The sequence below is a fragment of the Oncorhynchus clarkii genome, chromosome 3 (genome assembly GCF_045791955.1).
Source record: "Oncorhynchus clarkii lewisi isolate Uvic-CL-2024 chromosome 3, UVic_Ocla_1.0, whole genome shotgun sequence".
Taxonomy (NCBI): Eukaryota; Metazoa; Chordata; class Actinopteri; order Salmoniformes; family Salmonidae; genus Oncorhynchus; species Oncorhynchus clarkii.
The window spans coordinates 31,176,926-31,238,547 of NC_092149.1; the positions used below are offsets into that span (position 1 = coordinate 31,176,926).

The following is a 61,622-nucleotide window of genomic DNA, read 5'->3' on the forward strand; positions in this document are numbered from 1 at the left end:
GCCTATGTCATGGATGATCAAAGGGACTTTCATGACCCTCGGGTGTCTCATATGCTATGTATTTATGTACTTCACACTCGGAATATGATCCCCAGTAAACGGTCATGGCTAGAAGGGATCCAGCGTTTGTCAGAATGTACTTTTTGTAGCCGGCTTAGGAAAATTTACGCAGTAGGTTAGAATTAACGTGGCAGTTGAGAATTAGGATAAGGTCAGGAAAAGGGTTAGGGTTAGTTTAAAAAAATAAAATAAAAACTTTTGATGTAATTTTGACAAAAGCTGGATTCCATTTAGACATGACCGCCCCCCACAACTGACTGGCCTATTGTCCAATCACAAGCAGGACCATGGTTTCTGGTTACTTGGAAACTGTTACTTTGGAGATGATATTTCAACTCTTGTTTACTTGACCCTCGGCAGGTTGAGGGGAACTTTTCGTAATTAGTCGCCTAATCAAAACAGACTTGGTAGTTAAATATATATATATTTTTAAAGAGGCTTGAGTAAATAGAAAATGCCTGTTCAGTCAGTTCCCCTAGCCTCTGTGACGATAGGACCGCAGTCTTGGCGAGATGATACGATGCACTCTATACGGTTAGCGGAACACTTGGTGCGGCAAACCCACGCAGGACCGCCGGGGTCAATCAGCCGTGCGCGGAGCTGTAGCGCCACCGCGTTTACCCGGAGGCGCACAGACACAATTAAAGAGGGTGGAAGTGGAGATACTCATGATGCTTTGTGCAAGAATAAACTCAGACCCCAAAACACAGGCACAATGGTGAGAGCATAATATTTTAAAGTTATGATGAATTAAATTAATAGTGAATGAATGTGCACTATTTTGAATCATGAGGGCTATATAAGCTTTAGCCTAAAATGTATGTTGGTGGTAATTGCTGTTTTGCGAAATAATGCAATCACAGTTAATGAAATTAAGTTATATATTGTTGTATATGTAGACTTCAATGTCATTTTCTTATGTCATGTTTAGTTCCCATATGCTACCACCACCACATTTGTGGTCCCGTTTCCCCCTCCCTGCTTCCGAGAGCAGTGTGCAGAGACCAGTGTCGGGGTAGCAAGGGAGTACATGCGCAGTGTGAGGGAAATGGAGGGCGAGATACGTAGACAAGCTGGCCGGGTGGCACATGAATGCATTAAACTGGAGCGGGAGAGAGGCCTCCTGGAGAGGATGCTGAGGAGCCTGAGGTGTGAAATGCTGATCAACAAGAAGAGTGTGGAGGGAAGGACCATAAGACCAGCTTCTACTGAGACTGTGAGTTCAGTGTGTGCAGTGCATGAGTCACAACTTAATTTATTTGTGTTCATTTCATATTTCCACCTGACCCCAAGTTATTCTGCCCGGTATTGCTTTGCTGGACTACATTAGGCCAATATGTATTCCAATCTACTGTATGGCTATGAGAAAAAAACACTTCAGATGATTGTTCTCTGTTTCCAGGGCAGAGACGGAGCAGACCATTTGCTGGAGTGTGAAAAGAGAGAACTCACTGAGCTGAAACAGGAGATGGAGAGCACTCTGAGGAGCACACTAGCCCAACTACAGGTGATGACATCTAACTGCTAGAGGCCGGGTTACTGTAAAAACACTATGACAAATGCTAATGTACACAGGGCTTTATAAAACAAATGTGATTGGTCTCATTCTCTCTTTTTATGGTTTTCAATGGATACAGGTGCCTAGGGTTATGATTATGCCTATTCAAGAAAGTTGTTGAGATATCCCTTGATTTGCTATTGATATACCCGTAAAAAAAAGAAAAAAAGCCCTTATTTCTCTCTCTCTCTCCTTGCCGTGTATAGACCCTGGGTCAGTGCAGTAGGCAGCTGTTGGACTGTGCCAGTGAGAGAGCGCGTGTTCTAGACCTTCTACCACACACTGGCTCTGGCTCTCTCTCCGCAGGGGGACAGGGAACTCCCTCCCAAGGCCTCATAAAACTACCAGAGCCAATCGGCCCCTTCACTCCAGGTGCTATGTCAATAACATACTGTACTAATGTAACACAGTTTATGGCACTGCATTGACGTCACCTTGTCCCATATAGTGCCTATTGTGGTTACACTTTGTTTTATTGTCAGTGATTCACCTAGTTTTTGTCTTAGACACAACATGGTGACAGTGTAATTACATAATAGTTACATAATAGCCACTCATTTATTTATTTGGGATTTATTTAAACCAGCAGCTGTAGGCTTATCATTTGCTAGTTAGCCCCACAAATTGCCCATTTCTACTATACACTCTTAGTGGATACTAGGCAAATATCAGCTGAAACAGGTCTGAAAAATAAAGAATTACCCACATCTTTCCCTTCTCAGAATGTAAGCAGGTTCTGGAGTCTTCCACTCTGGCTGTGAACCAATCACAGCTGCTACGAGAAAACATCAGGCAGATGATTGGCAATGCCATCGCCAGGCAAAAAGCTGCCCACCGTACTGTCAATGAAGCTCTGGTGAAGAAAATAGCTGAGACAGTCACTCTGAAGGTACAGCATGGGACATACGATAGTATTTAACATTTAAAAGTAAAAATAGTAAAACTCTCATTCTCTCACACAGCAAAATCTTACAATTATGTCTGCAGCCGCCAGGCAGGCCATTTTCCGCAAACAGAGGCAGCTGAACTGCATTCGTCACAGACATGACAGAGCACTGGTCAGTATGTGAGTGGAACTGTCTGTAAGCTTTGTCATGGATAAGCATGTGCATTGGAGATAGTGTCTGTATCTGTGCTGATTTGGTAAAGAAAGAGCCACTAACATTGGTGTAATGGTTGGTTGGTTGTAATAATGTTGATAGTGGGTGACTTCACTACTCCACCCCTATCTTCCTATGTTGTCATGTGTTTTCCAGGGCCCTGAGTACAGCGGGGATATACTTTCCAGAGAGAAACTGAACAGGCCTATAGTAAAGGTTTACCACAGACACCCTGGGACCCAGTTACCTGAGGCTGCTCATCTCATACAGGTAACTAATGACCTTCCTCTAAAAATGAACATGAATGACTGTAGTAGACTTTACTGTAGTAGACTCACATTTCTGTGCAAGTCTTCCATTGACATCAATACATGATTTATGCAATTGTTGAGTTAAGTGCTTGCTCTCATGTTTGAATTCAGCCCTCTGAGTCTTGTGTTTTTTCTCAGGGTAGTTCTGTGTTGAGACACTGCCTGCTGTCCTCTGAAGAGGAGCTCTCCAGGCTGCAGGGCACGTGTCTGCAGCTGGTGGCCAACCTGCACGGAAAGAGGGCTGCAGAGCAGGTGGACTCTGCTGTGGTCAGGCTGCGGCGGCAGCTGGTCGACAGACGAGCAATGCCCACTTTCCTCCAACAGGGGTTGTACTAAACTCATTATGTAGTGCATGTAGTGCATGACTCAATTAATCTTTCCTCAATGTTTCTTCTCCTCCAATGCATTTTGAGAAGTAGATGAGAGGAATCAAGGAAAGAGAAGAGCCCGAATCTATAGTTGTATACAAACGGCATGTGTGTTTTCTCCTGGATATGAAGTGAAAGATGGACCAATGTGCTGACAAGGGGACCATTTAAACAAGATATTAGGAAGGTGTGTTTTTTAACCTAGTCATGTGTGGCATCCCAGCCCTCGATTAATCACATTTCTGCATTACACCATTAATGTGTACTTGAAATAAACAAACAGTATTTCTCTGCAAACTCAGCCCCATTGCTTATTGTTTGGGAGTCCCTTAGAGCAGAAATGTGCATGGGTTTCATTGGCATGTACTTGATCTCCTTGTCATACTGCCATTTTGTACAGCTTGGCATCTATATTGCGAATTGAATATGTTCAGCATAGACTGCATTAGAATCACACACAGTTTGCTGTACTGTTTATGCTCAACGTCACCTGTGAATATATGTATACTGTTAAAGTCCAATCTCCATCTTCAGTCCGAGTCATAAGACGGCAAGTCACTTGACAGTCCTGCCTCTAAACTATGGGATGATTCAATAAGCCTCTTCTTTAGTGAGTGGTTACAGAATACTTGTATCAAGGTCCTCTATACACGTCAAAGCAGTACTATAGATTTCAGCAATACATTTCTGTATCTTCCTTGCAATACAAACTATTTAACTGAATACTCAGATAGTTTGTTTCTACTTTAGTATTTATGCAGATTTCAGTGTACACTTTACAATCAGCCATGGCGGAGGAGTGACTTCAGTCTTATCACTGGGTGGATAATGTCCTCATTGAATCAGATGTGTTGGGGTGGGGAGATAATTGAGGTAGCCTCTCGTTTTCCTAGATACTATCTTCAGAACTGAGCAGATGATGCATGAAGAGAGAGAAGACTAAAAGTACTGGCATAATACCATAAGTTTGTACAGACGCATCCCCCAAAAGGACTACATCAACACATTTGACTGGATAAGAGAAGGTTGCAACAAGTTATTGTTATTTAGATGATCTAGATAACGAGAAGACAGAAAGGTCTTGAGGAGCTGGGAAAGCAGTCAAATCAAAGGGAATTACAGGATATTGTCTTAATTTGGAGAGAGACAAAAAAAACAAGTGATGTCGCAGCTTCTATGCCATCTGCTTTTACTGTGTCTGGTACCATCTGTGGGTAAGTGGAAGAGAAAGGAGTTAGAAAAGGAATGCATATATTGCAATGTATCATACACTGTGTTTGTGTGTGCATGCCTGTGTGTTTATGGGAGAAGCTAATTGGTGTTTAGCTTTGTATATTGACTTGTGCATTATTACATTAACAGCATTGTTTAAGCCCCTCCCACCCATTTCCATCATAAGACTGTAGCTCCTTCCTTAGGTAATATTGTCAGTGAAGATTATCAATCAAAAATCTCTACTATCCTTCAGTCCCTGCGCCAAACTTTTGTTTTACTTTGTTCTTAGTGTAATCAATATCTTTCTCTTTCAGTTCCTCTGTTTTGCTTCACCTGTGTCTTCCCTGCCATCTCCCCACTGGACTGTATCAAGTTCCCTCAGAAGTGTCCTCCAGGTCAGCTATGTCTGTCCAGCAAAGATGTGGGAGAGCGCGGTGAGAGCTCCTTTAGTTACATACATTGTGTTTGTGTGGCAGCATGTTTCTGCTTGAGTATGTCCACCTGAGTGTGTAAAGCTCAGTTGTCCTGAGTCTGAACAACTCTGCCAGGACCTAGGATCAAGAGAGACACTCAAGTGTTTTGGTACTATATCTCTTGACACAATGATGAAAATAATCATGGCCTCTAAACCTTCAAGCTGCATACTGGACCCTATTCCAACTAAACTACTGAAAGAACTGCTTCCTGTGCTTGGCCCTCCTATGTTGAACATAATAATCGGCTCTCTATCCACTGGATGTGTACCAAACTCACTAAAAGTGGCAGTAATAAAGCCTATCTTGAAAAAGCCAAACCTTGACCCAGAAAATATAAAAAAACTATCGGCCTATATCGAGTCTTCCATTCCTCTCAAAAATGTTAGAAAAGGCTGTTGCGCATCAAGTCACTCCCTTCCTGAAGACAAACAATGTATACAAAATGCTTCAGTCTGGTTTTAGACCACATCATAGCACTGAGACTGGACTTGTGAAGGTGGTAAATTACCTTTTAATGGCATCAGACCGAGGCTCTGCATCTGTTCTCGTGCTCCTAGACCTTAGTGCTGCTTTTGATACCATCGATCACCACATTCTTTTGGAGAGATTGGAAACCCAAATTGGTCTACACGGACAAATTCTGGCCTGGTTTAGATCTTATCTGTCATAAAGATATCAGTTTGTCTCTGTGAATGGTTTGTCCTCTGACAAATCAACTGTAAATGTCGGTGTTCCTCAAGGTTCCGTTTTAGGACCACTATTGTTTTCACTATATATTTTACCTCTTGGGGATGTCATTCGAAAACATAATGTTAACTTTCACTGCTATGTGGATGACACACAGCTGTACATTTCAATGAAACATGGTGAAGCCCTGAAATTGCCCTCGCTAGAAGCCTGTGTTTCAGACATAAGGAAGTGGATGGCTGCAAACTTTCTACTTTTAAACTCGGACAAAACAGAGATGCTTGTTCTAGGTCCAAAGAAACAAAGAGATCTTCTGTTGAATCTGACAATTACTCTTAATGGTTGTACAGTCGTCTCAAATAAAACTGTGAAGGACCTCGGCGTTACTCTGGACCCTGATCTCTCTTTTGACGAACATATCAAGACTGTTTCAAGGACAGCTTTTTTCCATCTACGTAACATTGCAAAAATCAGAAACTTTCTGTCCAAAAATGATGCAGAACAATTTATCCATGCTTTTGTTACTTCTAGGTTAGACTACTGCAATGCTCTACTTGCCGGCTACCCGGATAAAGCACTAAATAAACTTCAGTTAGTGCTAAATACGGCTGCTAGAATCCTGACTAGAACCAACAAAAATGGATCATATTACTCCAGTGCTAGCCTCCCTACACTGGCTTCCTGTCAAGGCAAGGGCTGATTTCAAGATTTTACTGCTAACCTGCAAAGCATTACATGGGCTTGCTCCTACCTATCTCTCTGATTTGGTCCTGCCGTACATACCTACACGTACGCTACGGTCACAAGACGCAGGCCTCCTAATTGTCCCTAGATTTTCTAAGCAAACAGCTGGAGGCAGGGCTTTCTCCTATAGAGCTACATTTTTATGGAATAGTCTGCCTACCCATGTGAGAGTCGCAAACTCGGTCTCAAACTTTAAGTCTTTACTGAAGACTCATCTCTTCAGTGGGTCATATGATTGAGTGTAGTCTGGCCCAGGAGTGTGAAGGTGAACGGAAAGGCGCTGGAGCACCCTTGCTGTCTCTGGCTGGCCGGTTCCCCTCTTTCCACTGGGATTCTCTGCCTCTAACCCTATTACAGGGGCTGAGTCACTGGCTTACTGGTGCTATTTCATGCCGTCACTAGGAGGGGTGCGTCACTTGAGTGGGTTGAGTCACTGATGTGATCTTCCTGTCTGGGTTGGTGACCCCCCTTGGGTTGTGCCGCGGCGGAGATCTTTGTGGGCTATACTCGGCCTTGTCTCAGGATGGTTAGTTGGTGGTTGAAGCTATCCCTCTAGTTGTGTGGGGGCTGTGCTTTGGCAAAGTGGGTGGGGATATATCCTTCCTGTTTGGCCCTGTCCGGGGGTATCATCGGATGGGGCCACAGTGTCTCCTGACCCCTCCTGTCTCAGCCTCCAGTATTTATGCTGCAGTAGTTTATGTCGGGGGGCTAGGGTCAGTTTGTTATATCTGGAGTACTTCTCCTGTCTTATCCGGTGTCCTGTGTGAATTTAAGTATGCTCTCTCTAATTCTCTCTTTCTTTCTCTCTCTCTGAGGACCTGAGCCATAGGACCATGCCTCAGGACTACCTGGCATGATGACTCCTTGCTGTCCCCAGTCCACCTGGCCGTGCTGCTGCTCCAGTTTCAACTGTTCTGCCTGCGGCTATGGAATCCTGACCTGTTCACCTGGACGTGCTACCTGTCCCAGACCTATTATTTGACCATGCTGGTAATTTGTGAACATTTGAACATCTTGGCCATGTTCTGTTATAATCTCCACCCGGCACAGCCAGAAGAGGACTGGCCACCCCTTATAGCCTGGTTCCTCTCTAGGTTTCTTCCTAGGTTTTGGCCTTTCTAGGGAGTTTTTCCTAGCCAACGTGCTTCAACACCTGCATTGCTTGCTGTTTGGGGTTTTAGGCTGGGTTTCTGTACAGCACTTTGAGATATCAGCTGATGTACGAAGGGCTATATAAATAAATTAGATTTGTACAAATAACACCATTAATGTAACGCGAACTCAGCCATAAACACCTTTAATCTACAGGAGAATTCAGTGTGACGCTGTATGACACATATGTCAGAGTCAAGGCCCGCGGGCCACATCCGGCCCGCAAGAAGGTTTTTTACGGCCCCTGGGATGATCTTGATTTATTATTAGAACCGGCCCGCAGCAAGCCGGCAGCCCGCAGATCTTTTACACGCACCAATACTACATTTCCCACAATGCAAAGGTGACGCACCGAGCAGTAGGCTGCTTCATTTCAATATTTATTGGCACAGCAGTCGTCAGCATCACAGTAAAATTAACTTTCAGATACCCATCAAAAATGGCAAAACGGAAGGTGGATACTGAGAACCGGGGGTTTCAAACAAGGTGGGAGTCGGAGTATATGTTCACGAAGGTAGCTGGAAAACCTGTGTGTCTTCTGTGTGGAGAAAGTGTGGCGGTACTGAAAGAGTATAATCTGAGACGACATTATGAAACGAAACACGCGGACACACACGCGGACGCAACTGTCAAGGCCAGTTTTATTTTGGCAGAAGAGATCGCTAAATCAGCCCGGCCATTTACGGAGGGGGATTTCATCAAAAACTGCATGATTAAAGTTTGTGACGAAGTTTGCCCAGAAAAAAGGCAACTCTTTTTAAATGTGAGTCTGAGCAGAAACACCATTGCCGAGAGAGTAGACCAGTTGTCCATCAATCTAAAAGAGCAGCTTGTGAAAAAGGGAAAATATTTTATTGCATATTCCTTGGCTGTGGATGAGAGCACCGACATTTCTGACATTGCCCAGTTGTCAATTTTCATCCGCGGAGTGGACTCCAACCTAAGCGTGACAGAGGAGTTTTTGGCTTTACGTCCTATGCATGGCACAACTACGGGGCATGATTTGTATGAAGAGGTGTCAAGATGTGTAAATGAGATGGAGCTGCCTTGGGAAAAACTCGTGGGTTTGACAACCGACGGAGCACCTGCGATGTGTGGACACAGGAGCGGACTGGTGGCGAAGATACGGGAAAAGATGCAAGAGGAAAACGCGACAGGTGAGCTGACAGCTTATCATTGTATCATACACCAGGAAGCGTTGTGCGGTAAAGCCTTGAAAATGGAGCATGTAATGAGCATCATCACGCGCACAGTTAACTTTATCAGAGCCAAAGGTTTGAATCACCGCCAGTTCAAGGCATTTCTGACGGAGTTAGAAACGGAGCATGGTGATTTGCCTTATCACACAGAGGTGCGATGGCTAAGCCAGGGAAAGGTGCTTCAAAGATGTTTCGAGCTTCGTGAGGAGATTTGTCTGTTCTTGGACAGCAAAGGGAAAGACACAACACAACTCCGAGACGAAATGTTTCTGTGTGAAATGGCTTTTCTGTGTGACATTACGAGTCATCTGAATGCAATAAACTTGCAGCTGCAGGGTCGGGATCGTGTCATCTCTGATATGTACAGTACAGTGAAGGCATTTAAAACCAAACTGACTCTGTGGGAGACGCAGATGCGGAAAGAAAATTTGAGCCACTTTCCCAGCTGCCAGACCATGAAAGAGAAGCTCTCTACCAGTGCGTTCCCGAGCACACAGTTGGCTGATAAAATAGGTATGCTTGCCGCTGACTTTCGACGCCGATTTGCTGACTTTGAAGCACAAAAAAGCAGGTTGGAACTGCTCGGTAACCCATTTGCTGTTGACGTGGAAAGCTCACCACCAAACCTCCAAATGGAGTTGATTGACCTCCAATGCAATGATGCACTGAGGGCAAAATATGCGGCAGTGGGTGCTGCGGAGTTCGCCCGTTTCCTCCCCGGCACAATGCCCCAGCTGCGCATCCAGGCTGCTCAAACGTTGTCTATGTTTGGCAGCACATACCTGTGTGAACAACTGTTTTCTTTGATGAACCTGAACAAAACATCACACAGAAGTCGACTTACTGCTGAACACCTCCACTCAATTCTGAGGATTTCTTCAGCTCAGAGCCTTACCCCGAACATTGATGAACTTGTGGAAAAGATGGGACACCACCAAGTATCACCCTCAACCTCAAACAAGTGAACATTACTGTGCAATCACATATTTAGAGTTTTTACTCAGTTCAAGTTTAAAAGTTAAAATTTAATATTTGTTTTCACTGCATGTTACTTCTCCTTAAACAAAGTGTTGTTTTTGATTAATAGATTTTTGCACTTTATTTTTTTGTATTTCAATCCAATTATATTTTAAAAATATTTCAGTTGAGTGGATGATAGAAAATTGCTATTATTGTTTTTTCTTTGAAGTAAATTTAGCCCACTTTTGCTAAAATAGAAAATATAGTCTACTGATGGTGCCTTGAATACCGGTTTCTTTCATTTAATGTTCATGTTATGGGGATATTTATATAAAGGAAATTTGTCTTTTGTGTCTGTTGAAAATTAAAGATTACTGACAGAGCCATAAGAAAATATTGCTTTATTTATCTGATCATATTGTAATATATTTGTTAGGTTTTCAGTAGGTTCAATTAGGTTCACTAGACTATATGCGTCATTTAAAAATGTTTCAATGAACATTCGAACAGTCCGGCCCTCGTCTTGTAGCTGATTTTTTTATTTGGCCCTCCGTCCATTTGACTTTGACACCCCTGCTGTATGAGAAGAGCTGTGTCCTCTCCGCCCTGTGTGGCCTGACTGGTGAGAAGTAAGCCATGGGCCTCAACTTCACCTTTACCAATGAATGCTGTTCCACCCACCTGTGTAATGGAGCCACAGCCCCCTCTGCCTTCTACTGGACTGGCTCTGCTCTAACTCTCCTCTCATTCACTCTCTCACTGTGATTTACCCATCTTTAAATATAATGCCACTGCTGCTAAATCCATGAGGAAACCATGACCACATTCAGTTGGCTTGCGTCGTCGAAACGTTTCAGATATAAATGTGATGAATAGAGCTGGCATGATTCCTTGTTCTAATTGTCGGAGAGGCATGTTTGTTATACATACCGTATTTCCAAAACGTTGTATTCTGTTGAATGTGGCCCAGGTGTTGAACACAAATATGTGTGCTTCTTGTACATTAAAGATATTTTCCATTGAACTGACCATTTTCTAGAGATGAGCAAACACACACATGGTTTTTTCTCAAGTAATGTAAAAATAATGTGCTTAACACTTCTTTACATCTAGGCATATAATTAACAATATCCCACATTATCTGTCATGAAAGTTGAAAATGAGAGCTAACAACATAAAAAGCATTCACTGTATGGATAATAACTTGTCTGGATATAATCTATAATTGTCTATTTGTATTTTTGTCTAGTCTATCAAAACTAATAGGCAGGCATAATCATCTATTATAATATTTTAATCCAATGTATCTAATATTTTCCCTGCAGTTCAAATGTCCTCGGTGGCACAAGCGTTGTGCGACTAGATCTCCAACAGCTGTTTTTGATTCTGGCTAATTCTACAAGGAATATTGCGCGTTCACGTTCTAGTTGGAACTAAGAAACTCGGAAAAATTCGACTTGCCAACTGGTTGTACACGTGCGGTGATCAACGAATTAGCAAATCGGAAATGTCTAAACTTCCTAGTTCCGACTAGTATATGAACGCAGTATACCTATGGATATGAATTGACGCAGGGCCTGATTTTGCTCGAGATATTGTACCATTTTGGTACAGGAATATAGATATGTTTTATATTTTCAACTTGGCGTTTTTGTTTCTTTTGCATTCTCTAAGAGCAGAGGGGGGCTCAAATGCACGCCAGTCTTCTGTGAAGTTATTCGCCGAAGACTCACCATCTTACCTCGAACTACCTGTGTTCCAGCACTCAAGGGTGCCGCTGGTAGACAAGGAGCATTTCTCTCCAGTCCGTGGAACTGGACACGAACAATTACCGGATAAAGTTAGGAAAATACTGGTCCCGGTGTACCCAACACAGAAGCCCTCTGGTCCAAAAAGTCAAGCCCGCGAAGTGATAACACTTTGTAACATCAACAAGATGTTCGTGCAGGTAAAGAAAAACATTTTGGGCACCGGGAGTTCACTGTCTCAACTGACACTCGGAACATGCCATGCCAATAAATCTACAAAAGTTTCCCTCATCTTCGAATACGACCTCGGCCTCTGTGGGAGCAAGCGCTCGGTAAGGTTTGTCAGCATTCATAAGCCTACATTTCCCAGAAATACCTTGCTGATATTGACATAGGTCTACTTATCTTCAATAAACAGTTAGTAAATAATCGTGTGGCCTACTCCAACACTCTCCGATATGATCCCCCGAAGCTCCAAGGGCCTATCAGACGAGCTGCACCATTCACCTTGCGAGTTGTCTGTCACTTCAACAGGTGACTTGCAGTATTTACACTATTTTGTGATGGATTGATGTTAACCTTGAGTTCATGTCACTGGAGGAGTTATCATTCCATACAAAGAAAAGGACATAAATGATAGCAGGTTGGCACAACATTTTAAAAGTTGATTTATAGTCAATGCCAATTATTTACATGTGCTTATTTCTTTCCAGATATCATTACTCCTACAAAATAGGATACATGCTGAACGTGGTACACAAGGTCTCTAAACCAATGAAGAACAGAACCCGTTCCATGCTCACTGCACGTAATGGTAGGGTATAGATGAGTCATTGATCTACAGTAAATGAGTAGTCCTCATGTTATAAAATGTACTTAAATGAGCCCTCAGGTAATTGAAAGATCTGACTACTCATTCTCTCTCCCTCAGCTCAATGGGGGAGACTTTCCCCATCCGATGGGTACTCTATGGGAAAGCCCATGTACTTTCAGGCTGAAGTGCCTTCCATGTCTAAAGATGGACGTCTCTATGTCCACTCATGTAATGTGACCATTAAGCCGTCACACTCCTCAACGCCTCAGTTCACTGTCATTGACAATTTTGGGTAATGTAGACATAAAGTATTCCAGATCACTTCTATCAGTATCATTTGCACAGTACTTTGCTTTTAAAGAGGCAATCGGTAGCTGAAACAATAACAAAGAAAACCCCTGCCCATGTTTTGGCAAAAATCTGAGTGATGGGGCTGGAGAAATGTAACCACTCTCAAATTCATAGAGCGAGCAATAGATGCAAGTACTGCCCATCTATGACATCAAAATTATAGTTTTGGGTTCGGATGTTGTACCACAGTTATATTCTTCAAGAATATATGGGTACATATAATTTATTAATCCAAAAATGAATGTAGCAATTGTAGATTGACTTTTTTTTTTAAAGGAACTTCTTGGATTTAACAGTAATCTATTTTCTGCTCAGGTGCATGGTTGAGAGCAAAAACAACAGTGGCTCCAGATTCATCCCATATAAAAGGAATGTTGTGAGGTTTACCATGGATGCCTTTCTGTTTCAGGGAATGACAGCAGGGCAGGTATGTTAAGGATGCACTCCGTTCGTAATATGCAACAGTAACCATAGTCAACTGACCAGTAGTTGAACTTGAGTGCTATGACCTCGTTAGATTTCCTATGCAATACTTGGCCTCCATCAAGCGTTATAACTACTGAGCTTAATCTTTTTCTTTCCCTTGTCTATGCAATTAATTTGACTGAGGTCCTCTGACACTACATTGCATTGGAATAAGTATGTACATAAGTATGCAAACTGTAGATTCTGTGCCACATTTGAATCAGCTCAAGCCGCCTCTTCAGCCACAGCAGCTCTACATGTACTGTGCTATGTCTGTGGGGAGGTCTGTCCCCTCTTCAACTGCGAAGGCCTGCACTTACGATTCCGCAGCAGGAGGGTAAGCCCTGCTAATACTGAAGCTGTCTGATACTTTATCCATATAGGCCCTGCAAAAGATGATAGAAAACCTTGAATAATAGAAAAAAGACTCATGTTGCTCTGACACATCTTGGTCTGGTCCTATCAGATGGAAGGAGCTGTATGGAGCTTCTTCAGTCTGCTCCTGTTGCGAGTCCACATGTAGCTCTGCTGTCCCCTCTGGTGAGTACTGTGCCTACAAGTGTATCTTTGCATTTAATTACTGTTGGGTTTTGTGAGGTGGTTTTGGTCAAGTACTTTTTTTGCATTTGTAAAGATGGCCTCATTATGACATGTACATTTTCAAACATTTACACACAAGGCTTAGCCTGTCACCATCAATGAGTATCCATTTATTCAGTCTGTGTCGGTGAGGATGTTTGGCATCTAACTCGCTCTGTGTACTCTAGCCACCACCAAGATGGTCACCAGCAAGTCGTGGTCGGTGGAATACAGCACAAAGCCTGCCCAGGAGTTGACAACTACCTCACAGCCCGAGACCGTTGTGGTGGGGCAGTTAGGTGTGAGGCAGGTGGAGAGACTTAAAGAGAGGCCTGTGAAGGGATTTGCTGTTGTGGAAGTGGAGCAGGTCTCTGAACCACACAGAATATTCGAAGAGTTCTTTGGTGTGGACAAATAGACAGCAAGTGTGGTCACTGCCTGATGTTCATGTCGATAATTCATTTTGGCAATAAAATAAATTACTGATACACCATCTAGTTAATATTTTTGTCAGTTAAAATTATCAATGGTTTGGAGAAAAAAAAAAGGAGACCAACTCAAATATACAAGTTATTTTTATTAGCATTACTACAGGGGTAAATGTTTTATTGCTACAATTGTATGACACATTCTGTACAATGATACTTTTACAAATGTTAGATCGATGAATATAGTAATTGCGATCAAGACCTCATAACAGTTTTAGCACTTCCCACACTCAGTGACTTTCCCCTTAAAGTCCTTCAATGACCTCAATGACATTTTTAAACAAGAATACTTACCTAATTGAAAAACATGGTTTTCAAACAACTGAATCACAGGCTATAATATGAACAAATTCTCAGCCTCCATAGTTGAGAAATTCAAAAAGGCAGAACCTTCATGGCTATCCCTTGGTCTCTACTCGTCATCATTGTTTACCCTCTTCCTTTTGCCTATCTTATGGTGCCTCTGCTTGAAGATGTGACGTGAGCGTTATTGTCCATTTTACATTCTGTACTAACAACTCTCATAGCGTTACAATGTAACTTAAATGTTAAAGACCAGATACATTGTGGATGTTATCTTTATCAGTCTGTTTCAGGAAGCTCTGCCATCCAGTCTAGTGCAAGACACCCATACCTCAATAGTATGAGCTCAGGTGGGAGTGAGTCCCTGGGTGCCTTGGCATGGGAGAGCCCGGATACATGGGGCTGGTTGTTGAGTTCCAGTAAGTTGTAGACGGCCCAAAAAAGTTCCCAGGGGACACGGGCATAGGGGCGGCATGCGTGTTCATGAAGTTAATTTTTGGCTGGTGGCTGTGGTAGGGCTGGGCATAAGATACCTCCGTCTGGTACTTCACAATGCCCCCCTCTCCGCCGTGGCTCTGGTGGGCCTGTGAGATGCCCTGGAAGTCAAACTTGTAGGCGTAGCGCTTGCCGTGCACCTTGGTCATGATGTTCTTGTCGTAATAGTAGCGCAGGGCGCGGCTCAGCTTGTCATAGTTCATGTTGGGTTTGCTCTTGCGCTCGCCCCAACGCTTGGCCACCTCGTCTGGGTCAGTCATCTTGAACTCGCCATTGTTGCCCTCCCAGGTGATGATGCTGGAGTTGTTGCTGTCCGACAGCAACTCCAGCAGGAACTGCCACAGCTGGATCTGTCCAGAGCCTTGGAAGAGAAACGGGACAGGGGGTGAGGGGAATGGATGCATCAAAGGGCTGGATTCTGTTTAAGCGAGCAAGATCTGTTTCTGAAATGCTTCTCTTAAGGGTAGGATTGTTTATAGATTAGTATAGTTTTATCCATACACACTTCATTTTTCTGTATTTGTATAGATTTGTAAGTAGTAGTTTTTTGCTTGAATATCCATATCTACTATTGTGTATTGATTTCCATTTCATTCTTTATGCGATGTGCACTGCACAGAACACCGTAAGAATTATCACTGTGAATCATTGTCATTTTTATTTGTGTCAATGAATCCCTTAACGGATAGGTTGCCAACTGGCAATTTGACACAAATACAATTACATTTATTCTCATGCACCATTGATATCTCCTTCTCGTGGACTATTTTGCTATTGTCATATCAATCTATGTCCCATGGGTGTCTGTCTGAGAATATAACTTGCATAAGAGATACCACTAGGATTCTAAATACACTTTCAAGTTTGAACTACTTCAGCAAATGTGACCTTTTTCACTGTGTGTCATGGAGAGAGACAGAACGTGGGTGGACCAGGCAGAAACCTACCCACAGGCCTGTGAGCGCTGGGGTCAGGCAGCCTGTATGAACTGTGTTTGCCTGTTCGTTTCTTGGAGTGGAGGGCCTGGCCTTCTGTGAGGAGATACAGAATTAATTCTGTCAAACAGGGTCATTCTGGTTAATGGGAGACAATAATTAAAATGTTTCAGCCTAGTTTTGCTGAGGGCGAATGTATAATGCTATTGTCTAGGTGGACATTTTTGTCAATGTGCCATCCCAGACAGGGAAGGTACGACTTAATTGTTCTCTTTTTAAGGAATACCTCTGCCCTCTGTTCTCATATTCAATCTATTTTGGAGTGTTACAGTTCATGACACCAAAGCAGACAGTGTAAAGGCCACATTTGTCACCACCTTTTTGGTTCACCAGTTTAACATGATGCATTATGGGATATGCTCTCACCTGGGTTGGCTAGACGACTGCTGATGGGACCTAATGCTTGGTATGGGTCTGCAAGGAAATTCAGGGTTGGAAAGGTTAGATTGTTCTGTTAAGACATTGTTGGCTTGACTATGGTACAACGGTTATACCAGTATTACAACAAACTAGGGTCAGGAAACGAAAAAGCATCACAGATGCACACCTTGCACAATTCTCGGCGGAGGCTCTGTGACTCTGGTGCTGTGTTGGTGCTCCATGGGAGAACCTAAATCATAAACATGTGTTTTATCAGTTTTCTCTATCATTATTATTCCATCTTGAACTACAAAATTCTTGACTTAATGAATTTATTCTGCCTCCACTGTGAAACACTGTAGTAATAATTTCCAGAACTAATCTGATACAACTGTTAGTATGAATCTGCCTTAGTGCTCACAAGAAATGTAAAGCACTGAGAATGAGATGTGACGTCGGTTATTGTACCTTTGGTTACTGCAGGCAGCATGGGGTTCGATGACCAGCTGTTCCTTCTGCCTATCTCCTCATAGCTGTTCTCTGCTCAAAAAGAATGGAGGGTGAGACGAGGCATCCACAGGAAGAAAGTTCAGACGGGTAGCAGGGTGAATCCATTTTAATTCCATCACTTTTTGACAGCATCCCTTTTGATTTAAACAAAACTTTCCATAATGTTTGTACATGGCAGGAGTAGTCAGAAGGTTACATTTTGGACTTGAATACCAAAACATTTAGGAGATAAAGGTGCTCAAAGTTCACCCATTTTGCATACCATACCATGAGACATCCATGTCTACATCACCGGAAAGTATAAACAGTTGAATATGATACCAGTTAAAAGCTTATAAAAAGGTTTTTCAAATAAATTGAGATTTTTAAATGAAAATCGACTTTTTGACCTTTTTAACGTTAATTATCTAAAAACATGTCAACTCTTTCTTCATATATGCATATGTTGTAGATTAGACCCTACTTTACATCATCTGAGGTTTTTGTGTTGTGCCAAATCTGAGTTTCAGCGTTTATTGATTTGTTTCAGGTGAAATTACATTTTTATTTTCAAGAAAGTATAAAATAGTTTGACAACACTGTTTGTAAGCTTTTACATTATAGCAGTCTCAACTGTTTATCTGTTCCAGTGATGAAGACATAACTGTCTCGTGGTATGGTGGGGTTTGTAAAATAGGTCAACTATGAGCACCTTTTATCTCTTGAATGTTTTTGCATTTGGGTCCAAAAAGTAACTTAGTGAGAACTTCTACAATGGGCAAAGTATGTCTGGAATGTTTAATTCAAATCAAAAGGGGGACTGTCAAAAGTGATTGAATTCAAGTGTATTTACCCAGCAGCCATAGACGGAAGGATTTTTTTCCAAACACAATCATGGTATCAATAATTGCTTCTATTTCACCAGTTGCACGTCCGAGTACTTGGACAGACTAAGTTATAAGGATAATTTAGTTGTAATGTCAGCCTGCGGTACCTCGGAGGGCCTTCAACTTGACATACTACATGAGAGGGGTCAACACTGACCTAGCCTGCAACGTAATTTCCCAGAGTAGCTCAAACTGCGCATGCAATGTTTTCAAAAATTCCTCCCATGTAGCAAGATGGGGGGACACACTAAAATGATACTCCCTGACCATCAAATGCACCACTGACCATTCCCATAGAAAACAATGGGGTATCGTCATCGGTGGCTTCGTCCATATTTTTTTTACAGTCTATGGAAGGAAGCCCAAAAACTGACTTAAAAGAGTGATTTGAGGCAGCCAGAAGAAAACAGAGAGCTGAAGATGGTCCAGTATTCCTTGGGGTGAGTGTCCTTTTGACCGGGCCACCTCTGTTGCCACTAGATTGTCAATTGTGTCCCAAAGTGGGACCCGTACTCGCCCATTTCTCTGCCGGTGCAGCTGTTTCCTGTCTGAAACTGACTTGAGACGTGGACTCGTCAAATAGTTGTCAACTCACGGCAACGCTCCGCCAAAAGACTTTAAAGCGATCTAAACTATGTAATCTGAAAAGGCAACTCAACACTTAATTTTGAAGTATTTGATCTGCCTCAGAGGTTTGAATAAATTATTCCTGCCACAAAACCCCTCCATTTGAATCCCCTTCTCATTTTAAGGCTGTTTATCTCAATGTTCGCTAGCTCCAGGTTCTTTATGCATGCAGTTTAAGGATTTTACACTGTCTCTGTGTTCTTGGTAATGAGTTGTGAAGTTAATTGTCTTACCTGATTTAACCTGTAGTCTGGGTTGTTGCTGTGTGTTGTTGGTTGGAGTTGTGGGGTAGGAGAAAGTAGGGCTGCCTAAAAAGAGATTCAAAGACGGTTACAAAATGGATACATAGATCAGTTATGTCCTCGTGGAGTATGAAAATAGTCATATGAAAAGTTTCTACGAGTCCCAGGCCGTAACCCTTACTCTGTCGGAGGTAATTGAGGTGGCCGAGCAGGATGTCAGTGTTGTAGGCGGACGTGAGGCGCATCATATCCTCCTTGGTCATCTTGCAGAGGGCCTTGCCCTCCAGTGTGTGGAAGTGCATGATGTCCACCTCTTCCAGGCTGTACTCCTTGATGGCCCAGTCCAGCCACTGGCGCACATGGTCCTGGGTCCACACCTCAGGGTCTGGGACCAGGAGGAAGAGGAGGACAGGGAGAGATTGGTAAGTCGTGGTAACAGGAGGTTGTTGTAACTCACACAGACCCATCATCTCATCAAGTTGAGAAGTTACTCTTTTGAGTAAAAAAAAAAAAGTTAACATTTACATTTTTCTTCTCCTCAAATGAAACTTAAGGTGTTTATAAATGTACAGTAAGAACCCAAAGATGACGTATGAACCTCATGAATACCCCAAAATATCAGACAGTTTGTAGACGCCTAGCCTCTGTCTGTACCCTAGGGCAGGGGTTCCCAAACTGTTTTGCTTTGTGACCCACCAATTGAGTTGGCCTTTTTGAGTCGAGACCCACCATAAGGGTTGAGTGGTTAAAAAAACAGACACAGACCAAATAAGTAAAACATATCTTGGCAGCGGAGAGAAAATGTTGCAGTTTTATAGCTAATCTACATTTCCTACAATTCTATGCATTTTGACATGGCTAATGCTGTGTTCTTATGCTCAAACATTACAAAATCAATGGGGGCTGATTGTCTAGCTTTTATTTAGTTGATTGTTAATATTCAAAGATTATAGGCTATTATTGATAAATAAATAGGTCCTTTATGTTTTCTACATACTTTCTATTTGGTTTAAGTTTACACTGAAAGCATTTTCATTCAGTGTCCCAGAAGTGGGTCCTGACCATCATCAACTTGATCATCAACTTTTATTTTTCTTGAGCGGATGGTCAAGGGGCTGGAACATAATTACAAATCATTTGTTGACTGCAAATTGACCTCAAGATGCCCAAACGTATATTTGATTAAAACATCATTTCAAACCTTGCTTACATTTTTGAATCTTATCTATTATGTGTGGGAATAATTTTAACAGATTTCCAAAATGTGAATCCCTTGTAGCTGATTTGCTGGTGTTTTTATAAAAAAATGTTTTGTCCCAAAATAAAAAATACTATTATCAATGTTGTTTTTGTGTTCAGAATTTGGGGGGGATGTGGCCCTGCCCTAGGGTCTTCTTTGTCCTTGTTTAACACAGCTGTGATGTAATATCCATATTATCAAGGCCACTAGAATAGCTTGGCCTGTGTGACTCAGGCTAAGAATCAAACCTTGTAGTCTTTCTTGTCTATTAAGTGTATAGATTTAACACACCTAATGTCTCATGTTTGGAATGTCATCTTAGGTGGAATCTCCCAACAATGACTCACTGGCTGGATTCCATTCCATAAATGTGCTCCCTTCCCAGTCCCTAAAATCTGCTCTTAATGGCTGACTCCCAAATGATGGAAGATCATTTAACAAGTGAAGGCAATATGATGGGAACACCAATCCAGCCTATTCTCTTCGCAGATCCTTGTGTGCCTTAGGATCTGGGCACCCCTCCGCTGAGTGTGTTGGCACCTCACCTGCGGGCACTATGACTCTCTTCTCCTCTGTGGCGCTGTTGGGCGTGGTGGCGGTCTGGGGGCTGGCGCGGGGCTCAGGGTATGAGGCCTGGTAGGCCAGCTGACCCCCTTCGTTGCTGCTCATGTGTCTGGAGCGTTTGGTCACACTGCAGTCCACAGGGGACTCACGACTGTTGAGAAAGAATGGGGAGATGAGTAATATTCTGGTATGATTCTGTGTGATCCTGTTGCAGTATTTATTATGGTGATGGTAAACTCTCTTGAATGAAAAAATATATATAACACTAAATAAGTGGGAATGTGGTGTGTGTGTATATATAACACTAAATAAGTGGAAATGTGGTATATATAACACTAAATAAGTTGTATAACTTCTCTCAAAGACTGCTAATTGTGATGCACCCTCCCTCACCTGGTTCCGTTGATGTGCTCTCCTCTCTTCCCAGGGTTCTGTGCTCCCGGACCGGCCCACTCCGGCTCGGTGGGTTCTTGGCTCTCTTCGGAGGCCTGGCTGAAGCTTCCCGGTGACGTCATCTCGCCCTTCATGTGCATGGTCGTGGCGGCAGGGAAGGGCGACTCGAATATGGACTGGTCCTCGCTCACCACGGACAGTGCTTCCTGCCGGCATGGACAAACAGTGGAGTCAGCGGTTACGGTAAGTATGGGCCACAACTAGTCGTGATGATGGTAGCCAGGAAACTGCTCACACCTCTGTGAGGTTTTTCCACACTACGTTGAATGGAACACACATGATGAAATGTTATACCCTAATGAGTCTTGTTCTATTGATGAAGGATTTATTAATTCACGTTTCTAACTTTGTCATATTCCAGATGTCTTTAGAATATGTGATTGGTGACATGGAAAATAGAGGATTGTGGCATGAAGTTTATAAATCTCTGTCATTATTGATCAATTTAGCTGTATCATAATGTTTGATTGCAGTTACTTGCGGAACACTGGCATCGACGTTTGGAGAAATGAGAGCTTCCTTGATCTTTGTCACAGTTTTAATTCGTTGGGATTGGGGTGATGGTGGGGGGGAGCTTGGTGGAGTCAGATCAAGATTTGAGACGCTTTCTTTGTGCTGCTTCCTGTGTTTAACGCTGACAATGGCCCCCAAACTCCAAACCATTCTTCAAGATGGCACTGTGTGTGTGTGTGTGTGTGTGTGTGTGTGTGTGTGTGTGTGTGTGTGTGTGTGTGTTTGTCTTCGAGGGAGTGTTGTGTCTATACAGTGGGTAAGGATAGGCCTTGTTTTTGAGTCTTTGTGTGGGTAAGTATATATGTGTAGGTCTAAGTGCGTGTGTGTTAAGAGGACTTCACTATTGTCTTTGTGGCTCGTACGTCAGTGCCGGGCTTTTTCGGTGGCCCACAGGAAATCTGGCCCCCATGTGCAGAGAAACCTTTTGGCACAGGCCAAGGGAAAGGAAACAGAGGGGGGCCACTGTGTAAAGATGTGGCTCATTTTTAAACTGGAAAACAACCTAGGGTTGATGAAGGTAGGGGAGGATTGGGTACGTTGGACAGCAAGAATACACAACCTTGATTGAAGTTCAAAGTGCCACACTTCCATTGTGTTACCTGAGCATTGTAAAGTGTTTCATGCATTGTACACATTTAGTGGCATTTCCTTCGTCAGACTAACAGTGACAGGACTGTTAGCTATAGCAACATTTAAGCTTAATTGAATGACATTAATATATCAAACTGACATTATTTCAGTACTCATACTGAAATGTTAGTACATGTGATGTTTGTTTTCAGTGGTAGAGGAACAACACATCACAGGTCCACCACACTTTCCTCCCTGACCGTTACCCTCTCTCTCTCCTCTCTTTGTCTCTTTCCTCTCGCTTCTCTCTTTCTTCTCCCTGTCTGTCTCTCTCCTCCTCTCATGCTGTGCAGAGGTCCTGACAGCAGAAGTGAAACTAAGGGCTGAGCTGAGAAGAGGTTGAGGCTGAGCAGCAATGATTCATGGAAAGTGTCATGAGCACCATTCTCATATTGTAATGTTATGCATTGGAGTGATCAGTTGTTGAACTCCTTATCTTTCATTAGGTTCATTCATTGTTTCAATGGCATATTTGTGCATTCACAGCCCCAAGCTCATACACCTGCTCTTCTCCCCCCCCCCCCCCCCCCCCCCCCCCCCCGCTCACTCCCTCTCCCTCTATAGCTTGCAAGCTGACACAAATATACCGAATGTGGCCTGACCGCCAATGCCACAACTGACTTCCTGTTCAATGAGTTTCGTAGAAGCTAGGCCCTGTTGCTGAGGGACACAAAATAGTTTTGAAAACAATTTTGTCTGCACACACACGGCATACACACATTTTAAAGTTCTGTCAGTTCTTCTGTCAAAGTGAAATTCTTTTTTTGGTTCATTATATTTGTGCATTATCACACTTAGGCCATTTTTATCTATTGAAAGGTTTGTACCGAATGTACTAGGCCCACCTAAGGCTAATACTAGATACTGCCATAAAATGGGCTGTTGAACAAAATACAAAAGCCAACAGAACCATACACAGGCAGAACATGTAGGACTGTAAGTTAGAAGTCTGTTGTCTCAGGTTCAGCTGCTTAATGGTTGATGGTTAGCAGCACATCAGATAATCATCTTATGAATCATCCGCATAGGGTGGTGCTCACACAGTTCACCAATAGTGACACATCCTTGTACCACAACCATACTACCAACTGTTGTGAAACATCCTTACATTCACAACAGAACTCTAGCTTAATAACCTCTATTGGAACTCAAACACAGTGCAAAAGCAAACAAATATTTACTTGTCCAACACCTGCTTCCCACCTAATCTCTCTTACAGTTCCTAGATACAGTTGAAGTCGGAAGTTTACAAAACTAGTTTTCCAAACACTCCACAAATGTATTGTTAACTAACTATAGTTTTGGCAAGTTGGTTGGGACACAAGTAATTTTTCCAACAATTGTTTACAGACAGATTATTTCACTTATCATTCACTGTATCACAATTCCGGTGAGTCAGAAGGTTACATACACTAAGTTGACTGTGCCTTTAAACAGCTTGGAAAATTCCAGAAAATGTCATGGCTATAGAAGCTTCTGATAGGCTAATTGTCATCATTTGTGTCAATTGAAGGTGTACCTGTGGATGTATTTCAAGGCCTAACTTCAAACTCAGTGCCTCTTTGCTTGACATCATGGGGAAATCAAAAGAAATCAGCCAAGAACTCAGGGAAAAAATGGTAGACCTCCACAAGTCTGGTTCATCCTTGGGAGCAATTTCCAAACACCTGAAGGTACCACATTGATCTGTACAAACAATAGCATGCAAGTATAAACACCATTGGCCAACGCAGCCGTCATACCGCTCTGGAAGGAGACGCGTTCTGTCTCCTAGAGATGAACTGCAAATCAATCCAAGAACAACCACAAAGGACCTTGTGAAGATGCTGGAGAAAACGGGTACAAAAGTATCTATATCCACAGTAAAACGAATCCTATATTGAAATAACCTGAAAGGCCGCTCAGCAAGGAAGAAGCCACTGCTCCAAAACCGCCATAAAAAAGCCAGTCTATGGTTTGCAACTGCACATGGGGACAAAGATCGTACTTTTTGGAGAAATGTCCTTTGGTCTGATGAAACAAAAGTAGAACTGTTTGGCCATAATGACCATCGTTATGCTTGGAGGAAAAAGGGGGAGGCCTGCAAGCCGAAGAACACCATCCCAAACGTGAAGCACAGGGGTGGCAGCATCATGTTGTGGGGGTGCTTTGCTGTAGGAGGGGCTGGTGCACTTCACAAAATGGATGGCATCATGAGGGAGGACAATTATGTGGATATATTGAAGCAACATCTCAAGACATCAGTCAGGAAGTTGAAGCTTGGTCGAAAATGGGTCTTCCAAATGGACAATGACCCCAAGCATACTTCAAAGTTGTGGCAAAATGGTTTAAGGACAACAAAGTCAAGGGATTGGAGTGGCCAACACAAAGCTCTGAGCTCAATCCTATAGAAACATTTGTGGGCAGAACTGAAAAAGCATGTGCGAGCATGGAGGCCTTACAAACAGTGGCCTCCAACAAATTTGGACCCCCTTGTGGCCCCCCACATGGAGAGTATGAAATCATTTTTACATATCAAAAATTAGTTATCATTCTTTTTTTACATCCATTATTAGACAGTGGCAACGATGATAATTATGAACATGGTCTTTTGCCTGCAATGCAGTGAAGAAACCGATGACAACAATAACGTCTAATGTAAATTGCCCCTCTAACAGTACAACTGGACCCAGCTTAGCCCCCCCAGTTTAAATGGTCTAGAACCGCCACTGCTTACAAACCTCCTGACAGTTACACCAGCGCTGTCAGGAGGAATGGGAAAAAATTCACCCTACTTATTGTGGGACGCTTTTGGAAGGCTACCCGAAATGTTTGACCCACGTTAAACAATTTAAAGGCAATGCTACCAAATACTAATTGAGTGTATGTAAACTTCTGACCCACTGGGAATGTGATGAAAGAAATAAAAGCTAAATCATTATCTCTACTATTATTCTGACATTTCACATTCTTAAAATAAAGTGATGGTCCTAACTGACCTAAAACAGGGAATTTTTACTAGGATTAAATGTCAGGAATTGTGAAAAGCTGAGTTTAAATGTATTTGGTTAAGGTGTATGTAAACTTCCGACTTTAACTGTATATCTTTGATTCACAAGGGAGACTGATTACTAGTCTAAATCAAAGGCTTGTAGACTGCAATGCATAACTATGGTTAGATTAACTTTTGTTCTATATCATTGCTGAAGTTGATTTATGTTGTGAATGTATTTTAGCTTTGATCTGTGCTTATGGTGCCTTTCCACAGAGGCCTCGCATTGCAAAGAGTTTGTCTACCAAGGTGAATGTTCATTGCCAAACAAGAAAAGATTGACTCCGCTAAATATTCAATCGTCTATGATTTTAAAAAGTCAATGGATAAAAAGTGTACAACTAAAAGAAAGTTCATTATGCTATTGTTTATCACAATTTAAATGAATACATAACTGCCCATTGAAACCATAGCCACATAATATCAAGAAACTTTGCTTATTGTATGCAGTTGATCACTAATTCACTACGGTGATCCATGTAACATGTGACCAACTCTGTCCTCAATATGGTGTAGAAGCCAAGAAAGCAGAAGTAGAGGTTGAATCGAGCTGATTTTCCAAAGGCCTGCAGCAGCTGCTCCTTCAACATGCAAAAACATGTGGTTTTCACAACTTTTGATATGGCGACATCATAGCTTCTGTTACATGGCTTTTAGCCAGTAGAAACATAAAGCATGTACTGTAGCTGCCAATAATAAAGGATACACATGGAGTATGAGCACGGTCGTCTTAGTTATATTCAGAGTTAATGTATTCACATCTAAAACATTGCAGTGCCTCGACACATCCAGTGACTTGATTCTGTTTTGCAAAGACTCTGCCTTTTTCGTGTGGATGGAGCGGAAATGTGTGCGGAAAGTCTGAGGTTTGAGACAGGAAGCCTGCAGAGCTCAGATAACGACACCTGACAAGCGCTCCTGTTTGCAGCTCAGGCCTCTATATTCTTTAAATAACTTTGTGACAAAAACAACTGACTTTATCTGGATGTTTTAGAAAATATCCATGTTTCAGTAGATGGGCCATCATATTTAAGTTTTAAAAGTGTGTGTGTGTGTGTACGTGCGTGCTCCTAAATTACGCTCTCTATATCACTGTAATAACATCCATTTTCAGTAACCAGAAGTAGCCTATTTATTCCCTCCCTCAGATTATCTGAATAGTAGCCTAAGTATGTTAGTCCTTCCTATATGTTGTAACCTCTATAGGGTATGAAGAAAAGTAATAATCATTTCGTTATACGTTTCTGGAAGTGATTTGATTTCAGTGGACGAGAAACAGGATGGACACCTGCAATGCGTGAAAGTAGGCTAAAGTTGTTGGTCCAAAACGTATACATTTTAATCAAGTTTAATAACATTGTAATGCAAATGGCTTATTCCAATGCCTTAGCTACTTCAAAATATCATCAACATGGTTGAGGAACCAATTTCAAAACCTGTTAAATCGTTTATTTCGTTTCGTTATTAGCCTCTAAATTGATATGTTTCGTTCTGCAAATAGGCTGAATTGATCGTGAGGTTTATAACCTTGGCAGAATTTCCATTCGTTGTTTTAGTGCATTTTTTCTCAAAGTTGAAGGTCCTTGTTGCTTTACAGGACAAGCTATTTAATCGGGTGCTACATATTTTGTCGAACTATTCGTTAACTGTTTGGTTAAATTCACCCTATTATGTGAAAATAATAATCGGTAATGCTATAACAAGGAATACCTCAATACCTTATATTTGTAATTGATGCTGTTCGGTTGTCTTGGTCAGGGTTTTTGCCCCACCTTCATGACAAAAATGCGTTTCAGAACCATTAGATAAGTCAATATTTTATCCATTCCAAATCTAGTAGCCTAGTTATTCTCATCAATTTCGGTAAGCTTGAGATCGTCTCTACATTACCCCCATTTTAATAATTCGATTAAAGAAGAGTCATTTCCTGAATTCCTTTTGTTAATTGGATAAAATAATCCTAACAGTTATTCATATGTTGTGGTAATTATGATTTAATGTCGAAAGAAATTTAAAATATGAAATACCAGTCATCTCATTGATTTCGATCCTCCAACTCTATGGAAAGTAGCCTTCTACTCCAAATACGTTCCATGGCGCCAAGACACCTGCCACGAGCGCGCTCCAATAAACTTGTACTAATCAAGATTGCTTGTATGCTGTGTAATGTGCCTCAAAGGTGTCGTCTTTATCATCAATTGGGACAGGTACATCACTTCTTTTTAAATCACCTTGAACTTTCTCTAAACTAGCATATGTGCGTTTAACCCAGGAACGTCTGCATTAAACTTGATTAAACGAAACAATTAAAATAGCGAGTTTTGCGCGCCCCTTTTTACGCGTGCAGTGCTGGACACCATTTCGTTTTTATCGGTGTGCAAAGATGTAGTGGTTACTTGTGTTATTAAAGAGCCGACATACAACCACGAACGGGAAGGAAGAGGAGATTTTGTACAAGAAGGAAAGAGTGGGGACCTCGCATCACCGCTTTGCCTCTCTCACTCAGCAAACAGAGACGTGCTAAACAACTCAGTGGGTGGCTGCGTATCGTTTTCACAAGCGACATTAAAACCAGTTCAATCGCCTACCTTTATCGTACAGTCCATTGTAGCAGTCACTCAGTCGTTGATTCTCATTTAGTCATTTAAACACGTTATAACTAGTCTGGATAGCCTGACTGAATCGCATCAACCCATACACAAGCGCATTTACCCTTTGGCGCAAACCATTGCAGCAACAATTCTTGCTTAGTCCATAACCGGATGGCAGCTTTTTTCTCTCTCTCTCACTCTAAATTGGGAAGTGAAGTCACTCTAACAACGCATTAGGGCTGTGTCCCTACTGGTGAAACGAAGTCCTTTTTAATTTCTTAGAACATTGCACACACAAACCTGTTGATTAGCCTACAAACCAACGATGACAATCTTCCTAATCTGACTGTGCCTAAAAGTTGATCAGGCTGATGATTGGACATAGAGCAATAAAGGTGCAGATATGGTTGGACTTCTATAGGCTTTGCTCCGAGTGTTGTTATCATTCAGCAATGTCTTGAGAAATATGGTGCATTTTGAGGTGCACAAACACATTACATAATGTGTGTTCCAAGCAACATGTAATTTACAAATGAATGTAGGCCCATTTCTAATTTGTTATTGGGCATTGTTGAGATGAATACATTCGCTTGTCATTCAAAAGCCTGTTGCTTGCAACTTTCTAAACTTAAACTTGAATAGCCTCACCATAATAACCATAGTGGTAATGAACATTGTATACCCTTCCTGTAGTTTTTCTAAATATGACTCCGGAAATTGCAACTGATGTCAAAAAATCTCTGACCGCAAACTTGCACACTGTGATAAAAAGAACCTCATTACAAAGTAAGACCATGTTCCCCTTAGCAAACGAATCATTAAACGTTCTCTGACAAATAACCATCTATCGGAAAGGAGGAAAGGGCATATTTTAAGACCTTTACTTTCTTAGTCTGCAAGTAGGCCTATAGATGGTGACTATAGATATGGCTATAATATGATAGACCCAATGCACTTCCGTGAGGTTGAATGTAAAAGGTGACTTTAAACAAATTCATAAAACGTTGTTTTATTATTTAATAGTGTGCAAAGTTAGACAATAGAAAATGTGAGTTTCTGTATTTTATTAGAAAATATTTGTCTTTTAATGATCAATTTCCATGGGTTTATCATGAAAGCTACCACACATTGCTTATGTCTCAATCTTGCTTTAACGCATGCATGGAGTAACCTACTTTAGTTTGTCTATCACCATAATATGTTCAGAAAATCGAAACTTTCTTTGGCCTTTTATGTCAAAATAAATTCAAATAAATAAATAGCCCAGCTGAGATGATCCCAAGCCCTTTACAAGGCACAGCATTAATAGCCTTCTAGTATGCCTAGATTTAGTATGCATTTTCTGTCTTATACATTTAAATGTTTCCTCATTTGTGGAAGGAAATAACGAAATATATTTGAACTGTCCCTTCAGTCCACTGAACAATGTTTAGGCCCATTTTTATTTATTAAGATAATCTATGAGACATTTTGATTAAGGTTATAGCATTGTTCAGCTTTGTAATATTCTGGAGTTTTTCATTGTGTCATTCAGTTGGTAAACCAGTTGACTTGATGATGGACTCTTCATCATTAGGCCGGCCAGGAGGTTGTGTAACTCGAAACCCCTTGTGTCCTTGTTTGGAGACGGGGGGTCCCAATCACGACTCGTGTGTCTCCCACACCGTGCACGACTTGGCAGCTCACTTTTCCAGATGTATTTTTTCTCTGCTGGGGAAAATTGCGGTGTTTGTTTATACAAGGCGCTTGTGTGGGCCTTATCTGCTCAGGCCACTCAGACCGTGATTTCAGAGCTTCAGCATGTAGTTTACGGGCTATTGTTCTGTCGACTGGCTTCTAAAGATATGCTCATGGCCTCCCACCTCATTATAAGCAACTTGCAAGTTCTGATTTTTAAAACACCCTATCTGTCCTCCGCCCTGGCTGGCATGGGTTTATGCTTAGTCGATGTTGCCAAGCATAGAAAAAGGTAATGATTTCCATTAATTTTGTTTAATGACTAAGTCAATAGCCAATTGATAGGCATACAGGCGTTTTGGTGTAGCCTATTAGGTCGCTATTGACCTAATTGGGGGAAAACATTTTCTCAGTACATTGGCTAGTTTTATATTGGCCTAATTTAAATAAAATAATTTGTGGATCAAGTTGTATTCCGATAAAATATATCTATGAATATACTAATAAACTCTCCATACATTATATGATCACGAATGGGTTGTCAATTTATCATGGGAGTAAAATAGCCAATTGGGCATGCAATGTTAATTAGATTTTGGGCGATCAATTGACCATTTTATGATACATTTTTGTGAATGGGTGTGTGTCTGGCTGCCAAATCTGTGTTCGTGAGTCGTGGCTGACGTCACGGCCAGTTAAACAGCAGTTTTTTGGGACCGGGGAGTCACGAAGCAAGAGGACACATTCCTTTGCACCGGGGAGCAGGCACGCCCCTCAAAGCTCCGCTGCTTTATAACGGGACTGGGCCGGGCAGAGGGAGACAACACAACTGTAACTCTGAACTCCAAGTGGAAGCAACTGTTCCCGTCAAATACGTACTGGGATACCATCCTGAAATCCAACGAGAGAAACATAGACACCAGAGACTCTAAAATAAAGGTAGGATTTTGCCTCCTGCGAATTTAAGTTAATGTATGCAGCCTGCTAGAACACTTAAAATGATTAAGAATGCAATATATATTTACATTTTCAGAGACCATTTTAAAGAAATCCAATTATACATAGATGTAATATATATATGTATATATAGATGTATAGATGTATAGATGTGTATATATAACATATGTTATACAAAGATGTAAAATTGTATGAAAAAGATGTTCCACAATAAAATGGGCATGACATATGTATTCCACTTTTTCCACACAGATGGATATGTACCAAGCTGGATATTATATGGAAGATTTCAGGACACAGGAAGTCCCTGCTGGTTTGGACTTTGCATCATATGGTATGTAATGTCCTCATTGGATAACTTATTGATAAACACTGATCAATGCATCAGTTCGGATTGAACTACACCCCAAACCAAATAACTGCCACCAACGCCACTAGTATTATGATTAATCATCAACTTTATTATTTATCATTGTACACTCTGAAAATAACTTTCAGAGTGTCCACATGTTTCTATGATAAGATTTTGAGCTATGTTTCCTGTAGCTCTGTGTAGTAGTTGAAGGACAACGGAAATGTTTTTTGCATAGTTAGTATCTCATCAGCCCTGTCAGAAACTCAAAGTGAGACCTTGACATCTGCTTCTTCTACCCAACCGAGGGCTGTGTCAGGAAAAGGGGTGCTGGGGTGTGTGTCCATGCACTGTTTGTAGGAATGTTAGTCTGACTGAGGGAGGTAGAGCGAGATGGGGTGGTCGGGTTAAAGACCCTCCCGCTCTCTTTCCCTAATCCTTTCCTCCAGACTTCCTTCTCCAACAGATTTAGAGCCCCTCTCCTCCCCCTTCATCACTACTCTGTCACGCTCCCTCCACTGGCGTTTCCTCCTCTTTCCCTCTGTTTCCCTTTCTCCCTCCATTCAACTAAAATGGGTCTGGTTGAGATTTTGTTCTGGGTGCCTCAGAATACTTGTTAAATAGATCTTTTGATGTGTTATTGTTACTATTATTAAACGTAAATAAGAATAATGAGTAATAGTAGTAGACCATAACATTATTATTACTTCAAGAATAGCAGTTAAGACAGTTTTTAGAGATAAGCTTGTAACCCCTTCATATCAATATAACTTATTACATTCTAAACCAATTCTATTTCTATTCCATTTTGAGTTCTGTTTAGATCTTTATGCCTTTTGACTCAACCCGATCCTTCTCTTCTATCTCTGTGACCTCCAGACTACAGTGATGAAGACCTGTCTTTTCTATTAGACAGTAAAGGACCAGGGCAGCAGCAACAGTATCCAGAGAGTTATGGAGAGCTGCAGAAGAATCCATGTCCGTACGACAACAAAGGTACGCATATGAAGACTCTTCTAGAGGCTGTTATTTGACCACTCTGATAAGCATTCTGGGGGAAAAATCACAAGATAGTCAATGGTCACTGACAGGCCTAACTTCCAATGTTGCTCACATGTTTTATTGTTGACGTCTTTCATTCTTCTTTTTTTTCAGTAGCCTCCAGTGACTCTGTCCTGTTCAACCTGGATTCATACCCAGAGTTTAACTGTTGGGCATCATACCCAAGTGGTGAGTGTCAGTCCCCTGTTCTCCAATCCATATGTTTCTATCATTTTGAGAATGATTCTATTATCAACACCTGTTGTAGTATTAGAAATGAATGAATATTGATCATGATTGTTCATTCCTTTTTCTCTCTCTATCCATTACTAGATGGGCTGACTTTGGACCAGTCTCAATCGGGGTTCCAGGATTCCACCCAGACGTATCACAGCCTTGTGCCCCTGTGTTCTCCAGCCCAGAGTGGACAGTTCAGCCCGGGCATGGAGGATGCTAGCACCAGCAACTCCTTCCTCCCTGGAAAAGGAACGAGCCACGGCGGGTCCCCCAGCACTGTCAGCCTGGACCACCTCAGTAAGAAAGACCACACATTTGAGACATAATGCAAAAAAAATGAAATTAACCAATGCATGACCATTAGGCCTATTTGTGTTTAGAAACATATTGGCAGTTGTTTTTTTTTTTGTAGGCTGTGTAATGTCTAATTCAAATCATTTTTCAAGCTGTCTGTTATTACCAGCTCTTCTTGGTTTATTTAACTTGTAAAAATAACCACACAGAAAAATCCATAGGCTATGATTACATGAATAATATATGCAATGTCTAACTCCTCCTCTTCCATAGGTGAAGCTGAACAAAGCTACACCCGTCACTCAGGTGAACAACTGTACGACTCAGAAGCACAGAAGACGTCACCCTCCTTCTGGCCAGACTACCCCTCTCCCAGCTACAGCGCATCCCTGCTGCCCCCTCACCACCCTCCATCTTGTTCCTCAACCCCTGGACCACAGCAGCCTTCAGAGCAATACTGCCCCCGTGTGGCCAAACGCAAAAGTACACACTCCCAAAGACACGAGAGGGAAAGAGGACAAGTGATGGGAATGTCAGTTTATCCAGGTGAGACTAGTCTCTTATCATGACTTATCATTACTACTGTTATACAAGTGTGAGTGTGGGTAGTGTGTGAGCCTGATTGTGGGTTTGCTCGAGAATGTGCTTTTGTCATTACTGTGTCTTCTTTTAAATTGAAACAAATTCATAGTATATCTTAAGAGTAGCAGGCAAAAACAACTTTTTTGTTTGCAGTCTAGGGCTAAAGATAATACAATTCTGATTTTTTTCATATGCATTTTCTCTCTATTTAGGATCAGGGCCCATCCAATTGTGGCAATTCTTACTGGAGCTGCTTCTAGACTCCGCCTGCTGTACCTTCATCTGCTGGACAGGAGACGGTTGGGAGTTCAAGATGTCCGACCCAGCAGAGGTGAGTTTCTCTACTGATTGTGAGATTTTAACCACTCGCACGAGGAGTTGGAAACCAGCATAGGATTGAGCAATGGGAATATGCTATCATGTGTTTGTGGTTATTTTTTAACAATCACCCCCTTTGTGTTTCATCCAGGTGGCCAAGCGCTGGGGCCAGTGTAAGAACAAGCCCAAGATGAACTACGAGAAGCTGAGCCGTGGCCTGCGCTACTACTACCACAAGAACATCATCCACAAAACGACGGGCAAGCGCTACGTCTACCGCTTCGTCTTGGACGTGCAGGGGATGCTGGGAAAGACGGCACAGGAGGTCCTGGCCAGCCTGAACATTTTACCCACGGGGACAGAGTCCTCCTGGCAAGGCCAGGGGGCACCAGGATCATCACCTGTGTCCAGCGAAGCATGGGCGTCGCAGTAGAAGGAGTGTACCAGCAGCACTGGTTCTCATTGGTGCTATTGTCTCTTGATAGTGTTATGGCTACATCACTAGAAATGTGCTATGTAGAACAAGCATGCCTCTTTGACATGTAGAAAAGGAATAACATCGGCTCTATTCATGGGATTTCTATCTGCAACATTAGACAATGTTCGGTGTAACACTTTTATTACCAAGTGATACAGTAGTAGCCATAGCTGTGGGAAGTAGGCGTGTTGAGGTTGCTGCAGCACTACTAAAAAGTATGTAGTAGCCTTCAATTTGATTTGGTTTTAGTGTATGACTTACCTCCTATTAACATCAGCAGAGTAAGAGCTCAATGAAACGGTAAGCCCAGCTGTCTCCAATACTGATGTTCTTTATGGTAATGACATGGTTAGTATTGAACAATCCTCCTCCATCCTCAAGTACTTCTTGCCCCCTCTAAAATAATGGGTGCATGACACCCCTGCTTAGCACCCATGCTGTTGAACAATGTTTGACAATAACTTTGACTGTGAGGATCTGTCTATTTTTATACTCTTACATATCTACCTCTTTTATTGCTGACAAAATAAAGCTAAGAGGGACAATGCTTGTTCTGTTGAATATAATGTGTGATAATGTGTGATTTACATGATTTAGGGAACAATGTTGTTTGTAAAATGATTGTAAATAAACTGTACATAACTTGAAAATACTATTTACATTTTCTGTATTATTTCGAAAGGTATAAAACTAAAATGAGCAGGCAAAAATATATACAAATAATATAATCGAATTTATCTTAACAAATCTATATTACATTTTTGTAAAAATGGAATGGATTAGGCTGTTTTGTTTCTGCTGGATTCTGCTGATGGACCTCCCCTCGGCCTATGACGTGTGACGGTGCGAATTGTACAGTATCTTGAAGATAATACAGTCAGTAGCCTATTAGACAACAGAATAGAAGGCACGTAGCCTAATGTTAGAAAGCCTTGTTTAAATTACAGTTTGGCATAAAAAATGTCGAAAACCGTTGGCGATATATTAATTGGAGTCCTGGATGACTTGGGAGAGGCTGAATTGAAGAAGTTCAGACGTAAACTCTGTGACCGCAAGCAGGAGCCAAAAGTTCGCAGGGGCATTGTTGAGAAAGCTGACCCAGTGGACTTGGTAGACATTCTGACCCGTACCTTCACTGAAGACGGGGCTGTGAATGTGGCTATAGAGGTCTTGGCTGCAATTAACTGCCAAGATGTCGCAAAGGAACTGATGGAATTCAAGAAATGTAAGTCGAATAAAGTAGGAGGCACGTCCATTGGACATTTAAAAATATTTAATTTCATATCTTTGAAAGGTTTAAAAACACTTCAGTTAACCCAAAAGTAGGCTAGAACAAAACTTGATTTGATCTAGGGCCTAAATAAATTACATTGAAATGTCCATAACGTAGGGAAGGAAAACTATAAGGAAGTTGACAGTTTTACTTTCACTTATGCGAGCATTCTATTTTGCTCTTCTGACCAGAATGATAGCGTACAGTAGTATATATTCATTTTCAACTAAAAGTAGGCCTAATACATTCTGCAATAAACACATTTAGATTGCTTGCTGATTTATCTTTAGGCCTACTATTCAATATTTTTATTCGATTGGTGGCGTCTCATGAAGTCTATTTTACAGCTCCGGGATCTTGCGTAACATCTGGTGATAGAATGGAAAGTGCAACTGGACCAACGAAGATGAACCAAGGTAAGCACTAAACCAGGTGTTATATAGCCTAATGTCTCAAATAGGATGACGTTATTAAAATGTACACTACCGTTCAAAAGTTTGGGGTCACTTATAAATGGGCCTCTGTACTCCGATGTATTCCATTACAAATCAGCAGTTTCAAGCTACAATAATCAGTTACAACATTAACAATGTCTACACTGTATTTATGATCAATTTATTGTTATTTTAATGGACAAGAAATTTGCTTTCCTTTCATAAACAAGGACATTTCTAAGTGACCCCAAACTTTTGAACGGTAGCGTAGGTTTACTGTAATTAGTGATGGTTTATGGGGAAACATTCAATACCCAAAGTATTTATCTTGATGAACAATCACAAAAATCCTTCCTTTTAATTTCTTCTCCAACATTCTGTAGGTGCTACTGCTGCCCTCTAGGATCTTCAACAGCCTTTTTTCACTCCCCATAGCCTATTTAATCCTGTATGAATTAGAAAAAGTGCCTCATGCCTATCCTCAAATTTTCACACCCTACACGCACGCACACACACACGCAACATTAACATCACTGCCAAAAGTCCCAAGCCATGTCCTGTCTCTACCTCAGATAAACACTTTGTGGACCATCACCGGACAGCCCTGATCGACAGAGTGAGCCAGGTGGAACCCCTACTGGATAGACTCCTGGAGAGGGGAATCATCACCCAAAACGCCTACAGTGACGTGAAGGCTAACAGAACCACCCAGAACAGGATGAGGGAGCTCTACGATGGCCCTCTGAAAGCATGTGGGCTCAAAGGCAAAGATATATTCTTAGATATCCTGATGGAGATGGAGCCATTCCTAATCAGTGACCTGAAGGGGGAATAATGGAGATAGGGGCCATTCACATTTTTTTTGTAAGGCAAGCGACAAAAATGTGATGATAATAATGCCCTCTGTTTTACAGTACATTCTTAAATTGGAAAAATGAATTGTCTCCAAAGTTTGCAATAAATTAATACATTTTATATTGGCCTCTGTTTTTTTCTTTTCATTAGCATATACTGTGTGGTGAATTCTGATCATCCAGCTTTTTTAAAAACTCAACAATAGAAAACATATGAATACATGTAGTAACATAGTGTTATGCAACCGATACAAATTAGTGAACAATTATTTGTTTCTTGAACATAAACAAGCATACGGCCATTTGAATGTAAACGTCTGCTTAACGTAAGAGAGCCATTGACAGCCTGGTCCTAGATCTGTTTGTTCTGTCTGGTCAATTAGTTGTTATTCTTTGCATAAGGAGCGGCAAGGACTGGCATGATGATGGCACAAACAGACTGGTAACCAGGAGTGTATTTTTTAGTCTCATTAGAGTTTCCATTGGACACATTCAGGTAGGTCCCTCCGTTTCGTTCTTTCTGCTTTGTTTGCATCAGTCTTCTGTTTGGTTTCTTTTGGTTGCTAGCTAGTGATTACAGGCTAACATCCATATATGGCTGTCTGTAAACGTAAACGTAAACGGCATAATGCCGCGTTCATGTGCTAGTTGGAAAAGGGAAACTGCATTTTCGACTTACGAACAGGTTGAGCTAGTCTGAACTAGGAAATTGACATTTCCGACTTCCTTGCTGGTTGTAGTTATACACGTGCTGCATTCAACAAGTTAGCAAGTCGGAAATGCCGTTTCCTAGTTCCGACCAACACACAAACGCAGCATTAGCCAGTTTTTAAACGTTCCAAGTCGTAAATGTCGTTTCCCAGTTCCGACCAACACATAAACGCGGCATTAGCCTGTTTTTAAACGTTCCAAGTCGGAAATGCCGTTTCCTAGTTCCGACAAACACATGAACGCGGTATTAGCCTGTTTTTAAACGTTCCAATGAATTCTGCCTTTAGTTGCATGTACAACACATTCACCGTGTCTTTTTTCTTTTTGGGGAGGACACACTGTTTGAATGTTAAATGACGAGACAGAGGCTTTGTTGCGAGTAACCAGTCTTGTTCAGGTACTTTCTATTGTATGTAAAGAATCCAAACAGTATATCTCTCCACAATAGTGTAAAATCTTCATAAATGTGTTCAATTATAAACCTACTGATGTCTTCCCACAGTTTTCTTACATGCATACAATGCCAAAAAAAATGCACAACTGTTTCTGGGTGGTCATTACAAAAGGAGCAATTTGAGTTGATGTTTTCCTTAAACTTCTTCATATAGTGGTTGGCAGGATAATATTTATGAATAATTTTAAAGGAAACTTCCTTAATTTTGTTAACAAGTAGGTATGTGTGTGGCAACATCCAAACTTTTTTCCAACAGATATTATCAATAAATCCATTCCAATAAGGTACATACAACATCCTGCTGAAACAAGGATTGTATCGCTCTGTTGTTGAATGGACCAAAAGAGAAACAAATCTTTCCTACTGATGGGTCAACAGGGTCAACAGAAGGTAGGCTCTGAGGGTCAGGTCTTGACACGTTCCTGAATAACATAGCAACACCTGAGGGAATGGCATCTAAAACAATTGCAAAATCTTTAGGTGTTACAGGAATCATTTTTATGTAATTAATTTCATTATTCTTTTGGCCAAATTTCATATACACAAATGTAAATTTACAAACAGAAAACCACATTTTCGTACCCTACAAAAAGAAATTGAACTGTATTTTAAGACAGTTAAATGCTCTACTAACAAAAAAGCTGTTAGAATTGTAAGTATATGCATGTCCCTTAAGGTCCTTGTGTAATTGTAATGTGATATTGTACCCCCTAGCTCGATTGTCTATTGTTTGTAATCTATATATGCTTGTGTTCCCTCATGTGCTTTATGCATTGATTTGAAATTAATAAAACATAAATAAAAAATAAACAGTCTTGTTCAGGTACGTCACAATTACATCCGGATATCTCAAGCACACCGGTATAACACATGAGTTGCAGTAATGAACATTTACCAACAGATGGAATCACTGTGCCATCTTACACCCATAACACACATCATCTGTTTAAAAATGCAGGCCACTTGCACAAAATGTCATTTTAGTAGGCTTGTGTGACAATGCTTTGTTTAAACAAAACAAATTAATATTGAACAGTCAACTCAATGTATTAGAAATAAAACGTAATAAAACAAAATCAATAGACCATGCTGCTAGCATATTCAAAAGCCACATTTGTTCACATTAGGTTTGTCTTCAGTGTCTATCTGTAGTTTAAAAAAACACAGGATTTGACAAAAACGTCCACTCCCTGCATTCATTGGGAGAGTTAGCTAACAGCACCAAACAAGCATGTCCGACCCGTTCTTATTATACCTAGGTGATCCGACCTGATTGTCGTCTGGCGCTGAACCTAGTGTGAAATTATACTGTCTGAAACGAATGAGAAGGGTTTGCATAAATTCGAATCTGGTATCAAGATAAATATAACAATGAGTCACCGATTTTATACTATGTATTTTTTATTAGCTAAGTAATAAATGGCAAATGCAACTTTCGTATATACGGGCTCACTGTAAATGCCACGCAGGGCAGAACAGAGAACTGACAAGATGTATGTAAAGTGTTCTTATACTGTGATAGGCCAACAGACGGGTTGGGACAATGTCTATCACAGTAGAGGCTGGGCGTGGTTTAAACTTGCCCAGCCTATCGCAGGCGCTCAGGCGGGTCCCCGCCTCTTGGCGCTTCTTGGAGTCCTCCCTCCGTCGATGTATAGATTCTTACTGTTCTGGTATCACCACTTAGTTATAACAGTTGCTCAGTTCCTGCTATTGTGTTGTTCAGTATTTTTCCATTTCAGTTAAACCTCGTGATGACCACCCCTCCCTATCACAACTTTGTAAGATACAGCAAGTCACACCATGTGCTCAATATTGTTACATACAAACACAAGGACAAAGCATCTGCTGGGCTGTTATCTACAGTTTTGCAACATGCAGGTCACACCATGTTACTCAGTTCTTGTCACACACAAACAGGCAAGTAGCAAGCAGTTGTTTAATCTCATAATGATGCTCCAGTGCACAAATGCAGACACCTCACACAACCAACATCAGATAATATTTAATCATATACAGTGCCTTGCGAAAGTATTCGGCCCCCTTGAACTTTGCGACATTTTGCCACATTTCAAGCTTCAAACATAAAGATATAAAACTGTATTTTTTTGTGAAGAATCAACAACAAGAGGGACACAATCATGAAGTGGAACGACATTTATTGGATATTTCAAACTTTTTTAACAAATCAAAAACTGAAAAATTGGGCGTGCAAAATTATTCAGCCCCTTTACTTTCAGTGCAGCAAACTCTCTCCAGAAGTTCAGTGAGGATCTCTGAATGATCCAATGTTGACCTAAATGACTAATTATGATAAATACAATCCACCTGTGTGTAATCAAGTCTCCGTATAAATGCACCTGCACTGTGATAGTCTCAGAGGTCCGTTAAAAGCGCAGAGAGCATCATGAAGAACAAGGAACACACCAGGCAGGTCCGAGATACTGTTGTGAAGAAGTTTCAAGTCGGATTTGGATACAAAAAGATTTCCCAAGCTTTAAACATCCCAAGGAGCACTGTGCAAGCGATAATATTGAAATAGAAGGAGTATCAGACCACTGCAAATCTACCAAGACCTGGCCGTCCCTCTAAACTTTCAGCTCATACAAGGAGAAGACTGATCAGAGATGCAGCCAAGAGGCCCATGATCACTCTGGATGAACTGCAGAGATCTACAGCTGAGGTGGGAGACTCTGTCCATAGGACAACAATCAGTCGTATATTGCACAAATCTGGCCTTCATGGAAGAGTGGCAAGAAGAAAGCCATTTCTTAAAGATATCCATAAAAAGTGTTGTTTAAAGTTTGCCACAAGCTACCTGGGAGACACACCAAACATGTGGAAGAAGGTGCTCTGGTCAGATGAAACCAAAATTGAACTTTTTGGCAACAATGCAAAACGTAATATTTGGCGTAAAAGCAACACAGCTGAACACACCATCCCCACTGCCAATCATGGTGGTGGCAGCATCATGGTTTGGGCCTGCTTTTCTTCAGCAGGGACAGGGAAGATGGTTAAAATTGATGGGAAGATGGATGGAGCCAAATACAGGACCATTCTGGAAGAAAACCTGATGGAGTCTGCAAAAGACCTGAGACTGGGACGGAGATTTGTCTTCCAACAAGACAATGATCCAAAACATAAAGCAAAATCTACAATGGAATGGTTCAAAAATAAACATATCCAGGTGTTAGAATGGCCAAGTCAAAGTCCAGACCTGAATCCAATCGAGAATCTGTGGAAAGAACTGAAAACTGCTGTTCACAAATGCTCTCCATCCAACCTCACTGAGCTCGAGCTGTTTTGCAAGGAGGAATGGGAAAAAATTTCAGTCTCTCGATGTGCAAAACTGATAGAGACATACCCCAAGCGACTTACAGCTGTAATCGCAGCAAAAGGTGGCGCTACAAAGTATTAACTTAAGGGGGCTGAATAATTTTGCACGCCCAATTTTAAAGTTTTTGATTTGTTAAAAAAGTTTGAAATATCCAATAAATGTTGTTCCACTTCATGATTGTGTCCCACTTGTTGTTGATTCTTCACAAAAAAATACAGTTTTATATCTTTATGTTTGAAGCCTGAAATGTGGCAAAAGGTCGCAAAGTTCAAGGGGGCTGAATACTTTCGCAAGGCACTGTATATATGCTAATGGCTATAATGTAAAATACAGAATCCAACATTAGCTAGATACTTTGTTTACCCAAAACTCACAAAGAACGATGCAGTTAGCCGTGGAGTTCAGCACGATTTAGCTTCTAGCTACCGGGGTAATAAAGATGACAGCTAGCTACTGATGTTCTTTCATAACACGGGCATAGTTACTGTAGTCACCGATTACATGTCTTTGAGGTTACTTTAATGCATGTGACAGTACGTGTCAAATGAAGAAGTGCATAATTCCATCAAATAGTGGACTACTACCAGCATGGGTACCACCAATCTGTTTATAATATCATTCCACTCTTTACCAATCCCTGGCAATGGCATGGAGTACAAGGAGGGGCATGTTAGCAAAAGTGGTTCTGGATTTCAGGCTAGACCGCTACCAACAAAATGTAAACAATGGATCAAAAGCATCCTGTGACCTTTTCAAATGCATGTTTTACATCCCCATGCTAACAATTAAGTGTGGGAACAAGTACAACAGGCATAATCGTGTTTCTTGTCACTGTTGGGTAGGTGTGTGCCTCTGTGTGTCACCAGCAGAGATGAGTTACGCCATACAGCTGTTGATTTACGGTGGGGATTAATGCTGCTCCCCCTGGCCCGCCGGTTCCTTCTCCGCAAACTGAGTTCTGGTCCCTGTTTGAGCTGCAGCCTTCGGGAGAGCTACCAGCTGCTACAGCTTGAGCTTCTGGATGAGGGTGAGAGTAGCCCTGCGCAGGTTGCTACGGCAGACAAGGTACTTTTTGCGCGGGTAGAGGAAGCATACAGCGCCCTGCTGGTGCACCAGTCCCGGCTTCAGAGCTGTGGGGGTTTGGTGGAAGATGAGGAGAAGGTGAAAGACGTGGCTCCTCAGCACTGCCACGACCTGAGCTATGAGGGCGTGGGCTCAGGGACGCCTAGCCAGCGCGAACGCCAAAACCAGCAGTTCGGAGTGGATTAGGGAGTGAGGCAGGTCCTCGACTACCTCCAGAAGGAGCTTGAGACGGCGGCTGCAGCCGAGGGGGCGCTGGTGGAATGGGACGCCCGCCAGCTCAGCCGGCAGATCAAGGTCACGCAGGCAGTGGAGAGGCTGGTGGAAGACCTCATTCAGGAACCCATGTCCCGGGGAGACTTCCGCAACCTGAGTGGGGCCGGGAAGCCCCTCAACAAGTTTGAGCACAACCAGTACGACGACCTAATTACCCTCAACCGCATCCTCATCGACAACGGCTACCAGTCACCCTGGATTGTCATGCAGCGTGACATCAGAGAGGACATCGCTCAGATCCGAGATAGACTGCTGTAGGGCTGGGCGCGGCTCACCGACCCCATGGGTCCCAGGGAGCATGCCCAGTTTCAGCAACTATGTGGGGCGGTGGCGGAGGACCTTAAGAAACCCAAGTTAGACGTTGGATAACTTCAACCGGATTGCGCCCATGCTTACCATGCAAATGGTACACTTCAGTTTGGAGCACGAGATCGACTGCGCAGAGAAAGTAGCCATTCAAGGCAGACAGGAGAGGAAGAGGGAAAGAGTGAGGGAGTGGGAGAAGCAGAGAGGAGAAAGAGAAGGGAGCGAGAGAAGAGAAGATTAAAACACATCAACACTCTTAGCAAGGTGGCCTGCTGGCATGGATGCAGCATTTACTCAAATGAACAACGGACCATGAAGGCAAAATTAGATAAAAAATGATATTTCAAATCAAACTTTTATCTATAATCCATTTACACAGGTGTCAACACACTTTGAAGAGGATAAGACGGAGGTGGTGAATCATTTGTCTATTATGTCATTTGGAGTGTTTTTGCTACATTGGGTTGATTACAGTAGCGTGTTATAACACACAGAAAACTAGAACCAGCCACTACTACAACACGGTTACGTGACCTTACTGTAACTCAACTGTGCTTTACATTAATGCTACACCGTGTCAGTGTCTGGACCTGAGGACACAATGGTAATGGTATTAGACTACAATAATACATTTAATTAAATACTTTTTGTCTACGTTTATAAGCTAAGTGATTCTAATTACATTGATTGGCTTCTTTGCTGAATGAAGGAATGAAAGCATAGAATACTCGATGTTCCTTATGAATGAGCAGTTGACTGAAACTACGTACTCAAATACAGGGAAACAGAAACCTCTGAAGATTTTTTCGTACACTTACAGTCAGATGAAAAAATATTGAAATAGGAGGTAAGCTTTCGGGTCAGTCGACCTTCATCAGAGTCGATTGTCCGAATGCTAAGCTACTATGAGTGGAAGTGTTCGGTGACTTTTTCCAGTTTTGCATTTTGCCTCCCGCAACTTCACTAGTCGATTATGGGTGTGCGGTAGATTCTGCCTATGATTGCATTGCAATTAAAAGAGGTACTCTAACTCAATCTCTTTCTCACTTGTTGTCGTAACTATAATATGTTATATTAGGATTGAGAACATCAACACTATTATCTCCTCACGATCCATCCCAATCTATCCTGGGAGCTGCTCCAATGCAGCAGGGTTGAAGATGACCATGGGGTTCTTCCCGTTGTCTCCAATACGTGTGTCTGCCCCGTGCAGTGCCTGTGTAACGGCCCGTGGGAGGGTGAGTCCTTTGGTCCAGTCGTGGGCAATGTACTGGTGATACGGATTGTGGGAGCTCTCTAGCTTCTTGGAGCGGATGTAGCTCAGCATGATACCAAACGTGAAGAAACTAAACATACCTACCATCAGTAGAATGTACACAAATCCCTGAGTTTGAGCCTTAGGCATAGCTCCGCCCACTGGGAGAATGGCCTGCTGGGTAGTGTAGTTCTGAGAGAGTACTGGGACCGGTAAACCTGTGCCATTCAGACATTGCTGTAGGAAGGATAGCAGGAGAGTCTGCAGCTCTGTGCCGTTTAAGTGCAGCATTGCTGACCTCTGCTGTGGAAGGGTACTGCTGCTCTGTCAACTGATAAGGGAGGAGGAGAGTCTTGGTCAGTACACTCGCCCAATGAGGCACACACAAAAACACACATTGCAGAAAGTCTAACACAGACACACCACAGCCAATTCGACATGAACACACACACGAATGCTGTGGACCTCACTTCTCTGTTCTCTTGCTGTAGATCAATGTAATTTTAGCTTTAGTTGCTCGTATGGCTTCTGCTTCCGTTTCTGTTGACCTGCCTGAGAGAACTTGGTGTTACACATCTGAGACACAAGTGTAGGACAAATTAGCAATCATAGAAGAAATATGTAAAATGAAGAGTGCAAATACCTTTGGAAGCTCAAGCTATTGTTGCTCACAAAGGCGCCAGTAGAAGATGATGATGATGGTGACCTTTTAAATAGAGTACTCCGTTGATTGAGGTCTTCATATCCCATAAGGGTATAAACTGTAAGGCAATCTGGTTCCACCTACTCTTCCTCTCCAAGACTTCTCTCTCTGTCTCTCTCACTCTCTCTCCCTCTTACACACACACACACACACTGTGGCAGACACAAAGAGCCTTAACCACGTCAACACGTTTAATGAGACATAGATGTCAGGTCAGAGGTCAAGGTCAGAACCTCCCCATGGTATGGTAGTGGTGCTGTGTGATTTACTCTTATGACCGCAGGACATCGTGGTTCAGTTCCGAACACTTCAGTACTGTTAAACCTGTGTGGTAATACCTCTGTTACAGTTGTCTCCATAGCTATGATCACCTGGTCAACATGCTTCAGTGCTGTAAGGTGTATGGTCAGTTTGTGGTCACGTCTGTATTGTCATATCTGTATGGTCAGTGTATGTTCATGCGTGGTTGAGATGGAGCCAGGCTGTAGAACAAAGCAGCATTCAGACAGGAGGGAGAGTGGCGAGATTACATTTACAACAGGAGCAAATCACAATTCGCCGCCAAACGTCCTAGCTATCCTACTGCTTTTCCATGTGTGGGCGTGCGTGCATGCATGTGTTACCTGGAGACTCACCTTCAGGGGCCTAAGTGGTGGAGTGAACATTCAGCATTGCAGACGGAATGAACAACATATAATTGTGTCAAAACTCTATTCTGCATGATAAACATATCCCAGTTAGTTGACCCCAGGCATTCTGCACCTAAGGAGTCCTTGGGATAATCTCAGAATTTGCAGATAAAATATTGTTTGACTACACCTTTAGATGTTTGGTGTAAGCCTATACAAAAGCAATATCCTATAATCCCATTGCATGTTTTTCTGTGACCTCTGGAATAACTGGATAATTTATCTTTATTGACTGTAACTTACTATTTCTGACTGCAATGAATATCAACGTTGTGTGGTCTAAAGTCTCATCCGATAGCAGAGTTTGCCACCTGCTGGTCATTTTGGATTAGTTTGTGACAGAGAACCACTGGCTATGTTGCAAATGTTCAAGACAGATACATCTGTCACGTTCGTCATTAGGAATGGACCAAGGCGCAGCGTGCGTAGAGTTCCACATATTTTAATAAATAGAAACTCACCAAACAAAACAAGCACAAACGAAACGTACTGACTGCTCACAGGCAGCCACACAAAAACAAGATCCCACAAGGCACAAAGGGGAAATGGCTGCCTAAATATGAACCCCAATCAGAGACAACGATAAACAGCTGCCTCTGATTGGGACCCATAACAGGCCAACATAGACATATAAATACCTAGATGAACCACCCTAGTCACACCCAGACCTAACCAACATAGAGAATAAAAAGCTCTCTATGGTCATGGCGTGACAACATCCTTCATACACAAAAGGAAAAGTCCCGAGTTTGTGAGCACATTTGATTAGATTTTGCCTTGTTCCATATATGACAGTTCAAATTCTGCTTACAAACACTACAAAGAAATATAGTGGCAGGTCTAGACGATCACACTCAACACTCCCACCTGCAAATCAACAGTCATCACATTCCTAAAACATGCTTAGGCAAGCCAAAGTATCGGTTGATCATGTCAAATCGTTTTTTTTTCATCGCTTTGGTACTATTTTCACAAGTATGTGATGAAATTTCACAACTCTAACTACATGACTCAAAAAAGATCATCAAAAAGGCAGTACATTTTTTTTTTTGACAAGTCATTATTGCTAATTGATTTCACATAGTGTTAACCACAAGTGGTCACCATATAAAAGGGTGCGTGTCAACACTTGCAATTTATTTCAACATGGAGCAGGATAGACAGCAAGGGTGAGGAAGAAATCAGAGAGGTGGGCATGGGCCCCATCAAAGAGGTCAAAGAGGTGGGCATGGGCCCCATCAAAGAGGTCAAAGAGGTGGGCATGGGCCCCATCAAAGAGGTCAAAGAGGTGGACATGGGCCCCATCAAAGAGGACAAAGAGGTGGGCATGGGCCCCATCAAAGAGGTCAAAGAGGTGGGCATTGGCCCCATCAAAGAGGTCAAAGAGGTGGGCATTGGCCCCATCAAAGAAATCAGAGAGGTGGGCATGGGCCCCATCAAAGAGGTCAAAGAGGTAGGCATTGGCCCCTTCAAATAAATCAGAGGTGGACATGGGCCCCATCAAAGAGGTGGGCATTGGCCCCTTCAAAGAGGTGGACATCAGAGAGAGGGGGGCAGATGGCAGGGAACTGTTGTGTCTAGTGAAGTCCGGGCCATCGTCACTGACCATGTGGTAAACAGAGGCCTTACTATGGCAGAGGCTGACAGATTTGTTCACCCCAATCTGGAAAGATCAACTGTCAATTCCATCATGAGAACATTTTGCCAAGAAAACCAGTAGATCTGTAGGATATGCACCATTACAAAACATAGCTGCTATGGCTGACTTGCTTAAACAAATGTGGGTTCTACTGACAATTGAGATGTACAAACTATGACATAAGGGAATGATGAGCGGATAACAATGAGGCATTCCGTAATTTTGATTAAGACATTAATGAGCGAGCTAATACGGACATAGTCAATATAACTATGTGTTCAGCACTTTTGAAATGTACAGCAACAGAATGCAGAACATGGGCTGCTCTTACAGTAGTTAGAACCGTAGGATTAAGGGGGCATATAAACAGACAATGAAACCTCTAACAGTATTAGTTTACATTTCTCAAAAACAGATTATAGGCTACTTGAGCAGTACCACCGAGTTAGAACAGCAACGTTAGGCGAAATTAAGAGGTGAAAATAGACCAAATTATTTTGGTGAGGCACATGGGCTATTAACAGCAAATTAGCTACAATATACATATCTCCCTTGCATATTACATAATTTATGCATCAGCATACAAGACATTATTGGACTTACCTTGTGGTGTGCTCACTTAAACATGAAAGTGGCACGGCGGTCCTTTGTCTGAAAATTTGTCATCTAAATCTGGCATTCTCTGGATTATTGGTTGGGAACTCGGAAAATGGATGGAGAGCATTTGTGAACAGCAGTTTTCAGTTCTTTCCACAGATTCTCGATTGGATTCAGATCTGGACTTTGACTTGGCTATTCTAACACCTGGATATGTTTATTTTTGAACCATTCCATTGTAGATTTTGCTTTATGTTTTGGATCATTGTCTTGTTGGAAGACAAATCTCCGTCCCAGTCTCAGGTCTTTTGCAGACTCCATCAGGTTTTCTTCCAGAATGGTCCTGTATTTGGCTCCATCCATCTTCCCATCAATTTTAACCATTTTCCCTGTCCCTGCTGAAGAAAAGCAGGCCCAAACCATGATGCTGCCACCACCATGTTTGACAGTGGGGATGGTGTGTTCAGCTGTGTTGCTTTTACACCAAACATAACGTTTTGCACTGTTGCCAAAAAGTTCAATTTTGGTTTCATCTGACCAGAGCACTTTCTTCCACATGTTTGGTGTGTCTCCCAGGTGGCTTTTTATGGATATCTTTAAGAAATGGCTTTCTTCTTGCCACTCTTCCATAAAGGCCAGATTTGTGCAATATACGACGGATTGTTGTCCTATGGACAGAGTCTCCCACCTTAGCTGTAGATCTCTGCAGTTCATCCAGAGTGATCATGGGCCTCTTGGCTGCATCTCTGATCAGTCTTCTCCTTGTATGAGCTGAAAGTTTAGAGGGACGGCCAGGTCTTTGTAGATTTGCAGTGGTCTGATACTCCTTCCATTTCAATATTATCGCTTGCACAGTGCTCCTTGGGATGTTTAAAGCTTGGGAAATCTTTTTGTATCCAAATCCGGCTTTAAACTTCTTCACAACAGTATCTCGGACCTGCCTGGTGTGTTCCTTGTTCTTCATGATGCTCTCTGCGCTTTTAACGGACCTCTGAGACTATCACAGTGCAGGTGCATTTATACGGAGACTTGATTACACACAGGTGGATTGTATTTATCATCATTAGTCATTTAGGTCAACATTGGATCATTCAGAGATCCTCACTGAACTTCTGGAGAGAGTTTGCTGCACTGAAATGAAAGGGGCTGAATAATTTTGCACGCCCAATTTTTCAGTTTTTGATTTGTTAAATAAGTTTGAAATATCCAATAAATGTCATTCCATTTCATGATTGTGTCCCACTTGTTGTTGATTCTTCACAAAAAAATACAGTTTTATATCTTTATGTTTGAAGCCTGAAATGTGGCAAAAGGTCGCAAAGTTCAAGGTGGCCGAATACTTTCGCAAGGCACTGTATATATATTTTACATTGTTTGCAAACTGATATGTGACACATAGTAATGCCGAAATAACATGCAAAACAGGCAAGCCCCCACCAAAAAACAAACACATATATATATATATATATATATATATATATATATATATATACAGTTGAATTTGGAAGTTTACATACACTTAGGTTGGAGTCATTAAAACTAGTTTTTCAACCACTTCTCAAATTTCTTGTTAACAAACTATAGTTTTGGCAAGTCGGTTAGGATATCTACTTTGTGCATGACACAAATCATTTTTCCAACAATTGTTTATAGACAGATTATTTCACTTATAATTCACTGTATCACAATTCCAGTGGGTCAGAAGTTTACATACACTAAGTTGACTGTGCCTTTAAACAGCTTGGAAAATTACAGAAAAATTATGTCATGGCTTTAGAAACTTCTGATAGGCTAATTGACATCATTTGAGTCTATTGGAGGTGTACCTGTGGATGTATTTCAAGGCCTACCTTCAAACTCACTGCCTCTTTGCTTGACATCATGAGAAAATCAAATGAAATCAGCCAAGACCTCAAAAAAACAATCGTAGACCTCCACAAGTCTGGTTCATCCTTGGGAGCAATTTCCAAACTTCTGAAGGTACCACGTTCATCTGTACAAACAATAGTACGCAAGTATAAACACCATGGGACCACGCAGCTGTCATACCGCTCAGGAAGGAGACGCGTTCTGCCTCCTAGAGATGAACGTACTTTGGTGCTTAAAGTGCAAATCAATCCCAGAACAACAGCAAAGGATCTTGTGAAGATGCTGGAGGAAACAGGTACAAAAGTATCTATATATCCACAGTAAAACAAGTCCTATATCGACATAACCTGAAAGGCTGCTAAGCAAGGAAGAAGCCACTGCTCCAAAACCACCATAAATAAAGCCAGACTACGGTTTGCAACTGCACATGGGGACAAAGATCGTACTTTTTGGAGAAATGTCCTCTGGTCTGATGAAACAAAAATAGAACTTTTTGGCAATAATGACTATCGTTATGTTTGGAGGAAAAAGGGGGAGGCTTGCAAGCCGAAGAACACCATCCCAACCGTGAAGTGGGTGTGGCAGCATCATGTTGTGGGGGTGCTTTGCTGCAGGAGGGACTGGTGCACTTCACAAAATATATGGCATCATGAGGTAGGAAAATTATATGGATATATTGAAGCAACATCTCAAGACATCAGTCATGAAGTTAAAGCTTGGTCGCAAATGGGTCTTCCAAATGGACAATGACCCCAAGCATACTTCAAAAGTTGTGGCAAAATGGCTTAAGGACAACAAAGTCAAGGTATAGGAGTGGCCATCACAAAGCCCTGACCTCAATCCTAACATTCTGACCAGACCGGACACGTTGCGTGCGCGAGCATCGCAAAATAAATGTAGAAATCTATGTTATTCAATTATTGCACCCACACTGCTCGCGCGCCAACGAGTGTCTGCGATGCCAAGGGCTAAAATAGAAGTCATTCCTATTTCTGACGCAGATTGCGCTGAAAGTCCTGCCTCTCCCATCTCCTCATTGGTTTATAGAAGCAGGTACCCACGTGCCATCTCCTTGTTGGTGATTGAAAGACAAACTGTTTTGCTGGTAGTCGTGGTAATTAATAATATGAAAGTTTAGATGCGATCACCATATAAGTTCAACGATGAAAATGCCTGGAAGGAGGAGAGATGACTAGAAACGATTCGGTTGGCCGTTTTATGTGTGGATTAATTTGTCGGAGGACCTTGTACAGTTCAGGTAAAATAACAACTCAATGTTTATATCCCAGGACAAATTAGCTAGCAACAGCAAGCTAGCTAAATAGGACAAATTAGCTAGCAAGTGCAAGCTAACTAGCTAAATTGCCATACATGTTTAATGCTTTTCGACCTGTCTCCAAATTAATGTCATTGGTTCAGAGTTTGTTTTGATATTTTAACCTGCGTGTCGTGATCACGTTTGGTGTAGGGGGACAAAATAAATTAATGCACGATAGCGCACGATGGCACACGCACGCAGCCAGTTATGGTTCCGTGTAAGTGATTTGAACATGTTGTACCCACTGTGACTATTAAAACCGACTCTAACCAGAAACCATGAATGGATGGCAGCATTCACGCAAAACTGAAGGCGCGAACCACTGCATTTAACCATGGAAAGATGACTGGGAATATGGCCGAATATAAACAGTGTACTTATTCCCTAGGCAATTTAACAAGCAAAATGTCGGTATAGGAACAAAGTGGAATCGCAATTTCAAAGGCTCAGACACAAGACATATGTGGCAGGGTCACAGACACCAACGTCTTGCTTCCAGACAAACTAAACACCTTCTTTGCCTGCTTTGAGGATAATACAGTGTCACCAATGTGGCCCGCTGCCAAGGACTGCGGGCCCTCCTTCTCCATGGCCGACATGAGTAAGACATTTAAACATGTTAACCCTCGCAAGGTTGACGGCCCAGACGGCATCTCTAGCCGCGTTCTCAGAGAATGTGCAGACCAGCTGGCTTGTTTGTTTACGGACATATTCAATCTCTCCATATCCCAGTCTGCTGTCCCCAAATGCTTCAAGATGGCCACCATTGTTCCTGTACCCAAAAAGGCAAAGATAACTGAACTAAATGACTATTGCCTGTAGCTCTCACTTCTGTCATCATGATTGAGAGACAAGTCAAGGATCTCATCACCACCTTACCTGCCACCCTAGACCCACTTAAATTTGCATACCGCCCCAATAGGTCCACAGACAATGCAATCACCGTCACACTGCACACTGCCCTATCCCATCTGGACAAGAGGAATACCAATGTAAGAATGCTGTTCATCGACTACAGCTCATCATTAAGCTTGAGGCCCTTGGTCTCAACCCCGCCCTGTGCAATTGGGTCCTGAACTTTCTGATGGTCCGCTCCCAGGTGGTGAAGGTAGGAAACAACATTTCTACTTCGCTGATCCTCAACACTGGAGCCCCACAAGGGTGCGTGCTTAGCCCCCTCCTGTACTCCCTGTTCACCCATGACTGCGTGGCCATGCACGCCTCCAACTCAATCATCAAGTTTGCAGACGACACAACAGTAGTGGGCTTGATTACCAACAACGACGAGAGCCTACAGGGAGGAGGTGAGGGCGCTGAGAGTGTGGTGTCAGGAAAACAACCTCTCACTCAACATCAACAAAACAAAGGAGATGACCGTGGACTTCAAGAAACAGCAGAGGGACCACCCCCCTATCCACATTGACGGGACTGCAGTGGAGAAGGTAGAAAGTTTTAAGTTCCTCAGCGAACACATCCCGGAAAAACTGAAATGGTCCTCCCACACAGACAGTGTGGTGTAGAAGGCACAACAGCGCCTCTTCAACCTCAGGAGGCTGAAGAAATTTGGCTTGTCACCTAAAACCCAAACTTTTACAAATGCACAATTGAGAACATCCAGTCGGGCTGTATCACCACCTTGTGCGGCAACTGCACCACCATCAACTGCAAGGCTCTCCAGAGGGTGGTGCGGTCTGCACAACGCATCACCGGGGGCAAACTACCTGCCCTCCAGGACACCTACACCACCCGATGTCACAGGAAAGCCTAAAAGATCATCAGGGACAACAACCACCCGAGCCACTGCCTGTTCACCCCGCTACCGTCCAGAAGGTGAGGTCAGTACAGGTACATCAAAGCTGGGACCGAGACTGAAAAACAGCTTCCATCTCAAGGCCATCAGACTGTTAAACAGCCATCCCTGACACAGAGAGGCTGCTGCCTACATACAGACTCAGAATTATTGGCCACTTTAATAAACGGATCACTAGTCACTTTAACGTATGCCACTTTAATAATGTGTACATATCTTGCATTACTCATCTCATATGTATAGAAACTCAGCAAAAAAATAAATGTCCCCTTTTCAGGACCCTGTCTTTCAAAGATCATTCGTAAAAATTAAAATAACTTCACAGATCTTCATTGTAAAGGGTTTAAGCACTGTTTCACATGCTTGTTCAATGAACTATAAACAAATAATGAACACGCACCTGTGGAACGGTCGTTAAGACACTAACAGCTTACAGATGGTAGGGAATTAAGGTCAAAGTTATGAAAACTTAAGACACTGAAGAGGCCTTTCTACTGACTCTGAAAAACACCAAAAGAACGATGCCCAGGGTTCCTGCTCATCTGCGTGAACGTGCCTTAGGCATGCTGCAAGGAGGCATGAGGACTGCAGATGTGGCCAGAGCAATAAATTACAATGCCCGTCCTGTGAGATGCCTAAGACAGCGCTACAGGGAGACATGACGGACAGCTGATTGTCCTCGCAGTGGCATACCACGTGTAACAACACCTGCACAGGATTGGTACATCCGCACATCACACCTGCGGGACAGGTACAGGATGGCAACAACAACTGCCCGAGTTACACCAGGAACGCACAATCCCTCCATCAGTGTTCAGACTGTCCGCAATAGGTTGAGAGAGGCTGGACTGAGGGCTTGTAGGCCTGTTGTAAGCCAAGTCCTCACCAGAGATCACTGGCAACAACATCACCTATGGGCACAAACCCACTTTGCTGGACCAGACAGGACTAGCAAAAAGTGTTCTTCACTGACGAGTCACGGTTTTGTCTCACTAGGGGTGATGGTCAGATTCGCGTTTATCGTCGAAGGAATGAGCGTTACACCGATGCCTGTACTCTGGAGCGGGATTGATTTGGAGGTAGAGGGTCCATCATGGTCTGTAGTGGTGTGTCACAGCATCATCGGACTGAGCTTGTTGTCATTGCAGGCAATCTCAACACTGTACGTTACAGGGAAGACATCCTCGTCCCTCATGTGGTATCCTTCCTGCAGGCTCATCCTGACATGACCCTCCAGCATGGCAATGCCACCAACCATACTGCTTGTTCTGTGTGTGATTTCCTGCAAGACAGGAATGTCAGTGTTCTGTCATGGCCAGCGAAGAGCCCGGATCTCAATCACATTGAGCACGTCTGGGACCTGTTGGATCAGAGGGTGAGGGCTAGGGCCATTCCCCCCAGAAATGTCCGGGACCTTGCAGGTGCCTTGGTGGAAGAGTGGGGTAACATCTCACAGCAAGAACTGGCAAATCTGGTGCAGTCCATGAGGAGGAAATGCACTGCAGTACTTAATGCAGCTGGTGGCCACATCATATACCGACTGTTACTTTTCATTTTGACCCCCCTTTGTTCAGGGACACCTTATTCAATTCATGCTAGTCACATGTCTGTGGAACTTGTCTCAGTTGTTGAATCTTGTTATGTTCATACAAATATTTACACATGTTAATTTTGCTGAAAATAAACGCAGTTGACAGTGAGAGGACGTTTCTTTTTTTGGTGAGTACCATATTCTACACATCTATTACATCTTGCCCTTGCTGCTCGGTCATCGCTCATCCATATCATTTATACGTACATATTCCTATTCCATCCCTTTACTTAGATTTGTGTGTATTAGGTAGATGTTGTGTAGTTGTTAGATTTCTTTTTAGATAATACTGCACCGTCGGAACTAGAAGCACAAGTATTTCGCCACATTCGCATTAACATCTGTTAACCATGTGTATGTGACCAATAAAATATGATTTGTGACCCTATACCTGCTCCCATACTCTCTTTTTCTCAACCCTATTGAGGAATTATTTTCAGCAGGGAGGTAGAAGGTGTACGATTACTTTCCTCATGAGCGTGCCACCCTCCTTCTGGCCATGGATGAGGCATGTGACACCATCAATGCAGACCAATATCAAGCTTGGATTTGCCTTACCAAAATATTTTTACCGCAATGAATGAACAATGACATTCACTTGTGGATGAGAATTTATGGCCAAATGCTCAAGACAGGCTTGATGCAAATGAATGCATGCTAAACGTTGTTTTATTTTCACTTAATTTCTTACATTTGATTACAGACAGTATATCTATGATGCAATCAGCACTTCTAAGGGCGATTTGAAACACATATCTTGCATGGTTTGCTATTGGATTAACTAGTAATTAAAATGACTCATTTGAAAAGATATCGTTGTGTTTTGGTGATTCAAACCAATTCTCATTACATTTCACAATAAACTTGAGTCAATGGTTGTGTGGTGAGATATGCTTATAATCCAAATGAATGCATAATGACAGGTTTTGAATGAAAGACTTGCTGCATTATAAGTGTGACCAGCTTGGAGTTTTGGATTAAGAGTTGTGAAAATAGCACCAAAGCGATTAAAATAAACTTTAACAACATGGTCGTAGATGAGATCTATCTATGTAGATGCATGGTTGTTCCTGCCAAAGCGTTCTATGTAGCTTAGGTGGAACCATCTGTAATCAGAGCTTTGTCAGAACTGTTGATCCATCACGTGATGACATTCTCTGTTGAGTTGACACACTAAGGCTGTTCGGCACCACCTGTCAATCTAATCACCACTCATGCCAGCTGCAACTACCTCGTACAGTAAATCAAGTACATTGTAAACCACATGTGTTACACACTATGCTAAGACATTCAAATGATGTTTCTATGATGTAATAGCCTACTAGTGTAGTGGTAACAATTGCTTGTGACAGAGTTCTCCACCTTTGATGTTTACCTGTTAGATACAAACAAAATACATCAAGATCGAACATCTGCTTTAAGAATAGCAATGCAAAAAAGCATTTGATTGCAGTAAAATGTGTTCTAATTTAGTATAGTGAAAGTAATTCAACTTATTCTCTACAGTCAGCGGTCTACAGTTAAATCTACGGTACAATCAAGCCTATAAAATCACACTTTCAATCATGTGAGAGGATTTCAAAACAAACTCACCGTAACAAGTCACTCCAGAAGCACTCCATCACAATTGTCCTTTGAGTCTAAAGGTCTGTAAATGTCAAAAGATAGACTGAGTTAATGGTCAGGAAGTAAAAGAGACAGAGGGATGAAGAGAGAGAAAAAATGACATAGAAAGTGAAGTTAGTGTCTGGTATAGAGTAGACTGGAGAATACATTTAATTCACAAATGATACAATCTCTGTGGTGTGTACATTTGCACAGTATGAAGTATACATTAGCAGATTGTTAAGACTGGCTCTCACTTGTTTATTAGGGCCAGTTCTTGGGCCCTCAAGGTTTTGCGGGCGTCCCACGCCTCGTGTTCAGCCCAGATCTTGTTGTAGCAGTGGATCAGCACCACAAACATCCACAGCTGCAGCACCACGATCAGCACGTACATCATGATCTCTGACACCACCGATTGGATAGGAAGAGGAGAGGGAGTGCTATGCAGAGATCATGTGTACTTTACTGTATACATTCATTTAATTTCTATAGAGCACATGTAGAGTTCAAGGTGAATCGGAATTATTTTAAGTTGCTGGTTAATGGCCTCATTTTTAAATTGGTAGGGATGAGGAAGTAAGAAAAGGAAATGTGGATATTTAACAGTATTTTGGGATTCATCCTATTGTCACATAAATGTGTGTTACATAAGATACATCGTTTTTTTACTAAGAGGGAAAAGAGTCTAAATATGCAGTGTGGTCAGATTGACTGAAAAACTAAAGGGAAGAACTTCAGGACTTTGTCACATACACAACAAAGACCATTAAAGAGAGATTGACTTAAAAGCAAGCTCCACCTCCTTTTCCACTGTGATATATTCATTATCCAATGGGAGGTATGATCGTGGACTTCAGGAAACAGCAGAGGGAGCAGCCCCCTATCCACATTGACGGAACAGTAGTGGAGAAGGTGGAAAGTTTTAAGTACCTCGGCATACACATCACGGACAAACTGAAATGGTCCACCCACACAGACAGCGTGGTGAAGAAGGCAGCAACACCTATTCACCCTCAGGAGGCTGAAGAAATGTGGCTTGTCACCAAAAACACCAAACTTTTACAGATGCACAATCGAGAGCATCCTGGCGGGCTGTATCACCGCCTGGTACGGCAACTGCTCTGCCCACAACCGTAAGGCTCTCCAGAGGGTAGTGAGGTCTGCACAACGCTTCACCGGGGGCAAACTACATGCCCTCCAGGACACCTACACCACCCGATGTCACAGGAAGGCCAAAAAGATCTTCAAGGACAACAACCACCCGAGCCACTGCCTGTTTACCCCGCTATCATCCAGAAGGCAAGGTCAGTACAGGTGCATCAAAGCGGGGACCGAGAGACTGAAAAACAGCTTCTATCTCAAGGCCATCAGACTGTTAAACAACCATCACTAATATTGAGTGGCTGCTGCCAACATACCGACTAAAATTGATGTAAAAAATGTATCATTAGCCACTTGAAACAATGCCACTTTATATAATGTTTACATACCCTACATTACTCATCTCATATGTACAGTGGGGCAAAAAAGTATTTAGTCAGCCACCAATTGTGCAAGTTCTCCCACTTAAAGAAGAAGTTACAGGTCTGTGAGAACCAGAAATCTTGCTTGTTTGTAGGTGACCAAATACTTATTTTCCACCATAATTTGCAAATAAATTCATTAAAAATCCTACAATGTGATTTTCTGGATTTTTTTTCTCATTTTGTCTGTCATAGTTGAAGTGTACCTAAATTACAGGCCTCTCTCAACTTTTTAAGTGGGAGAACTTGCACAATTGGTGGCTGACTAAATACTTTTTTGCCCCACTGTATATACTGTACTCTATACCATCTACTGCATCTTGCCTATGCCGTTCGGCCATCGCTCATTCAGATATTTTTATGCACATATTCTTATTTGTTCTTTTACACTTGTGTGTATAAGGTAGTTGTTGTGAAATTGTTTGGTTAGATTACTTGTTAGATATTACTGCATGGTCGGAACGAGGAGCACAAGCATTTCGCTACACTCGCATTAACATCTGCTAACCACGAGTATGTGACAAATAACATGTGATTTGATTTGAGGTAGACGGTGCGCTGGAAGTTGCAGTGGTAGGTGCCCGTGTCGTTAAACGTGACGTTGTGAATGAAGACGGCTCCTATCTGTACGTCCTTACTCCCCATTGTTCCCTGCCACTCCAGCCGGTCATTAAAGTCCTCATGGAGGGTGTTGGGATATGGATGGTCATAGTGAAAGCTCTAAAACGAAAGTAGAACACCCACACAGTGTTTATACGCTCCCAGAGTATAAGTTATGTAATATTTCAACCATGGTATTACACATTCATTCCTCTATACCAAATTGTTCCATATTGTCATGTTTAGCCTTTCTACTGTCTTGGTAGTCAAGTCACATTTTATTTACAGTGCATTTAACAAGTCTCATTACACTTTACAAAAACATTATACACTTACAAAATACACACTAAAAAATATACAATATATAGTACAGCTAGTACTATGTAGTAGGCCTACTTATGCGGATGTACTCCTCCTCTCCTGTGGCTCTGAAGTGCCAGTCAACCGTGGAATGGGCCTGGACCTCCTCTCTCCTCTTACAGGAGATTCAGTCCATGAGGAAGCTCTCCCCGGCCACCGCCTCTGTCATGGAGTCCACCTCGGCATAGCCCCCATAACAATGTAGCACTCGAGTAACCAGGGGATCATGGTGCCAGAGGCAGAGTAAGAGGAGCTGGAGTTGGGGTCAGAAGAGAGAAGAGCAAGGAATTAGACAGCAGTTTGACATGAATTCAAAGTCCTCGCCCAATATCAATGGGGTTATAAATAACAACAACACTAACATGATCAGGAACAATACATTGAATTGATAATTACAATCATGTATAATATAATAACCAAGCTAATATTGCAATTTTTGCAGGCTACATATCATATTATAACAGCAGTACATACTTGACTTTTGCATTAGGCCATAACCTTAGAATATGTTATGCAGGCTGATCTGTTATCTTTTTGGTCTCAAACGTTTTAAGGGAAAACTTACCACAAAGACCAGGAGTGTCTATAACTGCTTTATCATTTTTCTTCTAGAACTCTTTAGTGAACTAATTTCCAATAGGTTGCTATGTTGTTAACTTCGCCATTGTTAAGCAAGACTTTTTCGACCTTCTTCTGGCAAGTTCTGATCTCTGCTTAATCAGAGTTGGTTTGACATTTCCAATTGATAACTGTTCAGATAAAAACGGAACGAAGTTTATGTATGATCGCTATCAATTAATCGGTGTCCATTACCTATTCATTTGCTTCAAACTACCCAAATTATAAAAATACATACAGAAGCCCACGATGCAGCTTTCAGCCTACACTCTAGTCTACACAGTATGAGTTTGTATTTACAATGCTATTTTTAGACCGTGTGAATTCATGCCTGTCTTGAATGTCCAACAGTTTTAGCGCGCCAAGGCGAAAGATAAGAAGTTGGAATCATTGTACAGTCATGGCCAAAAGTTTTGAGAATTACACAAATATACATTTTCACAGAGTTTGCTGCTTCAGTGTCTTTAGATATTTTTTGTCAGATGTCACCATGGAATACTGAAGTATAATTACAAGCATTTCATAAGTGTCAAAGGATTTTATTGACAATTACATGACGTTGATGCAAAGAGTCCATATTTGAAGTGTTGACCCTTATTTTTCAAGACCTCTGCAATCCGCCCTGGCATGCTGTCAATTAACTTCTGGGCCACATCCTGACTGATGGCAGCCCATTCTTGCATAATCAATGCTTGGAGTTTGTCAGAATTTGTGGGTTTTTGTTTGTCCACCCGCCTCTTGAGGATTGACCACAAGTTCTCAATGGGATTAAGGTCTGGGGAATTTCCTGGCCATGGACCCAAAATATTCATGTTTTGTTCCCCGAGCCACTTAGTTATCACATTTGCCTTATGGCAATGTGCTGGAAAAGGCATTGTTCGTCACCAAACTGGTCCTGGATGGTTGGGAGAAGTTGCTCTCGGAGGATGTGTTGGTACCTTTCTTAATTCATGGCTGTGTTCTTAGGCAAAATTGTGAGTGAGCCCACTCCCTTGGCTGAGAAGCAACCCCACACATGAATGGTCTCAGGATGCTTTACTGTTGGCATGACACAGGACTGATGGTAGCGCTCACCTTGACTTCTCCGGACAATATTTTTTTCCGGATGCCCCAAACAATCGGAAAGGGGATTCATCAGAGAAATAGACTTCACCCCAGTCCTCAGCAGTCCAATTCCGGTACCTTTTGCAGAATATCAGTCTGTCCCTGATGTTTTACCTGGAGAAAAGTGGCTTCTTTGCTGCTCTTCTTGACACTAGGCCATCCTCCAAAAGTCTTCGCCTCACTGTGTGTGCAGATGCACTCACACATGCCCGCTGCCATTCATGAGCAATCTCTGTACTGGTGGTGCCCAGATCCCGCAGCTGAATCAACTTTAGGAGACTGTCCTGGTGCTTGCTGGACTTTGTTGGGCGCCCTGAAGCCATCTTCACAACAATTGAACCGCTCTCTTTGAAGTTCTTGATGATCCAATAAATGGTTGATTTAGGTGCAATCTTACTGGCAGCAATATCCTTGCCTGTGAAGCCCTTTTTGTGCAAAGCAATGATGACGGCACGTGTTTCCGTGCAGGTAACCATGGCTGACAGAGGAAGAACAATGATTCGAAGCATCACCCTCCATTTGAAGCTTCCAGTCTGTTATTCGAACTCAATCAGCATGACAGAGTGATCTCCAGCCTTGTCCTCGTCAACACTCACACCTGTGTTAACGAAAGACACATAATGTCAGCTGGTCCTTTTGTGGCAGGGCTGAAATGCAATGGAAATGTTTTTGGGGGATTCAGTTCATTTGCATGGCAAAGAGGGACTTTGCAATTAATTGTAATTCATCTGATCACTCTTCATAACATTCTGGAGTATATGCAAATTACCATCATACAAACTGAGGCAGCAGACTTTGTGAAAATGCATATTTGTGTCATTCTCAAAACTTTTGGCCACAACTGTACTATTGCATGATAGCTAAGCCATCCAAACCTTTTAATGCAAATCATACCCAACTGATTACCATATGGTGCTGTTTTTTTGCACGCACCATTTAAGCTTTGTTTAATGCTAAGGTAGGCTAATGTGATTAACATGATGTAAGGTAAGTAACAAAAACATTTCCCAGGACATAGACATATCTGATATGGGCAGGAAGCTTAAATTAATTTCAAAGATGATGGTACAAAAATACATGTTTTTTTCTTGGTATTATCTTTTACGGGATCTAATGTTTTATATTCTCCTAAATTAATTTCACATTCCCACAAACTTCAAATTGTTCCCTTTCAAATCGTATCAAGAATTTGCATATCCTTGCTTCAGGTCCCGAGCTATAGGCAGTTAGATTTGGGTATGTTATTTTGTGCGAAAATTGAAAAAAATGGTTTGATCCTTATGAGGTATTTAATGAGCAAACGATTCTTATTTTATCCATCAATTACATTTTTATTTGTTTGGATTCTTTCAGTGGCCTAACGTTTTGATTGAATGGTCTGTCAATGATGGTTTTAATCTCTGATAATAGATGGACCCTGTAGGCAATAATAAAATTGCAGTTGTAATGCACATTGTCCAATTAACAGTTTGGTTATGAAGGATGATTATTTTGATAAACATGTTGTCCACACTCTAAATGTAGAGAAAAAAATAAATAAGTATTCAGTTTAATATCACTGACCAGGAAATGTGAAATAATATCAAATTTGTTAAGCAAATGAGGCAAGATACAGACATTCTATGTGTATTCAAATGTGTGTCTGTGTATAGTTTGCTTATAGGACACACATGATGCACAACTCTATAATGTTCCAGTATATCAAACAATCCATTCATGTATTTGTCATTGTTGGCCTTTCCTATTCGTGTCAGAAGTGGGATGGAAAATGAAGTTATTATATTCTATTGTATTCTATTCTATTTCTAATAACTCCCTTGGCAAAGCTAACCTTTTTTCAACTGTCAGTCTGATGCACAGGAAGGGTTGACTCAGCATCAACAAGATGTATCAGATGTCCTCAGATATCTTTTATCAGGATTCTGAAGCTCATTCAATGCCAAATTACTTGGAAACACAAGGCTATTGCAATAGAAGGCAAGGTC

The 61,622-nt window shown here is 42.0% G+C and overlaps 4 protein-coding genes and 2 pseudogenes across 7 annotated transcripts; 5 read left to right on the plus strand and 1 right to left on the minus strand.

Annotated features, from left to right (window-relative positions):
* The first annotated feature begins 514 nt into the window (after positions 1-514).
* LOC139405908 (tektin like 1) lies at positions 515-3,470 on the plus strand. The gene is made up of 8 exons (XM_071148353.1): positions 515-778; positions 992-1,276; positions 1,463-1,567; positions 1,825-1,990; positions 2,341-2,507; positions 2,581-2,676; positions 2,875-2,988; positions 3,168-3,470. The coding sequence occupies exons 1-8, from the start codon at positions 515-517 to the stop codon at positions 3,363-3,365; spliced, it is 1,395 nt and encodes a 464-aa protein (XP_071004454.1). The 3' UTR covers positions 3,366-3,470.
* A 1,073-nt stretch (positions 3,471-4,543) lies between these two features.
* On the plus strand, positions 4,544-14,205 carry LOC139385453 (zona pellucida sperm-binding protein 3-like; annotated as a pseudogene).
* Positions 14,206-14,344: 139 nt separating this feature from the next.
* On the minus strand, positions 14,345-27,901 carry LOC139393111 (Friend leukemia integration 1 transcription factor-like). 4 transcript variants are annotated; one of them, XM_071141473.1, is made up of 10 exons: positions 27,693-27,901; positions 20,871-21,076; positions 20,459-20,628; positions 18,855-19,058; positions 18,665-18,739; positions 16,897-16,968; positions 16,616-16,678; positions 16,435-16,482; positions 16,021-16,104; positions 14,345-15,434 (listed from the first exon to the last, which is right to left on the minus strand). In XM_071141473.1, exons 1-10 carry the CDS (start codon positions 27,708-27,710, stop codon positions 14,911-14,913), a joined length of 1,464 nt encoding a protein of 487 aa, XP_070997574.1. In that variant the 5' UTR covers positions 27,711-27,901; the 3' UTR covers positions 14,345-14,910. The 4 variants fall into 4 exon arrangements, with proteins under 4 accessions (XP_070997574.1, XP_070997582.1, XP_070997590.1 ...); XM_071141481.1 differs by lacking the exon at positions 27,693-27,901 and adding an exon at positions 27,132-27,558; XM_071141489.1 differs by lacking the exon at positions 16,021-16,104 and having other exon boundaries at positions 27,693-27,886.
* LOC139393137 (protein C-ets-1-like) lies at positions 27,843-34,281 on the plus strand. Its single transcript, XM_071141507.1, has 8 exons — positions 27,843-30,311; positions 30,582-30,663; positions 31,561-31,677; positions 31,837-31,911; positions 32,056-32,256; positions 32,527-32,799; positions 33,048-33,166; positions 33,305-34,281. The coding sequence occupies exons 2-8, from the start codon at positions 30,582-30,584 to the stop codon at positions 33,584-33,586; spliced, it is 1,149 nt and encodes a 382-aa protein (XP_070997608.1). The 5' UTR covers positions 27,843-30,311; the 3' UTR covers positions 33,587-34,281.
* Positions 34,282-34,481: 200 nt separating this feature from the next.
* LOC139405909 (apoptosis-associated speck-like protein containing a CARD) lies at positions 34,482-36,313 on the plus strand. Its single transcript, XM_071148354.1, has 3 exons — positions 34,482-34,856; positions 35,252-35,320; positions 35,911-36,313. The coding sequence occupies exons 1-3, from the start codon at positions 34,592-34,594 to the stop codon at positions 36,171-36,173; spliced, it is 597 nt and encodes a 198-aa protein (XP_071004455.1). The 5' UTR covers positions 34,482-34,591; the 3' UTR covers positions 36,174-36,313.
* A 5,252-nt stretch (positions 36,314-41,565) lies between these two features.
* Positions 41,566-42,658, plus strand: LOC139405910 (dnaJ homolog subfamily C member 28-like; annotated as a pseudogene).
* The last annotated feature ends 18,964 nt before the right edge of the window (positions 42,659-61,622 follow it).

Excerpts from the sequence above, each read along its gene's own strand:
- LOC139405908 (XM_071148353.1), top strand. The coding sequence starts at position 515 with ATGCCTGTTCAGTCAGTTCCCCTAGCCTCTGTGACGATAGGACCGCAG. Across the intron at positions 779-991 it reads CCCAAAACACAGGCACAATG|TTCCCATATGCTACCACCAC; the intron begins GTGAGAGCATAA and ends TGTCATGTTTAG. Across the intron at positions 2,508-2,580 it reads CTGAGACAGTCACTCTGAAG|CAAAATCTTACAATTATGTC; the intron begins GTACAGCATGGG and ends TCTCTCACACAG.
- LOC139393111 (XM_071141473.1), bottom strand. Across the intron at positions 16,969-18,664 it reads CAGACTACAGGTTAAATCAG|AGAACAGCTATGAGGAGATA; the intron begins GTAAGACAATTA and ends CTTTTTGAGCAG. Across the intron at positions 16,679-16,896 it reads GCTGCCTGCAGTAACCAAAG|GTTCTCCCATGGAGCACCAA; the intron begins GTACAATAACCG and ends TTTATGATTTAG.
- LOC139393137 (XM_071141507.1), top strand. The coding sequence starts at position 30,582 with ATGGATATGTACCAAGCTGGATATTATATGGAAGATTTCAGGACACAG. Across the intron at positions 31,912-32,055 it reads TTGGGCATCATACCCAAGTG|ATGGGCTGACTTTGGACCAG; the intron begins GTGAGTGTCAGT and ends ATCCATTACTAG. Across the intron at positions 32,257-32,526 it reads TGTCAGCCTGGACCACCTCA|GTGAAGCTGAACAAAGCTAC; the intron begins GTAAGAAAGACC and ends CCTCTTCCATAG.
- LOC139405909 (XM_071148354.1), top strand. The coding sequence starts at position 34,592 with ATGTCGAAAACCGTTGGCGATATATTAATTGGAGTCCTGGATGACTTG. Across the intron at positions 34,857-35,251 it reads ACTGATGGAATTCAAGAAAT|CTCCGGGATCTTGCGTAACA; the intron begins GTAAGTCGAATA and ends TCTATTTTACAG. Across the intron at positions 35,321-35,910 it reads ACCAACGAAGATGAACCAAG|ATAAACACTTTGTGGACCAT; the intron begins GTAAGCACTAAA and ends TCTCTACCTCAG.